A 72,089-nucleotide genomic window follows, 5' to 3' on the forward strand; every position below is an offset into this window, starting at 1 on the left:
ATCCTCCACCCCAGTTACCAAGGGCGATCTTCCTAAAGCCAAATCTATTTAGTCCCTTCCTCCTTTCCAAATCTCCAGCTCAGCCATCCAAAGCCTCATGGAAGTACCTACATGACACAGCGAATGGCATCCAGTTCCTCTGGGGTCATGGGAAGGAATGGGCGAGTGCTTCCTTCTTGGGCCACCTGGCCACAGCCTGCCTGGGAAAAGGCAGGACAAAGGAAGTTGGTTCTTCAGCTTCTTGTTTTATCCCCCTGAGAAACGTATTTTCAGGATCAGCTAAGTAATTTGTGGGCCCCAGGGCAAAATGAAAATGCAGGGCCTCTTGTTGAAAATGTGTTAAGAATTTCAAGATGGCAACAGCACAGCATTAACCCAGGAGTGGGGCCCTTCTGAGTGCGGGGCTTTGTGTGGGTGGCACAGGCCACTCACCCATGATACCAGCCCTGGGTGCTGGGTTTCACGTGACTGGAGCTGGAAACACTGGTGGAGATCGTTTAGTCCAACTCTAACCCTTTCACAGTTCACTCGGAGAGCTGGGTCTGAAGCTCAGAGAGGGACTAGATATTGACCCAAATCCTAGAGCAAGTCAGAGATGCGGTCTCTTGCCTCCAGACTGGAAGATCCCTTTCTTCTATGCTGCCCCATGAAGCTGTTTATCACTTGTTAAACCACACAGATATGGAGGGAAGGCCTCTGAGCTCTGGTATTGATCTCCCAGCACAGAAGCAGAGTAGTTTAAGGAGGAAGTGTCCCATATCTGGAGCAAGATTTGGAGCATTTATCCAACAAAAACAAACCCTGCATGGAACTGGGGCAGGTCGATTTTTCTCTCTGGGCTTTAGTTTCCTCCTTTGCAACAGGAAGGCATTGAACCAGCTGGTGTGGAAGGCCCTTCCCAGGCCTAAATGATGTGGAAACATCAGGGTGGAAAACAGTCCCATGGGAACCCGAAGGGACCTCCCACCCCCATCAAGATGTAGCTCTGGGCTGAGCAGTCCTCGGGTAAAATTGAAGTCTGCTTTCAACTGAATTTGCCAGTTTTTCAGCCAAAAAATAATAATAATAATAAGTATCACAACTACAAGCTGTTCCAAGCCAACCTGCCCTTAAACAGATAATCGGATTTGCATAAATTGAGTGCTGCTGAGGTTTAAATAATTCATCAACGTGGCAGGCTCTTTTTAATAGCCAAACAGAACTGCCAGACTTCGGGAAAGGATCAATGGCAGCCCACGTCCCAAAGATGTGCACTGCACCCTCAGGATGGATGGTGAGGTTTGGAGATAGGAATCTCTGCTTCCTGGTTCTTCGTGGATTCAGAGAAGGATGTGCTTTCGTTTTCCACAGGACTGATGTGTTCAGCGAAGCTTGTTCACAGAGTCAGGGCAAAGGGAAACGCCTGAGCCCATTTGCAAAAACACGAAATATCCTGCGAGATCTCACGTTCCTGCAGACTCAGGGAAATGAGAAGGATAAAGCCACATGATGAGCTGATGGAAGACGGAAGCGGGGAAGTTGAAGCAAAGAAGATCCAAGCGTTGGGAGACAATTTCACTGCCTTCAAACCTCTGAAGTGTTGTCGTGGCCTAGAGAACAGAATGTTTTTGGTAAGGTCGAAGACCAACAGGAACCCCTGAGAAGGAGATGTCAGGCTATCTGGGGGTGCAGTTTCTAGCTGGCCCTGGATGGCTTAGGTTGCTTCAGTTGTCAATGTCACCCATCCAAAAAGTCACCAGGAACACACCGGTAGTCAGTTGTGTGTTCTGCCTTCAAAGTTGATTTTTTCACTCGCAGCAAGGAAGAACACATCCCATGGGAAGCAATGAGGTGATTTGGGAAGGGTTCAAAGGGAGGGCATTTCACTGGATGCTCAGAAAGTGGGGGTAATCCTCCAACTGGGGACATTAACAAATCCTATGTAAAAGGAAGGAAGAAGAGAGCAAGGCTAAAACTGAAATAGGGAAAGAAGAACAGTCACTCATATTAGCTGGAAGAAGAGGTCGTTTGGCCCTTTGTGATTTGCACAGTGACCTTGTTTTTGTCTGTGCACAGATGGCACAATGAAAGGGTCTTGTTTTTTGTCTCACCTTGTTTGAGTCGAGGAATGACCTTGTCTGACTCTGGTGTTCCGTGAGGGTGTTTATGTCCATAAGTTGGACACACAGCCCAGTGGGAGAGCCAGGCCAGCTCCAAAGAGCTTGGAGGCCTAACTGTCAGCAGGTATCAGAGGCTGCTTTCCTCATTCTCACGGCCATACAAGAATATCAGTTTCGTTCTTTTTGTTGTTGGTGGTGGTTCTTTTTTTTTTCCAAAATATCAGTGCTTTATTTTTTTTAATTGAAGTGTAGTTGATTTACAATGTCGTGCTGATTTCTGCTGTACAGCAAAATGACTCAGTTATACACATATATGTATTTTTTTTATATTCTCTTCCATTATGGTTTATCCCAGGAGATTGAATATAGTTCCCTGTGCCATACAGTAGGAACCTTGTTGTTTATCCATTCTAAATGCAATAGTTTGCATCTACCAACCCCAAACTCCCAGTGCATCCCTCTCCCTCCCCCCCTCCCCCTTGGCCACCACCAGTCTGTGCTCTATGTCTGTGAGTCTGTTTCTGTTTTGTAGATAGGTTCATTTGTGTCATATTTTAGATTCCACACATAAGTGATATCATATGGCATTTGTCTTTCTCTTTCTTACTTCACTTAGTAAGATAATCCCTAGTTGCATCCATGTTGCTGCAAATGGCATTATTTCGTTCTTATTTATGGCTGAGTAGTATTCCATTGTGTATATGTACCACACCTACAAGAAGATCAGTTTTATAGCTGATCTCCCAGGGACCCTGGTTCAGAATGTTCGATGCTGACTTTGTTGTCTTCCCCTCAAACGTGTCCCTTCACCTTGCTAAGTGGAGCCCCCTCCTACATGGGGACCCAGGTGAGATATCTGGACATCATCCTAGCCCCTTAACTCCATCTTCCTCCCACATTTAATCCCATCACAAATCCTGTTGATTCTGCCTCAAGATTAAACCCAAGCTCCTAGAAGTCTTTTGTTCTTTCTTGTTTCCCCAAGTCAGTGTCCAGGAAACAGAGGAGGTGATGGGAATGATGGAAGCAATGACATGGCATCTCCCCCCTTTCCCACTAGTGCCCGGGAACGGTTGGTTTTAGGAGAGAAGCCAAAGGAGGTGCGCTAGTGACGGGTTGTGTGGGACTTAGGGCCCAAGCAATGTGGCAATGTGGCTTTGTGCCACTGTGTATGGCACAGAATCAGGGAAAGAATCTTTCTTCCCCAACTCCACCAAAAGCCACCATATTCTTTGGCCATCCTCTTGGTGTAGGGTTGCCAGTAGATAAGGGCAGGTGTGCCCAAGGGGGCTGAAATCTCAGGAAGAGCATGGAAAACAGAGACCTTTGTAGTGGGAACCAGAACAGACAAACAAGGGAAGAATTTCCATGAGCATCTACAAGCCAGGGGAGAGACTCACTCTGGAGATTTCAGACCAGCAAAATATGAATACAAATAGTAATATGATTCTGTTAGCAGCCATAGGCTGGCAAAAGATGAGATATTTGGGTCTCACAAAGTCTGTGCCCAGAGAACTTAGAGGGCCCTAGACTGGTGATCCTCAAATTTTTTGTGGCCAGGGACCAATTGTTGTTGTTGGTTCCCCGTCCATCATGGGCCATTGTGTGTACTGGTGTATGTGACCAAGGCCTGGATTGTTCTACCTGCAAATCACCCCCCACCTCCAGCCACAGCCACACCGGTCTGTGCCCTAGTCAGCAAAGGAAGACTCTGATCACATACTTGGATGTCCCAGCCATGCCAAACAGCTGCAAAATGTTTTAAACACTTAGTTCTGCCCATTTTCTTATCACTCCTCCTTGCTAGAGGTGGAGCCAGTGGGTGGGGTAGGGCAGTGTAAACGCTTTCTTCCCAGCAGTCACGGACCAGCCCCAGTCTGTGGACCACAGTTTGCATAACATCATCTTTGGCCATCAAAGGTCAAAGCAGTCATTTCAAAGTTACCAAGTCTTATCCCCTCGTCTCAAGAGCATGGCCTTGTGCTAAGCGAAAGTTGACTTAATTAATTTCTCAGATCCATACAGGCCAAGACAGACTTATGAGCTGGGGAAAGTCATCAAGAATGTGAATGTCATGTCGCATCTCCTATCAAAGATGGTGTGTGTACTAGTTGCCTATGGCTGCTGTCAGAAATAAACACACACTCGGTGGCTGAAAACAATACAAATGTATTTGCTTATAGTTCTGGAGGTCAGAAGTCCAAAATGAGCCTCAGGGGCTAAAATCAAGGTGCCTGCAGAGCTGGTTTCTTTTGGAGGCTCCAGGGGAGAATTTTCCCTGCCTCCTTCCAGCTTCTAGAGGTCACAGCACTCCTTGGCTTCTAGCCACATCACTCCAAGTTCTGTTCCAGCATTGCATCACTTTTGCCAGCCTTTGATGTTCTTGCCTTCCCCGTATAAGGAACCTTTTGGTTCTCATTAGGGCACACCAGATAACGTCCCCAAATCAAAATCTTTAACGTGATCACACCTGCAAACTCCCTTTTACTCTATAAGGTAAGATTCACAGGTCCTGGGGATTAAGACATGGACACCTTTGGGTTGGCCATTATTCAGTTTACCACAGTAGGAAAAGTACATTTTCTTTGAATTCGTCTACCCCCCATCAGACCTGATTCAGTGAAGAGAGGACTGGTTTTAGCCCCTCACAGGCTTGTGTTCCAAGTCCAAGTCAGACACGCCTTTGTTGTGTGAGTTGTGGCATGTCATTTCATCCTTTCTGAGTCTCAATTAGTCCATCTGTAAAATGGGGTCAGCATCGTACCTCCCAGGGTTGCTATGAGGAAGAATATGTATGTGTATTCAAAGGGCAGAGCACCCAGTAAGGGCTCAGAACACATTACTTTGCTCTTTTCTGGATGTAGTGCTACACCTTCCTTATCTGCCCACCAGGAACATTGGTAACCTGGCGTTTCTTTCTCACTAGTACTCAGGGGATCCACATTATCATGATTTCACACACATCTTCCCTCTGCTTGTCTTTTATCTCCAGGAAATCTCTGCCTGCACCATCCCCCTGGCCATTGCCCATGGCAGAAAAGGCATTTTTCCAGCCTTGGACCAAACAGAGCAGAGACCATGGGCGGTACACAGGAGGATGGCAGCGGAAAGATACACAGCTAGACCTGCCTCCCCCCTGTGTGCTTTGAGGCCGGACATGAAAGGCCTTTTTAGAGAGATTCAGGGAGTTGTCATTAGAGCCTTTCTTCTCTTGATAATGGTCCTGCCAGAACCAGAAGAAAAAAAAATGTTGATGTGCTATTTATTATAATACGTGGGCTGAAGGGTATATATAATCATGAAAATCAACCTTTGACCAAAACTGCTCCTGTAATTGTGCCAGTTTTAACACTGTGTACTATCTAAAATTTTCCTATGGGTGGTTTCAAAGAAAAATCATAGAATTTTAGCATTTTAGGGAAACCCAAAGCCATTTAATCCATTCTCAAAAAAAGCCAATATAGAGTGATTCTACTTGCACATCTTTAATGACAATAGGCTCACTAGCTCCTTCCTCTAAAGTTCTTTCTTTTAGGTCCTTGAGGGTGATAAATAAGCACACCCTTCTCCCCTCCAATTTTGAATCCATTATGAAAGAGATTAGTCAGCTGGGGATAATATCAGCTTCAATGTTTATATACGGGGCTGGGAGTAGGCAAGTTGGACATGAGGCCAGAATGGGCTTTCTATGACTCCCCCAAGCCTAGGGCCAGCCTCAATGAGAGGTGGGTCTGCAGAGCAGCCTCCCACCCACCCAGCAACTTGGGGGACCCTGTCTGCCTCACACCCCACTTGGGCCCAGAGGGTATGGGAGTGCCGCCCTGTGCTTCTTTGTGGACGAGTGGCATGTGGCCCTTTGCTCCACCCAACATGCAGGACCAAGATGCAGACTGTCTCATCATCTCACCATCTCTTCCTAAGGCTTGCAGCCAACAAGAGGCCAATGCCCAGTGAAAGATTTCTCCTTCAAACTTCTGCGAGCCCTCTGTTCTGGAGCCATCAGTAGTAACCTGGGGAGGGAGAGCATGGTCCCACCCTATGTGATTGTTTGAATCAATCGATTTGATTGCTTTCCTTGTTGGAGCTGAAATCTGCTTCCATTCCAATCCACCCAGTCTTCCCGGTTCTGTGCTCCGTTGCTCTACTGGACAAGTCAAGGACAACACCCACCACCACGGGCTCCGTGGTCCAGTTCAAACCGTGATTCTGCTACTGACTCGGCATGTCTCCTAGGACAAATTTGTCTACTTTTCTAAGTTTCCATTTCCTCATGTATGAAGTGGGGGTGATGGTGGTCCCTCCCTCACAGGAGATTATGACCATTCACTGAGATAACCCATGGGAATCATTTGGCCTGAAACGTGGTAATAGTTTCATAGTCACTGCTGGCATTATTGCCACATGGAGAAGTTTAAACATCCCATAATATAAGATACAAAAAAGAACTTAGCCCACTAGGTGGGACGACTCCTGGTACCCTCTCTGGGGAATGCAAGAGGAAACGAGATCCAAACTTCACCCTTTCCTGGACACTTTGTTGAGAGAGGGGTGGAGAACAGAACGCTGGCATGAACTGACTCACTCCTGCGGAACACGGTCTTTCATCATCTGATATCTTGTCACACTCTACCCTGGTTCAGCTCTGTGCTGGGCAGTGAGCCCACATAAGTCACTCAGACGCTGCTCTGATCCTTACAGAGCTTGCAGACCTAGCAAAGTCTGCAGCCTGTAGCTGCAGAGTACACCCCTGAGGAGGAGGATCACTTCCACATGGTGGCCTTGGGAACGCTTCCTGGGGAAGTGGGAATTCAAATTGAACTTTGAAAGATGGCTACAACTTGATGGGTAGTGTATCAGCTATTTATGCCACAGTAAACGCTGTGTAACAAGCAATCCCAAAACTCAGTGGCTTCAAACAATAGGCATGGACTTTTGATCATGAGTCCGTGCCTAACCTGGTGGTTCTGTTGATCTTGGCTGACACTTTCATGTAGCTCAGTGTTGGCTGGCAGTCAGATGGTCCAGAATGACCGTGGCTGGGACAACCAGGGTAACTCAGCTCTTTTCCACGTGCTTCTCATCCTCCAGCAGGATCATCCGAGAACGGTCTCCAGGGGGTCATGGAGGAAGAGAAGAGAGAGCAAGCCACAATGTGCAAGCTTTTTCCAAGACTCAGATTGTGTCACACGTACTGACATCTCATTGGCCATCAGAAATCACATGGCTGAGGCTGGCCTCAGAAAGGGGGACCCTACAGAGTTACAGAGCACAAGGAAAGGAGAAGAACAGAGTTCCTTAATGCAATCAGTCTGCACAGGAGTAGAGAGAAGAGCCAGAGGGAAAGCTGAGTGAGCTGTGAGGATGGGGGGAAGAAGGAACTCTTCCTGTCCCATCTGGACCAGAGGACGCCTCCGTCACCACAACAGCCGCTGTTTCCTGAGCATCAAGACTGCGCCAGGCACAGGGTCAGATGTTCAACACCGTTACCTCATTTCAAGGCAGAAATTTCCATATTACAGATGAGAAATCAAGGCTTGGGTGTGGAAAAGCCAGGATTCAAACCCTGGTCTGTCAGACACAAAACCCTATGTACTTGCCACTACCGTCCCTGCCCATTAGGAATCAGTGAGGGAATTAAAGATTGGACCCAGATGGTCAAGACCCAGAAGTCTACCCTTGACCCCACCTTTCTGTGAGGCCTCACTCCACTCCAGAGCTCGCCTTCCTCACCACCAAGGCCTCCCTGCACTTGTTGCCTTCCCTTAGGCGTCCCTATTTGAGCTTAATTAGGTTTGCGCTAAGTTCACGAATTTCCTTAAACTTAATGGGCTCTAAAGAGAAAGTCGAGATCTTTCTTGCCAGGTGTTTATTTCCTTCCCACGTTGTCCCCACTGCACTCTGAGACTCATTTCCTCATCCCATCTGGTTAATGGGTGCAGGTGAGATTGAGCAGAGCACAGTATACCCTCCCCGGGTGCCCCTAGCCACCCCACCCACAGCACGCCCAGATGTTCCCTCCTCCCCTGGCAAGAAGATGGGAAAGAGAGAGAAACTTTACAGACCAGCCTTGTCCCCAGTCGAGCCAAATCCATCCCTCACATCTGGCCTTAAACATTTTTGCAAAGGGCAGGAAGGACGTGCTATTTCTTGAGGTCCTACTATGTGCGTGCGTGTGTCCTACACTGCATGTGTACCCTCATCCCATTCATTGAGCGAACTGACAGAGTACAGATTCTGGAGCCATTTCACCCATGCAGGCTACTTGCTGGGGATACCGCTGCTCCTCCGTTTTCTCACCCAAAGCTGGGGATAAACACAGCACTCACCTCAAAGGTCGTTGTGAGGATTCAGTGAGTTAATACTTGTAAAGTGCTGAGAACAGTTCCTGGCTCATGATAAGGACTCAATAAATGTTTGCCACTATAATTGTAATGATTATTTCTATTATCCTCACCATTCTGTGAAACAGGCACTTGCCTCCTTTAGAGCTAAGAAAATAGATTTGTGGGGATAAAGTGATTTGCCCCAGATATCACCCAACTCTGTAAATCATAAGTAACAATAAGGTGGAAACCTTCTGTGCCAGCCAGTCTCTTCCCTGCCCATCACACCGCTACCCACCCACCCACCACAGACTAGGGGAGCATAAAGGAATCAGTCTTTTAAAGCAGCAAATCCCATTCTCTCCAAGGCAAAGGCAAAAGGAGCTCCCAGGAAGTGGAGGGTGGAGGTGCTTACAGCCTCTGCGCTCTCTCCTTTTCCTGCTTGTCTCCAGTGAAGCCACTTGGTGCCTGACCCCACCGGTCCTCAGCCTGAGATGAGTAAAATACAACCCTTACCCAGGGTCCCCTTCATATGCAGAGGTGGCAGGTGATTCTGCCTGGGGCTCAGGGAAGGCTGGGAGGGTAAGGGCCCATGGAGTGGGCTTTAAAGGATGGGGGAAATTCACCAAGTGCAGAGAGGAAGCCCCAAAGCAGCCAATGCAAAGGAACAGGAGCCGAGAGTTTGCAGCTTATCCCCTGAGAGGGACCGGGATCTGGTTAGTCAGGGAATAAAATGATTAGGGCTGTGGAAATAGCAGACGACTTTGAAGGGCCTTGAGTGTCAAGAAAAGGCATTCGGGCTTCGTCTGTGCACAGCCGAGAGAGCCACTGGGGGCTTTAAGCAGATACGGTGAGATGATCAGAGCTGGGATTTGGAACGCTCCATCCCTGGAGATTGATTTGAAGAGGCAGACATTAAGAGGAAAATTAACTTTGGAGGGCCTAGGTCAGGTGACGGACTGGGCACTACACCCGTATCCCACGTATCCCGTGGAGCTTTCCCAATGATGTTAGAACGCGAGTCTGCCAACTACCCACCGTCTGTGGGCCAAATGCCCCCTGCTGCCTGTTTTTGTAAATAACAGTTTTAAATACAGTCACCACCACCGTCCATTTGTTTATGTGTCCACTATGGTTGCTTTCACTATAATAGCAGGACTGAATGGTTGCAACAAAGATGGACCCACAAGTCCTAAAATATTCACCATCTGACCCTTGTATAGAAAAAGACTGGCAGTGTCTGTGTTAGAGGGAATGACTCTCATCCCCATTTTATGTATGAGAAAACCGAGGCTCTGAGAGATGAGGTGCCTTGCCCAAGGTCACGCGACTTGTAAGCAGAAGCAGGGAGGTGGACGAGGAGGCCTGGGACGATCTTTAAGGTAAAACCAGGAAGGTGGCCCCAGGATGCCCGACCCCAAATCCATCGCAGCAGACTTTTCGGCACCCTCCCGTCCCCTCCCGCCCAGTCACCATTACAGTCAGCCAAGGGGACTCAGGCGCCTCTTTGTCAGCCAGAGCCCTTGCTCTGGTCCCTGAACCAGCATCAAATGACTAATTTAAAACCTAATGCTTCTACCATGTCCACCCTGGCTGCCCCTTCTTCGGCTTATCACATCCTATTCAAATCCAAAATAAATTATTTCAGCTCTGCAGCTTTTGGATAAAGAAAAAAATGAAATTAAAAAATAAAAAAGGAAGAAGGCAAAGCTTTGAAGGGACAGCCTGCCTCCTTCTCCCTCAGCTCCAGGCCTTTTTTCTAAACCTGCACTGATAACCTTCAGGGGATGCTGAGGCCTGGAGGCTGCCAGGACAGAGCCACACCTCCATCCAGACCCCGGTCCTCCCGCAGGCGGCCGGACAGAGATGCAAAGGTTTTAGGTACCAGATGGCCCTACCTTTCCCATCAGTTTGACAAAGCCCTGTCCCCTTCGATAGACCAGAGCCCCATGTTTTTAGGAAATAAGATTGCGGGGGAAGGGAATGTGCATAACCACCTGATAATCATTAGTTTATTATTTAAGTATGTTTTTTCCACCTACCTTAGGTATGCCAGGTGCTGAACTAGGCAGTTGGCATACGGAGATAAATAGCCAAGGGAAACCCTGTTTGTGTGCCCATTCTAAGCAAACCATCAGACCTACTGCACTTTACAGTTTACAAAGCCCTTTCTCCTCCACTCTTACTAGACCCGCCCCGAAATTCTCTGAGGCAAGGTGGGGGTGTTGTCATTAAGAACCTCACCTTACAGCTGAGGAAACTGAGGCTTGGAGATGTCACAGAACTTCTCAAATTCTTCCCCCATCAGAGTCCCTGGCAGAATAGTGTAGTGGTTAAAAAGCTGGCCAGATTGACCTAGGTTTGCTAGCTGTGTGATCTTGAGACAGGTTTCTTAACCTTGCTAAATCTCACCTTACCCATCTCTGAAATGGGAAAAATAAAATCTATCTGTCAGGTCATTATGGGAGTTAAAATGAATAATAAGAAGAATTTAGTGCAATAGCAGACAGAGCAAGTTGTCACTGAAGGCTTGCTTGTCTGCTATTGACTGCTGTTGTCTCCGGATGATGATGATAAAGGGGTGGGGAGAGGAAAGGGAGGTACAGGGGAAAGAGGAGGAGGAGGGAGGAGAGAGGGACGAGGGGGAGGAGGAGGGTGGGGGAGGGAGAGAAGGAAGGGGGAGGGAAAGAGGAGAAGGGGAAAAGGGAGGGTGGGGAAGGGGGAGGAGGGGAGGGGGAGGGGGAGGAGGGGAGGGGGAGGAGGGGAGGGGGAGGGGGAGGAGGAATGGAAAGTGGCAAGGGAAGGACAATGATGATGATCTGGCCCCGCAGCTGACTCCCAGTGGCCTTTGCCCACAGCCCTTGCATCCCCTGAAATGAGGTACCCTGGCTGTACCTCAGACTTCCTCCACTGACTAGGACAGATCCTCCCTCCTCTCTAGTCTCAGTTTCCCCACCACAAGTGAGGGAGATGCACAAGACAATCTCCAGTCTTTAGTCTCACTTGCTGGGAATTGAAGTCCCGATAACCAGGAGAGGAGAGACCCAGTCCCCAGTGGAGGGGACCGGAGAGAAGGCGTGGGCGGGGCAGACGCCTGGTAAATTGAATACCTCAACTGTCTTTAAAGGAGACACGCCCCTCCCAACCCTGGGCAGCTTTGGGATCTCTCTTCTGCCACCGCCTGATTCCACAGGGGCGGTTGTCCACAGAGAGAGCTGGCAAAAAGGATCAGCAATGCGCCACAGGCCTCCGGAGCATCTTAGAGGGACTGTGTGCTCGGCAGCTGCCGGCATCCTTGAGAGGGGGTTTGCTGGAGGAAATCACTGGGTAGGGGCGTGTCTCCACGAGCACCTGGGGCTGTGGATGTCTTCACCGCCCTGGCTCTTGCCCTCTGGTATCAGATGGGGCGGCCAAGGTGGGGAGGATGCCCAAGGCACACCGTGGGCTTTTGTCATCGCAGCCTGTCCGAGGAGGTGTGCGGATGGGAACCATGAGTCCAGGCAGGGCCAGGTGGCCGTGCAGCAGCTGTGTGATGAGGTAAGAGGTCAAGTGCGTTAGCCTCTCCACGCCTCAGGCTCCCCAAACTGCTCCCCGCGCATATTAACCAGCAAATAGTGACGTTTGCATCATTTGATTTCCTGATTCCCTCTAAATCACACTGAAAGCCCTGGGAGGAATCCGCCCTCTGCTTTAATGCTTCTGAGGATAAATACCCTCTACCCCTTGGGCCAGGACAGTCCATCCCCACAGCCCCACAGTCCAAGCAAGATAATCCGTGTCTCCCCCTCGTGTCCGAAGCCTCCTGTCTGGGTGCATCCCAGTGGCCTCTGTGGCATCTGTAGAGGAAAAGAAAGAAGGCATCTTTGAGCGTGACTGCCTGGCTTGAATCTCATGCTGCCTCCCTGAGCTGTCTGACCTTGAACAAGTTCATGGAACTCTCAGAGGCTGGGCCATCATCGCTGTAGCACAGGCTCATTGGAAAGTGTGAAAACCATAGGTTTGTCTGGGACCATGGGGACTTTTTTGTTTGTTTGGGGTGGGGGGGTGTTGCTTGCGCATCAAGTGCCAGGCAGATGCTACAGGCTCACATAGGTTAGCTCATTTAATCCCTGCCTCTGCCTCAGGAGGAAGATCCCTTTGTCCTTGTTTTACAGGATGGGAATCCTGAGGCCCCGTGGGAAGCAGTGACTTGCCCTGGGTCACTTAGCAACAGAGCAACGGAGCCGAGCTTTGGAAACAGACATATGCCCGTGGGCACTCTGCTCTGTCTTCACATCGGGCCCGGAAAGGACGGATTATAACCCCCGCCTTGCAAACAGGGGCTCTGAAGCTCAGGGAGGTTACGGGCTTGCTCCAGGCCACACAGCTCAATTCCTAAGTGGCCAGGCTGGAGACTGAGCTGCTGTGGCTCACCCCAGTGCCAGGGATCTCACCATGAGCCTCGGCCGTCTCTCCTCATCGCCCTCCGATATTTTAAAAGGAAGAAGGAAAGAAAAAACTGCACTGAACGTTTAGCTGAGGTGAAGCGGATGGAAGACACTACCCTGGTATTAAATTATGGATGGAGCGGGGCCTGCGGCCCACCGCTCCCTCTGACACGCTCCAGCCGCCCCACCCGCCTCCGGGCCAGCCCCATAGCTTGTCAGGGAAGGTTTCTCAGTACTTTGGGTGACTGATTAATGGGCTGATTATGCTGCTGGTGTGACCAAGGAGGGACAGAGGAAGCACCTTGGCTTAACCTCCAAGCCTCTACAAGAAGCTTTCACCTCAGGCCAGAGAACGGCTGGGCCCTCTGGGAGGGAGGGGGGCATCTGTGTGATCTTCTCCCCCCCGGACCCTTCACAATGGGCACTGTCACCTAAGGCAGGCATCCTGGTAGAGGGAAAGGGCCTGAGCTTAGGTTCAGAGAGACCCCCAGCTTCAATTCCAGCTCCAGCACTTGACTAGCTGTGTGACCTTGGGTGAGTTGCTTGCCTTCTCTGAGCCTTGGTTTCCTCTTCTGTAATATAGGAATAAATAATGGTACCTACAATGTAACGTCCTTACAAGACACAAGAGGTAAGAGAGGAGCAGCCTTGGGGACAAATACTTGAGTTCGATTTCAGACATCTTGAGGAGAGGAGGTTGATAAAGATGTCAGGGAGGGAATAAGCAATTAAAAGAAAATAGTGAATAAACTGTAGCTCTGAAGGAGAGTGAGATAGGAGAAAGAGGTGGATTGATGTCCTCAGCTACCCTTTCTGATGGCCAAGGCTTTGGCCTCTAACTGTGCTCCAATGGCAGAAAGGCTCCAGAGGGCATGGAGGTTAAGTGGGGTGATCCAGGCAGGGAGGAGCTGTGTGCAGGAAAGGAACGGACTTTTCCTAGATGTTTACTCTGAGCCAAGCATTCTGTGAATAGCACCCTGTTCACCTCCCTCAGCAGCCCCAGGAGGCAGGTTTTAGCATCTCCATTTCACAGAGGAGGCAAGTGGAGGTCAGAAAAGGGGAGTGCCCGGTGGAGAGTCACATCACTAGGTCATAAAACCAGGATCCAAGGCCAAGTCCACCTTGACCGCAAACCTGAGCCTCCTCCACTCTGCCCGTGGCCTGCTGGGCTGCCGGGTCAGCCAGCAGCCTTCAGCATCCCAGGCCCGGGGCCTTAGGAACCTGCTGTCAGGCCTGGGAAGGGGTGGTGGGATTGTCAGGGCGGAGCTGAGGCCAAAGGGGTAGGCAGGGAAAGGGGAAGGAGTCTGCCTCCCTGCCAGAGGGAAGGAGCGGGGATGCCAAGAGATGTATCCACCGGACGACCATGAGACGGGAGTCAGTGATCGATCCGCTTCGCCTCTCTGAGCCTCCCTTCCCTCTCTTTTCAGACTCAGGACCCACAAATCCTGCCTCATCAGGATTAAATGAGATGGTGCAGGGAGCTCTGCAGACAGCCTGGCATGTGGAGGTGCTCAGCAAACGCAGCTGCCCCATGGGGGCCTGCCCACCTGCCTGGGGGGACACCACCCCATGGAGCTCAGATCAGAGCATGCATGTCTTTGGGTCAGCTACAGGCATGTGTGTGTGTGTGTATGTGTGTGTGTGTGTGTGCAGGCACGCATGAGCATGAGCATCGTGTGTGGGCGTGGGATGTGATTGCCAGGATGTTTGTTGAGGTCAGTGCGTTGTCACTCTCCGGGATGCCTTAGGGGGAAAGAGAAAATGTGTGACAGCGACCAGAAAGAGAAGAGGGAAATGAGAGTGTGACAGGCAGAAAAAGGAAAGGAAAACATCTACAAACTGACTGTTCCTCTCTCTCTCTCTCTCTCTCTCACACACACACACACACCACACCCATGCACGCAGCCCTCCCTCATGCAAGCACAGCTCTTAGGGACACTCCTTGGCCTCTCCAAATATCCACCCTCGCTCCCACCCCTGCACACACACCTGTGACCCCGGATACCATCAAACCCACGCATGACCCAATCACCTGTCCGTACAGTCAATCTCCACATCTGCATCCCATCCCTAGGAGCACCTGTCCCAACTCTAGGAGAATCCTATGCACGCACACACTGCACACGACATGCTGTATGCTGTACCAACATGTATGCGTCCCCACCTCTCCCCACGCTGTAACTGCCCTCTCACTGTCATCCTCTCCCACCACCCACGATGGAGTGCCTGCTGGGGGTCGGGAGCTGTGCTGGGCGCTGGGAGGACAGCAGTGGCAGAGCTCACAGTCTACATGTGTGATGATAAGGAACCCTTCTTCTCGGCCCCTGCTGTTTCCCCCCAGGAGTGAGAGCGCAATTAGTGTAACCCCTGCTCTCTCTATCACTTTACTCCCTCTGCCCAGGGGACTTGGGGAGACTTATATCTGATTTGTGAACAGAGCATGCTCAGTTCAGCTCAGCCCTCCTTTTTGGGAACAAGCTTGAACTCCCGGTATACAGTTCCCCTCTCCAATCCCTGCCCTAAAGCTTGCCTGGGAGGGCTGCCATGTTGGGAGGCCCATCCCCCATCCAGCCAGCACTCCCCAGCTGGGTGGGTGAGCCTTCCTAAACCTAAGGGTCCATGAACAGAGCCATGAGCTGCCTCAGTGACCCCAGTGACATACTTATCCATCCATCCAAACAATTTCCAACCATCCACTACCTCATTTAAAACCTACTCTGGGGCTTCCCTGGTGGCGCAGTGGTTGAGAATCTGCCTGCCAATGCAGGGGACACGGGTTCGAGCCCTGGTCCGGGAGGATCCCACATGCCGCGGAGCAACTAGGCCCGTGAGCCACAACTACTGAGCCTGCACGTCTGGAGCCTCTGCTCCGCAACAAGAGAGGCCACGATAGTGAGAGGCCCGCACACCGTGATGAAGAGTGGCCCCCGCTTGCCGCAACTAGAGAAAGCCCTCGCACAGAAACGAAGACCCAACACAGCCAAAAAAAATTAAAATTAATTAATTAATTAATTAATTAAAAAATAATAATAATAATTAGAGTTGAGTAAAGAATAACTATGGCCTGTACCACCTCCCTAAGGGGTAAAAACAAGTTCAGTTTGGCCATACACACCTTTATTTAAAAAAAAAAAAAAAAAAAACCTACTCTGATGTACAAGCTATCCCACCTATTAACACCATGCTATTGATACACATGCCCACCCATCCTCCAAGCACCCAAACCCACACACACTTCTCTCTCTATGCACCCTTCCCCATCTCCATTCCTGGGCGCCTCCACAAGCCCCTCCCCCTTCTCACACCACCTAGGATCTCACTGCAAGTCATCCCTCTGCCGACACGGACAAAACCAGGTCACGTCACAAAGCAGTTTTGCCCAGCCCGCCAGATTTTTCGCTCAGCTCACAGATAGATAACTAATAGGACCATCTTCCCAGCTAATCGGGAAAGAAATCTGGTGGGCTCAATTGCTGCTGATATGCATTTAAATGGCTGCATCTAGGAGGAAAATCTAAATGAGAGCTGAAGGGAGCCTGGGACACTGGGGGAAATCTCGCTGTAATAACTGTGTGAGGTGAAGCAAATCAACAGAAAGCTGTACACTCACTTGGGGAGAGAGAGGCAGCTCTACTGTAACACGTGTGCTTGGAAACTTATTGGAATCTTCGCACTTTTAATATAATGGCATTAGTGTCACGGTGCCTTATGTAGAAACTTCACCCACCACACATAATGAGCGGAGAGCTATTTCCCAGCGTGTGTGATGCTTGGATGTGGGTGCAGGGAAGGGCATGTGTTTAATGATCTCCTTTTGAATCTGGGCAATAGAGTGCAGCCCAGCAGTGTAGAGAGCCTTCCTCAGAAGGCAGCACAGACCTAGTTCAAAGCTAGGCTCTGTCACTTACAAACTGGGTGACCTTGGGCAGATTACATAACCCTGGCACCTCCACCTCCTCGTCCATAAAATAGAAATAATGATGCCTATCTCGCAGAGTTGAACGGAGGATTCGATACGTTCTAGAAAAGCACTGGGCAAATAATAGGCACGCACTTAGTGTCATAAATCGCCTTGGTTTTGAATCTTACCTCTGATACTTACTAAGTGACCTTAAGTAAGTTACCTGCCTTGGTTTCCTCGTTGTATCGTGAGGTTGGTAAGAGTCCTTATCTCGATGAATGCACGCAGAGCGCTTGCAGCAGCGCCCGCAGCGTCCTACAGGCTCACTTTACATGAGTTTCACCAGCAGCATCTCCACCACAAGCCACAGGTGCTGAAGTTTACTGAGCATCTTTCCGTGGTGCCTGAGGGACAGAAGAAAAAGGAATGTTACCCATACTATGATTCTGTGAGCCTCCCTAAAAATCATATTTCTGACACATGGATGAAAAAAATTGGAATTATTTAACCAAGAGAAGAGGAGACTCGGGTGACTTCCTTACGGTATACAAATTGCTTATGGTCACCGCAGGACAAAGAAAGCAGGATTGTTCTGTGTGGCCAGAGAAGGCAGGACCAGAACTAGGGTGGGAACAGTGAGGCTACCAGGAGCCTAATTTTAGCTCCACTTCAAATGAATTGAGTTAGTTAATAAGGGACAACCAGAAAGAAAAAAAAAAGGATAAAAAAGTTCTCTCTCAAAGGAAGTAATAAAGTAAAGCCTTGACAGTTTAATGGAGGAAATAAGGTCCCCTGATTTGAAGGGATATCGTGACCAGCATCATCCCATAACCATGGCTCCCATATCAACATGCCTGTTTGCAAAGAGCTTAGCAACTGCTTGTTCTCCGGTTTCAAAGTGTAGCCACACAGGATCTGTAGCTTTCCATTAAAAAAGTTTCAGCAGAATATCCACTTCATCATGTTTTATTTTCCTGGCTGTTAGGAATTCAGCCTTCAACCTTAATGTCACCTCCTCCTCCAGGCATGGGATGGCCTCAGGATCAATGGCCCCTGGTCTCGAATTGAACTTGGGACACCCAGTATGTATGGACCATGGTGAGGACCATGAAGGTATCTCGGGAAAGTACCTGAGCAAAGGGAACGGCAAGTGCAAAAGCCACAAGGAAGGAACAGCAAAGCCTTTCTTTGCTGCTGGAGCAGCAAGAGATGAGATCACAGGGAAGGCAAGACACCAGACCGTGAAGCATCCTGGAAGCCATCAGTAGGACTATGATTTTATCCCGAGTGTGATGGGAAACCATGGGCAGGATTCAAGGGGAGGAAGATCACTCTGGGTGCTGTGTAGAGAACGTCCCATAGGGAGTAACGGTGGAAGTGAAGAGACCAGCTTTGCAATGATCCAGGTAGCTCATGGCTTTGACTAGGGTGGCAGGGATGGGGTGATGAAATGTGATCAGACTCACATTCTATTTTAAAATAGAGCCGAGAGGGGTCAAAGTTGACCCTAAGGCTGTGGCCCAAGCAACTTGGTGAATGAGGAGAGGAGGAGGTTGAGTGTGAGTTCGGGGAGGAAACCAGAGAGGTGGTAGGTGTCTGGGTACCACTGATGTGGCCGGTGAGCAAGCTTTGTGACAGGGCTACTGAAAGGACTGAACAAGAACAAGTGGATTTGGCCATAAAAAAGAATGAAATATGCCATTTGAGCAACATAGATGGACCTGGAGATTATCATATTAAGTGAGGTAAGTCAGAGAAAGACAAATACTGTATCAATTATATATGGAGTCTAAAAAAAAAAAGATACAGATGAACTTATTTACAAAACAGAAAATATTCTGTGACTATTTTGTAAATATTTCTTATTTGCAAAACAGAAATAGACTCAAGGACATAGACAACAAACTTACCAACACCAAAAGGGATAGTGAGAGTGGGGAAGATAAATTAGGAGTTTGGGATTAACATATACAGACTACTATATATAAAATAGATAATCAGCAAGGACTTACTGTATAGCACAGGGAACTATATTCAATATCTTGAATTAACCTATAATAGAAATGAATCTGAAAAAGATTCTTTTATATATAGCTGAATATATACATATAACTGCATCACTTTGCTGTACACCTGAAACTAACACAACATTGTACATTAACTATACTTCAATTAAAAAAAAAGAAGAACAAGTGGATTTGGAGCGTGATCCCTGGCTGTTTGCTTCAGTTGTTTGCTGAATGCAATGGAATGCAACTCCTCCTCCCCGTAATCCTGTCCTCCAGTGAAAGTTCTTCTGCATGTCATGCCACAGCCAGATACGTATTTGCATTGGCCAGGACAACCAAGAAGAAAGAGCCATCCCCTCCCCGCATGACAGGAAGACTTCTTCCAAAGATGAAGAACAGAAAGCAAATTCAAGAACAAGAATTTGGGAAAGACAAGAAATCTAAGTCAGTGACAGTGATAAAAATGTAAGGTCCTGAGGTATGTGCAGAAATCTTGAGATGGTGGGGCTTCTCCAAAGTATGGAATAAGGGTTTGAGACCAAATTTACCCAGCTCTCAGGAGGCCAAGAAATTCCAATTCACATCTGTGTTAAGAATATGTCTATAAAAGACTACAAAGAATGAAATACCAAACTATTAAGAGATGGTTGGGCAATTATGGATAACCTTGTTTTCTTCCTCATTTTTCTCTAAGTTTCTAAGTTGTCAACAGTGAATATATTTTATAATCCAAAAAAATATTAGAGGTGAAAATCATTAAGTAGGATGCCATACATTTCTGCATTTCTCCCAGTAGAGACTGAATGCATAAGAGAACACGACAGCCTCCTCCCTGTTCTAGACAACACATTCCTGCTGACAAGGTTTAAGCTGGGCGGTAACACACCCCAGGGTTGGGCTCACTGTCAACATTAATACCTGCGTACCTTTGACACTTGCTAGGTCTTAGTCTTATCTCCCCCTGTCCTAAGCTGGTGCTGCTGATGTTTGAGACCTAAGCACGGGATGGCTACTTATCCCTTCTGTGTTTCATTTTGTGGGATTCCAGCTCAAGTTGTAAACTGCCGAGACCTTTTCTGAGTCTGAGTCTGTCTCCCAACACATTCACTGACGCTCCAGTATTTTAAACTGAGGTATGCACGCCGTCCACACCTCCTTTTCTTCCTTCGGTTATAATGTCTAACATTTACTGAGCACGTGGGTCAGGCAGTGTTCTAAGAGCTTTACGTGTACGAGCTCATTTTGTCCTCACAGCACCCCTATGAGACAAGTACTCTCGCCATCCTCATTTGACAGAAGACAAAAAACGAGGCATCTGGAGGTTAAATATCTCCTCCAGGATCTTAGCAAATAAAATGGCAAAGGCAGGACTTGACTCCGTGCTTGTCAGTGCCAAACTGTCCAGCCCCTCAAGCGGTGACAGAGGGCCTTCTCGGGGCCAGGTTCTCTGATATCAGTACAGACACAGGAAACAGCACCTCCTTTCAGCGAGCCCAGGGGTGCCCTGGTTAAATGTAGTCAGTGCTATAGATGCCATGCTGGCTTTCCCACTGTGGCACCTTGGTCAAGTGACCTTCCCACTTTTTTCTACAGTTTCCTCATCTGCAAAAGGAAGCGGAAAATAATGCCTACTTTATGGGGCTGTTGGGAGGATGAAATTTGTTAACACAAGTCAGGCACTTAGCAGAGTGCCTGGCACTTAAGAAGTGCTCAATTCATGCTAACCATTATTACTGTTGTTGTTGTTATTATGGCAGGATATAATGGATTACAAAGGAAGGAGTGCTTAGTTCTTTCTAACAGGTCTTCAGAGAGGGGCTGAGTATTGGAGGAGGGGGAGGTATTGGCTGTAAGTTAGCAGTGAGGAAAGAGTTCAGGCTTTGGAGGAGCCAAGGCCTGGAGGAAGAAGAGCGTGAAACAGCTGTACGTCTTCACTCCCTCTCCTTGGGCATTTCACCAGAGTCCACAGCTGACCCAACAAACCACACTAATCGGTGGCCTCTGGGGTGGAAAGGCAACTGAAGGCTTTTTCTGGTTTTAGCTCTGTTTAGCGCTGGAAGAACGCAAACTTCTGCTTCAAAGAGAAAAGGCATTTGAAAGGCTTATGAAAGGGCTTATGAGCCTTCTTGTACATCAAACACGCCTTACAAAGCAACATTTTGATGAGTTAAGTGCAAATGAATCAGAAACACAAGGATTAAATTTCCCTTGAAATATGCATAGGTTTCAAGATTAAGGGGAAATTGCCTGGCAAAACGTGTTTTGGGTTAAACCCTGCAAAGTTGTTCAAGTTGACTCCCGTCTGCCACTTCCCCCCTCTTATTAGTGCAAATAACAAAAATAATAATAGTATCAACACTACCTGATACACTTTTAGCTCACTCGGAGGCTTTTAGCTCACGGGAGGCTTTTAGGTAGGTACGTGAAACATTAAATTGTCATGATAGAAATCGAGACCCATGCCCGGAACTTGGATGGCACGGCAGAGCCTGGCAGCTGTCTATTAAATCAGCCTTTGCTTGCCTCCTTGCTTCTAGCTGGCTCCCACGCTGTGTTTCAGCCAACAGAATATGGGCCAAAGCAGGGTGTATCCCTTCTAGGCCTGGCCCGTAAAGAGCCCCATGTATTCCTCTGTTCTCTCTCTTCCTCCAACTGCCAGCTGGACACTGATGCCCAAGGTGACCTTGGAGGTCACATGCTGAAGATGGCAGAGTCCTCGGCAATCCCACAGCCAGAGGACTTTATGTGAACAGAGTCTAAAACCTCTCTTGTGTGAAGTCGTCAACCTTTAGGACCTCTCAGTACAACAGCTAGACTCACTTGAACGAAGACAGAGATGAAAGGCCACTTAATAGAATAAGAAGGACTTTGGATCATAAATCAGGACACATGAGTTCTAATCTCTGCTTCAAACGTGCTGTGTGGGGTTCTGGGGAGGCCTTTCCCACCCTCTCAGTTTCCCTGCTGATCTCAGTTTTCCTGCTGATACAAAGAGATTTGACCAGGTAGTTGTTAAGCTTAGCTGGAATGTGTAAGATTAAATGATACTACATAACAAATTTCAAATTGAATTCAATTCTAGTTAACAAAGGTTTATTAAACACCTATTATTTCCCAGGCATTGGGGCTTCAAAGATAAATAAGTCCATGCATTTAGAGTATAAGCTTGAAGATAAATGTTTATGATATAAAACAGCAGAAAGTAAATGGATAGCTAGATAGATAACGAATGAAACACAGAGCACAACCAGCTCTGCCTGGGGAGAGGGAAAATATAAACGAAAGCCACTAGGAGACAATGACATTTGAACTAGGCTTGGAGGACAGAAGGCTGACAAGCTGCGGCTCCTATTCCAGACAGATCCAGGGACTTCATAGCTAAAAGGACTCTATTTCACAGTTGGAGAAACTAAGGCCCAAAGGAGTTTATTAGACACATGGCTGATTAGTAGCACACTTGAGGGTCACTAACAAGTTTCCCAGAGTCTCAGTCTTGGTCCAGATTTTTTTTAAGTAAAAGCCTCTAGAATAACAAATTTAAGGTTCAAAGGTCTGGGTTAAGGCTGCCCTGGGTTTGGCCTTGCTAGTCCACACCACCAACTGGCCATCCATTGACAAAACCATCCTCATCATTCTACTGACTTTTCTCAAACTCAAAATCTCCCCATCCATGGAACTTTACAATTTCCCCAGTAAATTTCATATTTAAACAGTTGAACACATAATTCCACTTCGGCTTTTCCCTTCAGGTCTCACAGCATTGTAATACCAACCATGACCTCATTGAGTCATTAACACAAAGAATAGGCAGGACAAGTCCAAACACAGAGCCTGGAACCTGCCACTAGGGGCTTTCCTACATCTGGGAGAGACCCTTAAAATGAGCAGGACGTCCCCTCAGGGTCATGAGGTAAGAGGAGATGGCTTAGTCTGTTTGGCTGCTATAACAAAATATCACAGAGTGGATGGCTCATAAACGACGGAAATCTTCCTCACAGTTCTAAAGACTAGAAGTCTGAGATCAAGGTGCCAGCATGGTCAGGTGAGTACTCTCTTCCGGGTCACAGACTTGTGGCTGGTTGTATTCTTATGTGGCGGAAGGGGCTGGGGTCCATTTTCTAAGGGCACTAATCCTATTAATGCGGGCTCCACCCTCATGACCTAACCACCCCCTAATACCGTCACATTGGGCATTAGGATTACAATATATGAATTTTAGGGGGACACAAACATTCAGACCATAGCAGGAGGTGTATTTATTTTCTATGGCTGATGTGACAAATTGCTACAAACTTAGCAGCTTAAACAGCACAAATTTATTTGTCCTACAGTTCTGTAGGTTGAAGTCCAACAATGGGTTGAAATCAAGGTATCGGCGGGGCTTTATTCCTTTCTGGAGATTCTAGGGAGGAATCTATTTCTTTGCTTCTAAAGGCCAGCAGTTCCCATCATTGTATCCTTAGTGCCTAGAATAGCACTTAGCACAAAGTAAAAACTCCTCCCAAGCTTCTAGAGGAACCTGCATTCCTTGGCTCGTGGCCCTTTCCCACCATATCAAAGCCAACAATGGCAGGTGGAGACCTCACGTTGCATCACTCTGATCTCCTCTGCTGCCTCCCTTTCCAGTTTTGAGGATCTTTGTGATTACAGTAAGCCTACCTGGATAATCCAGAATAATCTTCCTATTTTAAAGTCAGCTGATTAGAGTCCACATTTCTATCCACGACCTTAATTCCCCTTTGCTCTATAATTTAACATATTCATAGGTTTCAGGAATTAGGTCGTGGGCATCTTTGAGGGGGGGCATTATTCTACAAGAGGGACAGTGTCAATTCATTCTTTCATTCTTTATTAAGTGCCTATTGTGTGCCTTTCTCTGTTCTGGGGTCTGAGGATACAGTCACAAGACAGACTTTTTCCCTGCCTTTGTAGAGCACAGAGTAGGGTGAAAAGGACACTGAAAAGGGCACCAACTAAGAGTGATGGGTGTCACAACAGAGGAAGTATGGGGCTAAGGTTTAGGAAAATATCTCCAAACAGAAGTCATCTGTGTATTTTTGCCTAGCTTCAGACCTTAAACCCAGATTAAGAGTTAGGAAGCATCCCCCAAATAGGCTAGTTTCTCTATCAGAAACAAAAAAGAAAGAAACAAAGTTTATTTTTAATGAACCTGCCTCGGCTCTGAATGATCACTGCTTCCTTCTAGTTTGACTTTATTATCGCTTCATTTGGACCCTTGTTTGGGTGGAACATCTGCTATAGTCCGAAGGCTGCTCTAGGCATTGAGGGTACAGTGATTTGAGAAGATGGGTTCCTGCCCTGAACAATCGTAGAGGCTGGTGGGAGGTGAAGACAAGTGTGCAGCCAACCACAACAGAGTGTGACAGACAATGTCTTTACTCGTCAATGCAGGGTCATGGGTAGCAGGACAGGATGAGCCAGAGTGACGTGGCAGACATTGCAACATATGGACAAGAAACCACAGCCAGGGGTTTATGGGTCAGCAAGAGAGTCGGCTTTGAAATGTTAAGAGGTCCACACTAAAGACAGCCTGAGACCAAAGGCAGAGACTAGATTCCAAGGATCAAACTAGCCCATGGGGTAAAGGTAGAGGGGAGTCAGGAGGTCACTGGGAATGGGATTCTTGGAGCCTGTCTCTGGAAGGCACTTCTGCACAATAATGAGCATATGATAAGGAGCATATGATGAGGTTCAACTAAGAAAGGTCTTCTTTGTCCTCTGCAGGTGTGTAAAGTGCTGCCAGGTGTGGGGTAGATGCTGGCCCAGCATCAAGGCAGCCCTCTGGGTTCTGATAAACCTTCTTTTCTGGATCAAATTAGTCTCCCTCTCTTGGGTCTCATTCAGTGGATCACTGGGTTAACTGCCATGATGTTTATTCCAAGGTGGCAATGGGGCATCAGGACATCACAGGCAGCTGCCATCAAAGCCACCACTGCCCAAGTGGTCCCTCTCATTTCTTCATATTGCTACTTTCTAATTCAAAATCTGGGGCATATGTGAACACTTGGATCATGGGCCTATAACCTTGCTACAAGGGAGACTGGGAATGCAATCATCCAGCAAGCCCAGCATCTGTCATAGCATTCAATCTCCACTCATAAAGCAAACTCCCAAAACAGAGAAAAGGGAGGCCAAAATTCATGGGTTAACATAGCTGGAAGTGCCTTCAGCAGCAAGTTACAGAATATCCAATGTTTTTGAGTGATTTAACAATGAGAAAAATGTGTTATCTCACATAACATGATATCCATAGGCAGGTGACTCTAGGGTTTGTCCAGAGGACCAACTACTACATGGTCAAGAACTTGGACTTTTTCCAACTTTCTGCTTCTCACTATATTGACTTGGTCATTAGGCTTGTTCTTTCATGATTGTAATATAGCCTCAAGGCATAGAATCATCTAGGATTAGGTCATATACTATGGTTGATTGTATAATTGCTCCAGTTCTTCTCCTCTCCCTGTATTTATAACCTTTGCCATGAGCTTCTGTATTTTTCTTTACCTAAGAGGCAAAGTCTATTTCCCCATCCCTTGGATCCAAGCTGGATTTGTAATTTACTTTGGCCAGTTGAATGTGACTGACGTGATGACATGTTACTTCTAAGGAGGCCATGTGTATTTCCACTTCTTAATCCTCTGCAATTGCCATTAGAACATGCCTGAGTTACCCTGATGGAGGATGAGAGCTCAGTCATGCTAGCTGCCAACCAGCAGACATGTGAGTATGCCCAGCTAAGGCCAAAAGAAACCCACGGCTGAGCTCAGACTAAATCGACTCTCCCAGACCCATGCACTAAATAAATGCTTATCTTCTTAAGCCACTGAGTTTTGGGGAGGTTTGTTATACAGCACTATTGCAGTAAGAGATAACTGATATACACCTCCATGCTGCAAGGGAGGCTAGGAAAACAATATATGGTATTTTCAGCCTCAGTAATAAGAAAGAATAATGGCTACTGGGTAAGCAACCAAAGATGCCTGCCACAGAGGCCAGAAGGAATGACAAATATCCACAAGACCAGGGAAAGGTGAAGACAACGCCAGATTCTTCAATGTAATTCTTCAAAAGGGACTGGTCAGTGGGTGAAGGGTTAAGTAGGGAATGGATCCAAGTAGCCAAGTCCTTATGCAGCCAAGATTTATCAGGTCTTTCTGCCTGAGTTGTAATGTTAAATACATCAGGGGCTGTATTAACAGCAAGAGAATTGCAAAATCATGAGATGACTCGCTGTAATACAGAATTCATGAGACTCTGGAAATAGTCTGTATTAAGGCACTTCTCCCAGGTCACTTCAGCAGAGTTTGGACATTCACATTCTAATACTTGGTCCGTCTTCAAGCTTAGTTCCCACACCTGGCAATCCCCCAAGAGAGCTCACACAACTCACCCTGGACATGATCCACACCAAACTCCCACAGCAAGAAGTGGAATTAACTCCCATCCTTGGCTGGGTCTTCCACAGTCCCTTGTATGTGGGCTGCATTTTCTATTTCCAAATAACCTTTGTGATGTCTTGGAACACTTACCTCCACCATGGGAAGTTGATATCAACCCTAGTCTTAGATGAGAACACTGAGGGCTGAGAAGTTGTCCTTTGCCCAAGGTCACAAGGAAGATGAGGAGAAAGCTCTTACTATGTCTGTCCAGCAGCTCTACCAGGATCTAACTATGACTTTCCCCTTCACTTAATTTAAGTCTCTGTTCAAATGCCACCTCCTTAAGGAGAACTTCTCGAATCACCCTTTCTAAATCACCACCCTTGTATCTTTGCTTACTCTGTTTTAGTTTTGTTAATAACTCTTATTGCTATCTGACATGATATAAGATATTTTTTCTATTAATTTTTAGTAGTTCTCCTCAATAAGAATGCAAGCTCTCTAAGGGCAAGAACTTTGTTTTGCTTACAGAGATGTTCCTAGTGCCTATGAAAGTGATTGACATATAGTAGGCAGTTAATAAATATTTGTTGAAGAAATGAATGAATGAATGCATGAATGAAGATGATAATCAGGTTTGTCAATCAGGTCCATTCCACACCTGTGGAAGCACACAGCTCTCCAGAGTCATCCTAACTCTGACTTCTTGCATCTGTAGAATTTGCTCTATTAATGGAACATCTCCCTTCTGATCATGTTCTACCTTATCTCACACCACCCAGACCCAATGAGAAACTCAAATCCATCCACAGTTGTCACCAGAAACATTTCATGCACACAGAGCATTCTTGGGCATAGTCAACTTTACTGATCATTTGGGGTAAGGGGCTAGAGAAGGAATTTATATCATATGAATGCAAATAACTTTTTAGCAAACGTTAGATATCATGGTTTCTAATATATCCTCTGGTCCCACCACCATCAAGGAATTTTCACCAACCACAATCTCCCATCCCTCTCACTAGCGCAAGCTCTTTCTTTCTCCCCATCCCCTTCCCTTCTCTCCCCTTCCTCCCTTCCCTCTCACATTTCCTTACTAAGTTGAACAGAACACTTTGGGCATCTCTTTCCAATGCTTTACCTCTTATGGCCCCTATGCCCCAAGAAGGTATTTTTATAAACAAAGACAACATCTTCCCTTAAAGAAATTCAGGTTTCAACTTTTAAGAATTTGCTACACTGGGAAGATTAGAGGAGAAGCAGAGATGAGGATATAAACACAAAGCAAGTTGGAAAGAACTACCCTTCCTGGTACACCTACTACATTCATTACGTTACTTAAGCTTCCCAGACACAACATGACATAGACACTATTTTCTCCATTTCAGAAATTAGACGGAACTCAAGCAGGATGTAACCTGCCTAAAGTCACCGAATAAGTAACTAACGGAAGAGAATTCAAACTCAGGTCTAAGTCCCAATGACAGAACTGCCTGTCTTACCCATTATGTGGCTGGGAAGTTAAGTTCATGAAACAATTTCATGATGAGATCAGGAGGGAAAAGAAGAGTCTCCTGGTCTCCCCTCCAAACTTTTGCTCCATTTTAGATTTCCCAGGAACATCTCAAAATCAACCTGCACAAAACTGTCTTCACCCCACCTGATCCTCTCCTGATTTCAGCAAACAGCATTCAAGCCAGGAACCTAGGAGTCTTCTTGGAGTCTCCTACTCCATCGCCTCTCATATCTAATCTCCCTTTAGTCTCCTTAAATATCACTCAGCCCAGCACCGACCCCCTTTTACCCACATCCTCTGCCACAGTCCTGGCCAGCATATATCATCTCTCCCCTGGACAACGGAATCCATCCCCCCTTACTCATCCCCCTCTGCCTCCAGTCTACCTTCAACACAAACAGCTGTCAATGGGATCTTTCTAAAACTCATATCTGGCTGTGTCACTTTCTTGTGTACAAACCTCCCATGGCTCCCTATAGCTATAGGAAAAGGACCAAACTTCTCCATTTGGTCCACACAGTCCTTCAAGATACAGCCCTCTAAATGTTACCACCGGAGCCTTCATACTCCAGTCTGAGTGAATTACTCACTCCTCTATCATTTCCCCCTTTGCACAAGCAATTCTTTCTGCTGCATTTCCTCTGTCTGAGAGTTCTTACCCTTTCCTCACAGCTCAGCTCAGAAGTTACCTTCCCACTGTCCATGCTCTCTCCATATACCCAAATCCACATTCTTCTGGACTCCATGGCCACCATGCTTGTTCTAACACAGCCCTTATCACACTAAACTACAATACTTGCTCTACTTGTACACCAGCCCCGTTTACCATGGCCATCTGGAAGGCAGGTACTGAATAACTTTCCTGTCTCCTCAGTGTTTATGTTTTATGGGTTCTCAACATAAACACTCAGTGAATATTTGTTGAATGAATTATTTAAAATGTCTCCTGCCTCCCTTCCACCACTAACAATGACACACAGAACCACCACCATCTTGTCACCGCCACATGCTTTGTAGTATTTTATTCTTATTCTTGGCCATTTCATGAATCAAGTTTTTCATCTTTCCTTCTTGTGCTTTGAAAACTCTGTATTGATACATATAAGCTAAGCACTATTTCTAGAATTTGAATACTATATAAATCCCCTTTCAAGGAAAATACTTCTCACAGGCCACCCCAGTCCTCCCAGGTCCTCCAACCTGGGTTGGAAAAATATTAAGTTAATAAAATGAAGTCTTATTGTATGAAAGTGTCTTGCAATGGTGAATTAGCACTGCTAGAGAAGTTTTGTCTATAAAACTTGCAAAAGGAGAAGGAAATGAAAGCAATGAAACAAATTCTTATGACTCAAGGAGTCCCCAAGAATATTTTTGCAGCCCCAAAGTCTCATGACCCCATTTTTAGAAACACTGGACTAAACTCTTAGGATGTTAGATAACCCATGGCTACCCAATCCAGCTTCCTTGTCACATAGATGAGGAAGGGAAGACCCAGAGGGGTATGGCTTGCTTAAGGTCACATGGCAATGCAGATTAGAACCTGGGACTCCTGGGTTTGGTTCTTCTGGAATCTACTTTCTCTTCTAGATTATTTTGATAGCTATTAGATTGATAGATATCTACCTAATCACACTCTCTCCATATAATTACAACCTTCTTCTATGCCATTTATTGATGGTTGCCCTGATTTATTTGAAGGAAGTAGGTATAAAATCCTCCCCCCCCCAAAAAAAACCCCTATTTTTCTAAGAAATTTAATTCCCCAAACTCAGCAAAGTAACAGGTGTCCAAAGCCTTTCAAGAATCAATAGCCTCTTCTTATTTTATTGTTGATGAAAAAATGGCAGACTGGTTAACAAAGAGAGAGAGAAAGAGAGTGAGAGATGTTTCTGTCTACCTCTCTGGCAGATAACAGGTAAACCTCCCACCAAAAGAAGCATGCCTTGATATGACCCTCCCAACCTAAACCTTTCCCAAGGCCAAACAAATGCCTTCACTCTCCTCATTCCATCATCCATTTATTCCTTTGACAAGTACTAATTGAGAACATATTGTGGCCAAAATCCCTCAGAGTTGGGAAACTGAGTCTCAGAGAGAGAAAGTGGCTTGCCCAAGGTCACAGACCCAGTAGGTGGCACAGCCCAGACACAATTAGTGAAAAATGATTCATTTTTTTTGAAATCCCTTGGTTTTTCGAAGCAGTTGGCTGTAGGGCAATGATCCCATGTGAAACTGGCCAAGGGATCTGAAGGGAGACATACACTTTAAAATAATAAACAAGAAAATTAGAACACTCCCTAACACCATACACAAAAATAAACTCAAAATGGATTAAAGACCTAAATGTAAGGCCAGACACTATCAAACTCTTAGAGGAAAACATAGGCAGAACACTCTATGACATAAATCACAGAAAGATCCTTTTTGTCCCACCTCCTAGAGAAATGGAAATAAAAACAAAAATAAACAAATGGGACCTAATGAAATTTAAAAGCTTTTGCACAGCAAAGGAAAACATAAACAAGATGAAAAGACAACCCTCAGAATGGGAGAAAATATTTGCAAATGAAGCAACTGACAAAGGATTAATCTCCAAAATACACAAGCAGTTCATGCAGCTCAATATCAAAAAAACAAACCCAATCCAAAAATGGGCAGAAGACCTAAACTGACATTTCTCCAAAGAAGATATACAGATGGCCAACAAACACATGAAAGGATGCTCAACATCACTAATCATTAGAGAAATGCAAATCAAAACTACAATGAGGTATCACCTCACACCAGTCAGAATGGTCATCATCAAAAAATCTACAAACAATAAATGCTGGAGAGGGTGTGGAGAAAAGGGACCCCTCCTGCACTGTTGGTGGGAATGTAAATTGATACAGCCACTATGGAGAACAGTATGGAGGTTCCTTAAAAAACTAAAAATAGAACTACCATACGACCTAGCAATCCCACTATTGGGCATATACCCTGAGAAAACTATAATTCAAAAAGAGTCATGTACCACAATGTTCACTGCAGCTCTATTTACAATAGCCAGGACATGCAAACAACCTAAGTGTCCATTGACAGATGAATGGATAAAGATGTGGCACATATATACAATGGAATATTACTCAGCCATAAAAAGAAACAAAATTGAGTTATTTGTAGCGAGGTGGATGGACGTAGAGTCTGTCATACAGAGTGAAGTAAGTCAGAAAGAGAAAAACAAATACTGTATGCTAACACATATATGTGGAATCTAAAAAAAAAAAAAAAGGTCCTGAAGAACCTAGTGGCAGGACAGGAATAAAGATGCAGATGTAGAGAATGGACTTGAGGACACGGGGAGGGGGAAGGGTAAGCTGGGACGAAGTGAGAGAGTGGCATGGACATATATACACTACCAAATGTAAAATAGATAGCTAGTGGGAAGCAGCCGCATAGCACAGGGAGATCAACTCAGTGCTTTGTGACCACCTAGAGGGGTGGGATAGGGAGTTTGGGAGGGAGACGCAAGAGGGAGGGTATATGGGGATATATGTATATGTATAGCTGATTTACTTTGCTATAAAGCAGAAACTAATACACCATTGTAAAGCAATTATACTCCAATAAAGAAACTTAAAAAAAAGCAACTAAAAATTGCCCATAATGGCAAAGCAAAAGGTAACTTTTATTAACATGTTGGTATATGTACTATCAAAGTTATATATAAGATATAATAAAATTGTGATCATACTAAAAAAATAATAATAATAAACAAGAAACCATTTATAAAGAAAGAAAAATTGAAGGGCAGAAAGTAATGAATCACCATTGCAAGTCGGCATAAAAAGAAAAATTAGTTCATAAAAATGCAGTTGGATAAATAATAGGTTATTTCATCATGTAAATATATCCCCAAAATAACTTTATTGAAATGAAAACATCTATTGCAGCCTGAACTATTCATCACACTAACGTATATCTAGAATCCTAACAAATTTATGAAAATGTTATATTCCATAATCTTCCTGATCCCATGCAAATAAATAGCTGTGCTTCGACGGTCTCGTTACGAAATGATTAATCACAGCTGCCAAAAGCAGCCAAGAAGCTAATTTTGATTTTTCACGTTGTGGGTGGCATTTGGGGGAGTCTCCTAGGACTGTTATCTCTGAGTATCAGACCTTCTGGAATAAAAATCTCATTCCTCTGCCTCCCCCGACCTGGGCCAACATGGGGAAGAAGCATCACTATCACTTTTAAGCTTTTTCCAGCTAAAGAAATTCAAGAGCTTCTTATTGGACAGAATAAGTCAGGAGAGAAAGGAAGGAAGCTAATATTCATTTTTGTTATTTTATCCTCACAACACCCCATGAAATGAACTATTATGACTGAACACAGATAAGGAAATTGAGACCCAAATTTCCCCAAATCACCTAGAGATTGGCTTAGCAGTAAGATGACCTACTTGTCAAGGTTTGCCCAAGACTTTCCCAGTTTGAGCATTGAAAGTCCCATGTCCTGGAAACCCCCTCCCATGTTGGCAAACTGGGACAGCTGGTCACTATACCCAGTGACTCCACTGTGGGTTTACCTGATTTCAAAGCCCTGTCCTCTTTGTATTTGTTCATCATCACCTCCCCCAAGAAATCTCAAAGGCCACATTATAGTGGCAAGAATCCTTTGGGCTTAGAGACGGGACAGGGCTGAAATCCCAGCTTGGCCTCCTATCCTAGCTCCCTGCCTTTGGGCCTGGCTGTTAAATCTCAGGGCTTCTGTTTCTTCAACTGTCAAATAGAGGAAGGAGAAAGTGGAGGTCAGACTAAATTACCTGTATGCCTTCCTCCAACTCCTATATTCCCTAAGTCTAACTGGGTTCTCCCTGCCCTCTTTCTCCCTGCCCCATATAGACCATTCTGGAGCTAAAGAAGTAGAGGCAATAAAACCACTTCCGTCTCTGTTTAAAATCCTGTTCAATTACCTTTATAATTAGAAAAAAAAAGTTTTTTTAACTTTTACTTTAGAAATTCTGTTCCATTTTTCCATTTTTTAAAGAGTTTATTTTGGAAGAGAAGCTAGTTCCTGCAGAGAAAAAAAAAAAAAGTTTCTGGCTGAAACTGTGAATTTTGTAACTGCAAGCTCTTTCAAAGGCAAGAAGGCAGACTGTGAAAGGATGGTTGCTAGGGAGACAATTGTATTTAAATTATCAGCTCACAATAGACCCAGCAAAGATATTGATTGGATGTGAGAGGGTAAAATTATTTTCTTCAAACTGAGGGAAAACTGAGAGTCTGGCTAGAGGGTCACCGTTCCTGAGGTGGAGGGAGGCTGGGTTTGTACTGTTTTTCTTTGTTTAATTGAAGATCCTAAGAACTGAAGGAAAGATGCTTGCTTTATGTTCTCCGTAATATCCTCTCCGGCAAGTTAGCTGAAACAGAGAGAAATGGATACACAGAGAAGGGAAATTTGTTTTGCTCATAAGAAACTAGTGGTTCAAAGGGAAGTTTTTCTAACAATCCTGAAAACAGCACATATGAGAAACCAATAATAGGAGAAACACTCATAAAACTTTCTACCTACGAGAGTATTCAAAGCAGTTGCCTACATTAGCACGTTTAAGCCTCACGATAACCCAGTGAGGTTATTATTATTATTTTCATTTTACAGACAAGGAAACAAAAGGATGCAACAAGTTGCTCAAGGTCTCACAAATAATATGAGGTACCACTGGGATCTGAACCCGGGGACCACAATCCACACTGCCACCTCTACATCAAGCCGCCTCTCCAATGCTGAGCCCACATTGACATAAGAACGCTATTGCCTAAGGACAAGCTCTTGAAAAAGTGTCTTCAGTGAAAGGTGGCCAACAGAGATAGAAAAATATGCATTACTCAAGCCTGGAGAGAAAAACCGGAATTTGATTAAGACATAACTGATCACATTTAAGGACTAGTGATCAAATGAACACATTTTATCCAGATGTTATTCTAGTCTCTTGTAATCTTATAGGAAAGGAATATCATTTTTATCTACTGTTTGACTTAGGTGTTGTTTGACAGCAAAGGAACGGACTCCCTCCCTGAGATAGCTCAGGCAAGAATGTTTTCATAGGCTCAGAGTAGCTAAGCAGGAATGTACCAGGAACCAAAGGTATCAGTTGCTACAGGCCACGAGCTTCTGCTTCTCCCTGGGCTCTCAACCAGGTTCCTCTGCTTCCCTTCGCCCAACGTGGCTGGGAGCCACACATCTTATAAGATTTGTCTACTGCCCACTCCTAGTTCTCTTTGTTCAAATTATAGGCCAGCCAGTCAGTGGACCAGAAGACCATAATTATAGTCCAAACACCTGTGAGGTCTTGAGTAGGGATGGGGGAATGGAGGGAAAGATGCCTCATGTCTGCCTTTTAGTGGACTGTTATTTAATGTTTATGTTCAAGTGTGTTACTGCCTGTTTCTGTCCCTGTAATAGTAGTGAGTCTGCAACACTGACCTTGCATTTCATTTGTATATTTTGTCATCAATTATTTCACATTAGTTCAAGTTCTTACTGGCAATAAACACACGAAAAAAGGCACAAAAATAAAAAGGGGGTACTGATTACCCTCAACCATCAATAAAGATCAAGTGAGTCAACGGAAACTACCTCAAGAAATAGAAAACTGGATCTATTACTTAAAGTTTCATAGATAATGAACAGAAGAACCCGTTGCTTAGGGTCGCAAGATATGGGGGACAATTTAAATGTCCATAAAAGGAGAATGGTTAAATAAACTAACATCCATAGGATAAAATGGCAACCAGCCATAAAAAAGAATATGGTAAATCCAAAGATACTGAGATGGACCACTGTCCGGGGTGTAATACGTGAAAAACTAAAAGTGCACAACAGTATGTTTTAGAGAAAAGAAAGACTTTATGAAACTGTATTGCCTAAACAGAGAGTGCCTCTGAAGGGTGCAGAAGAAACAGGTAACAGTGGTGCTTCTGGAGACTTTGCAAGTGGGGGTCAGGGATAGGAAGAAGGCGACTTATTTTTCACGGCTTCAATTATTTTTTTTTTAATTTTTATTGGAGTATAGTTGATTTACAACTATAATAGTGTTACTTTCAGGTGTACAGCAAAGTGAATCAGTTACGCATATACATATATCCACTCTTGTTTTTAGATTCTTTTCCCATGTAGTTCATTACCGAGTATTGAGTAGAGTTCCCTGTGCTATATATACAGTAGGTTCTTATTAGTTATCTATTTTATATATGGTAGTGTGTATATGTCAGTCCCAATCTCCCAATTTATCCCTCCCCCCTCCCTTATTCCCTGGTAACCATAAGTTTGTTTTCTACATCTGTGACTCTACTTCTGTTTTGTAAATAAGTTCATTTGTACCCTTTTTTTAGATTCCACATATAAGCAATATCATATGATATTTGTCTTTCTGTGTCTGACTTACTTCACTCAATATGACAATCTCTAGGGTTCAATTATTTTTATCATTAACATGCATTATCTCTTAAAAATGGATTTTCCTTGATAGATGATAGATAAGTAGGTAGGTGATAGATAGATATTCATGTATGCCTAGATACATACATACATATATGTATGCTTTATACATATGCACAGATGGATATAGATATAGATATATAGATATAGACATAGATATAGATATAGACTTAGATATAGATATGTCCCAGGTGCTCCTGGAGTGTCCCTTTCCTTTGTAGATCCTTCAGGAAGAAGAAGCATCTCTAGGACCCCCCTCTCGCCTCCAGTCTTCTGTTCAGAGCTTCTGTCTGGTTGTGGGAAACTTCTTGTGGTTTATAAGAAGCTTCCCCATCTATTTGATCCTCATAACAACCCTTTGAGAGGAGAAACTTGGGTATCATTCTCTCCATTTTGCAGGTGGGGAACCATATGGATTTTGATGCAGCCTCAAGCCTGGAGAGTCTAGGTCTTCCAAATCCCAGCCTCGTGCTCCTTCCACTGGACCAGTCTACCTGCTGGGAAGGATCTTCATTTTATTCACCCCTGGAGGCTCAGCCATCACCTACCTCCTCCTTAAAGCCTTTCCAGATCCCTCCCCGGCGCTCTCACAACCCACAGTCCCACCCCTGTGCTCTGGAGCCCCTGCCCCAGCATTTAACTAGATGTGTGACAATTGTGTTGACTTACTCCTCTGATCTGCCCTCCCCTCCCACACCCCCCTCCAAAGTGAGCCCTTCAGGCAATCACTTCTTACCGCCCTCTCTACCCTGTGCCCAGCACCATGCCTGGTACCTAGCAAATACTCAGTAAATATTTGTCGAATAAATGATTCAGGGAATGACCGTTCCAGAGCCTGGTGGCTTCATGTGATTTGAGTTATGGCATATTTTCCCCGATCTAGAAAGAAAAGCTCCCAGACGACCACTCAGCTGTGTTCAGACGTTGTAAATAATTGATCATAAAGATGAAACACACAAGCTGGACAGAGACCTGGGAACCTGTCAATATCAGGGGAATAAATCTCCATTCTCAGCGGCCCCCGGTGCCTGAGCTGGTTTCCCAAGGCCATTAAACTATCCCTGTGGCTCAGGCATTAGTTGGAATAAAGTGTTTGTGTTTGTTTGTTATCATTTCTTAGTAAAACTAATTAAGGAACTAATTGATTGTTTTGTTGTTCTCCTAATTAACTCCATATGGTGCCCATTTCCATGGAGATAGACTGTGAGCTATGGGAAGGACTCTGATTTAGCATGTCGTTTCTGGGTTTGGGGACAATTCTTGAGAATTAAGTATCCTTTCCAATCCCACTTCCCTTCACTGCCGCAGCCATGTTCTTGGCCGCCCTGGCTCCTGGAGGGTGGGCAGACGGGAACTGCCAAGACCAGCCAGGAAAGCCCTGGGAAAAATAAAAAACTTCAGGGCTGGAGCAGGTAGCGGAAGAAGCCCTGGGCTTAGATAATTATTATTATTATTATTTCAGGAGCTTCCACTTCAAGCACCTACTATGCACCTAGAACCACGCTGAGCGCTGTACATACATTACCCCCAAATCCTGTCAATTACCAATGCCTGCTGCAGTGGTCCCATTTCACAGAAAAAGAAACTGAGTCTACAGAGTCATTTGCACAAGGTTATCCAGCTAATTCGTGTGTTCATTCATTCAACAAATAGTTATTCAGCACCTTCTATGGATATTCTAGCCTCCAAAAACAGCTCTGAATCAGATTTGATCCTTCCCCTCATGGGATTTCTTTTCTAGAAGCAGACAGATAATAAATAAGAAAAAATATTATTTTGGATAAAGGCAAAGGCAATAAAGAAAATAAATCCAGGTGGTAAGAGAGAGCGATGGGGGTGCTATTTTCAATCAGTTGGTTAGGAAAGACTTCTGTGAACAGATGAAAATTGAGCTGGAATCTGGAGGGTAAGAAGGAACCAGCCATGTGACTATCTCAGGTGAGGACCTTCTGAGCAAAGAGAACAGCAAGTAGAAAGCTGAGGCAGGAAGGAGAGCTTGCTGTGTGCCAGAAACCAGAGGAAGTCCAGGATAAGGGAGACAGGGGAGAAGATAAGGGGAGGTGAGGTTAGCCAGGGAGCAAAGCCAGGCATGAGGCCCTTAGACGAGAATCTAGATTCTCTGTTATGTGGAGGATTCAGTCTCCCTGACACTAGACTCATATTCTTCTCCTAGCCCTGGGCTGCCCTTAGGTACAAACCAGGAGATCCCATGGACACAGGCAGGGCACTCACCAAGCATGGTCCTGAGAAGGTCCTTTGAGACTGGCTTGCTAAGCGGCTCCTGACTTGTGATCCTTAGATTCTTAAGAATCAAAGGCATTAGTCTCAGGGTGTCTGGCCCAGGAAGAAGAGTGCTCTTTACTTAAAGTCAGGCCCCAAAGCTTAGGTCAACCTTCATGAAGGTCTAGGTCGTAGTGCAGGTTAGTGTTCAGTAAATAGTCACTCTCTTCCCCCTCCCTGCCAGCTGATGTTGGGCTGGGCATGTGACTTGCATTGGCCAATGGAATGTCAGAAGGTGTGATGCAAGCAGAGCCTCATGTATCTTGGTGGATTGGCTGGACCCTTGTGGTCTGGTGATCTGTCATGAGACAGTTTCTCAGATAGCTGTTGTCCTTCAGCTTAGCCCCCAAGGCAAACCCACCATCTGGAGCCAAGCCCAGCCAGCCATAGTTTAGGACAGAGTCACCCAGTGAAACCCAGCCTAGATCAGCTAAACCACAGTTGACCTTCATGAGACGAAGAAAAAATGCTTGTTGTTATAAGCTACTGACATTTAGGGATGTTCATTATACAACATTACTGTAGCAGTCACTCATTAGTAAACCTACTCCTTGCAAGCCCTTGTCTAGATGATGAGATGCAGAAATGGGTAGGGTTAAGGCATTGTGTCTGCCCTTAAGGAGCTGACAGTCTATTAAGACTCATTTTTTTAAGTCATAATTATATTAACTCAATTCAGAAACACTGGTACTTTTACATTGATTGACATTCTGATTGGTAGTTACATAATGACAAAAATTAAAGGGACAAAATTAGAATAATTTAATTACTATAAAGGCTTGTGATATGCTAATAAAGGGAGTTACAGTGAGGTAGAAGAATGCAGCCTTGGAAGGCAGATGTACTGAGTTCAAATCCTGCTTTTGCCACTTAGTAGCTGGATGACTTTGGAAAAAAGAAAGAAAGAGAAAGAAGGAAAGAAAGAAAGAAAGGAAGGAAGGAAGGAGGAAGAAAGGAAGGGAGGAAGAAAGAAAAAGAGAGGAGAGAGGGAGGAGGGAGGGAGGTGGGAGGGAGGAGGGGAGGAGAGGAGAGAGAGAGTGGGAGGGAAGGAAGAAAAATTTCAGTTATTGATCCATGTTACAAAGATGATAGTGTCAGTTAATGTAACAAAGAATTCCCGTGAGGCTGTTTCAGCCAGGGCAGTGGCAAAGGGCTCTCTAAAAAGTGCCATTTGAGTTGAAATCCGAAAGACGAGGTGGCAACCAGGCAATGCAGAGGTTTTGAGACAGAAATGGAGTCAATAGACACATTCATGGACTCAAGTAGACACTTGAATATAAAGGTCCAAAGCTCATTATAGAAGCTCAAGCTTAAAATATAAAATCAGATGTAAAACTGGATATAAAATCAAGAGTCTTTCAGCATGTAATTGACAGCACTGATGAGATCATCTAGGGAGCAGGTGCAGGTAGAGAAGAGAAGAAGCTGAGGACAGGGCCTGCAGCACAGAAAAGAGTGAGGAGGTGACCAGAGAGAGCCAGGGAGGGCCAGGGAGGTAGACAGATGGCCGGCAGAAGTGGGTGCAAGAGAAGCACATGTTCCAAGAGTTTAGGGAGTGCCCATGTTGATTTCCACAGAGAACTCAGCACAGTGATGCCTGGAGTAGGCCTTGGCTTTGGCAAGCCATAGGTCATTTTTGACCTTGATATGAGCAGGCCCAGGAGAAGGAGGTGGACGATAGCCTGACTGGAGTGGATTGAGGAGGGGACGAGAGCTGAGGGAGTGTCCAGCGCCAACAACTCTTTCCAAGAGCTTTGTTTATAGGGGTGCAGAGAAATGATGCAGAAAGCAGAGGGTGATAAAATAGGTATGCTTGTATGCCACAGGAACACCCCAGTACAGAGGAATTGGTGATAACAAGACGGGAAGGACGGAGCGGGCTCCTTTGCGGGCTCAGGAAGGGGTGGGACACCAGGCTTAGGTGATGGGGTTGACCTTCAGTGGGACAGCAGACAAACCTGAGACAGGATCCCGGCCCTGGGAGGACTTGGTCCTCACCTGAGAGCCGTTGGTGCCTCCAGGCGAGAGGGGCTACGTCTTCTCCTCTATCTGTGTCCCTCCTTGGGCAGCCAGCCCGTGCTGGACTCACTGCTCGTATGGTCCTGGCTTTGATCCTGTGGTAGGCACCACCTTCTAAGGCACCTTCTCTGAGCCAAGCCCAGTTCGGTGTTGACCTATGCTATTTATAATCTTCTCAGCAACAGTGAGATATTTGTAAGTCTATTTTAGAGATGATAGGAGATCTGACTTCAATCTGTCTTTGCCATTCACTCTGCCAAGTCAACCCCTTCCCCGCCCCCCCAGGCCTCAGTTTTTTTCTTCTATAAAACAATAAGGTGAGGTCAGAATATTCCAGAAGGTCCTAAGGAGACATACTTGCTGTCTCTTGTGCCACTTCAGTTTCCAATAGTCGCTGAGATTTTCTGAGAATCGGAGGTAGTTCTCCCCTCCATCTTCCTCTCCCCAATTCTCAGGTCAGCTTCCGGCTCACCTCAAACGCAGCTGCTCGCCCAGGTTTTCCTGAATCCCCTCCCTGCCTTCTCCCCTCCAGCCGCTGTCTCTAACCTTTCCAATTGTTTATTTCCTCTGATGCTGTCTGAAGCTCCAGGATAATCGTTGCAGGAGAAGCAATCAGCTCAGCTTTCTACAAGGCATTGAGACAGACAGGCAAACTGGGGTATGAGGCTGTCAGTTTCCGGGCCCTTCCAAATGTTAGAACAATTTTGGTGAATTACAAGCAATAGAGAATCACTTTGGGTGCTCATTAAGTGCAAGGCAGGAACGATGATGCAGGCTTGGAAGCGGAGGCAGAAGCAGGCTTTCCTGGAGCCAACAGCCCACCTTCCAGCATCTTCCAGGGATGACTTCCTTAACCCTCACACTTCTGGAGAAAGCCCAAGGAGCCCCCAGGGTTTGGAGAATGGAGATGATTTCTCCAGGTCCTGGACAATTCACTGTGCATTTACAGAGCACCCACTGTCTACATCGGGTCCCAAGGGTGAGCAAAACACACTAGGCCATTGAGAGAGATGCCCACAGAAATACCGTAAAAGAGAACAGATGGGGGGAAGGAGGAGAGAGACTTATTCTGACCAGGGCTCCGGGGCGAGGGCAGCTTTATAGAAGAGGCAGCATTTGAATAGGGTCTTAAAGAATGAGCACCACATTAAAATACACTCTTATTCCACCATTAACAATAAAAATAATAACAATGGCTAACACCTATAATGCTTATATAATACTATTATGTTCAAGCCTTGTAGCTAAGTGTGTTGCACATGTATTAAATTACCTAATAATTCACAATAACCCTTAGATAGATACTGTCATTATCCTCATTTCATAGATGGGGAAATAGAAGTACAGAGAGGTTAAGTAATATCCTAAAGAATTACAACTGAGCATCCAAGTAGGAATTTAAAAAAAAAAGTGTATAAATGAGATAGTTCTCATAGCTTTTTCAGGGAAAATGAGAGATGACTGATGAACAGAAGAAGTATCAGCTATAAAGACCAGAGTTCACTTCCAGGCCCACCAGTCTTGACTCAGGTGGCTACTCACGTGACTTGAGAGGGTTCCTTAGACTTTCTGAGCTATGCTTCCCTAGAGGAGTTAGCACGGCCCCAGATTCCTAGGAGCAACATCCGGAAAAAGCGGCAGGTGGAAGTCAGAGCCAGAAAACTAGATCTGCATTCATTCCATCACTCACAGCATTCACTGAGCACCTGTGGTGAGCCCAGCACCAGGTTAAGTGCTGTGGGAAGAAAGATAAATGAGACCAAATCCTTGCTCTTATGGGAAATGCAGTGTGGTAGGGAATGCTTGTACATATTAATCTCTGTGCTTTCTCCCAGACTCTGAGGCTCCCAGATTCTTTCAATTGGACCCCAAGCGTCTCTCCACTGCTCCCATCCCCTGGCTGCACAAGGAGGTATAAATCATCCTCTGTGGAATGTAAAACAAAAATTTCTGTGAACATTGCCAAAGGTGAAAAGAGTCAGACGTACACCAGCAGAGCTAGATTTTCTGATGGCGGCAACCATGTAAAAGACAGAAGAATGAAGAAAGGGAGAGAAGGGGCCATGAGGACCAGAAAGGGTGGTGTGGAGATTGCTTAGAGGAAGAAAAGGACCTTGTACCTAAGGTGACAGAGGCCACAGGAACACCAACCAACTCAGGAACACCCGAGGGAACCCCACGGGTCAGGGATCAGCCCCATCAGCCACTGGTCATCTAGCTCACAGTGACATTAGTCTGTGCCCTGCAGACTATGCCTCTAATTGGTCCATCTCTTGAAAACCTTCCATGGTCCCAAGTATTTGACACTTACAAGGTCCCCAGAGCAGAGGATGGAGGCCTTGGGCATCTCATGGAATGATCATGAACTGAAAGAAAAGTATCAAGCTTGGATGAAGGTGGGACTCGAAGAAGGCAGCTTGAAATTGTCTCATTTCACTGTTTGTAGGGGGAGTCAGAGAAATGAAGGCATGGAGATGTGAGTGCTATGACGGAAACTGTTCGGTGTTCCAGGTCACAAAGGAGAATGGGGCCAGTTCTACCACTGGGGCCAGGAAAACCTTCATAGATGAGGTGACCTTCCAACTAAGTCCTGGCCTCAACCACCAAGTCTTGGGGTGAAGAGGGACAGTCATGAAGCCCAGCAGTAGCAAGACCTGGGCTTCAACTAAAGGGCTTCGGTAAGCAGAAGGTACCAAATAGAAACATGACTTGGGATATAAAACAGGACCCCTCAGATCTGGGCCAGAATGGAAGTGGAGGGAGTGGGGCTCAATCCCGGAGCATAAGGATGGGGCCTCTCTTACCTCATGTCAGGGACAGTCCTAGCCCTTGTGGCAGGACGAAGTCATAGGTGGGGCTCAGGTGGCTCCAGTTTGGGAGTAAGACAGGGTCCAGAAGTTGGGCAGCACTTGATACATAAAGATGGATGTAAAATTTTTGCACTTTGATCCCAAAGCCAATGGCCTAAGCCCAAGATGGAAGAAATACAGGGGAAGAGAAGTTTATATGAAAAAGATTTAGAAGTAAGAGATAACTGCAAGTTCTGTAGAAGCCAACTCTAAATTAAACCTAGATTTGTTACAGTTGTCTGGAATGCATGACAGTCAGATGTATAGTCAGGATTTCATAAAGGCATCTTTTTAACCTGGTAGAAGGAATAGGAAACTGAAGGTGCATGGACCAGAGGCTGGATAAAAAGCACCTTGGCTATGAAGTCACCCAAACATGGGTTTAAATCCAGACTGGGACACTTTAGTTGCTATGCAAACTTGGGTGAGCTATTTTGCTTCTCTAAGCCTTAGTTTCCTCAACTGGAAAGGTCATTTGGGAGATTAGAGAAAACATATAAAGCAACCGATAGAATGCCTGGTGTGAAATAGGTGGCTTGAAATATAGTAGCCTTTAATGAGGATGAAGGTGATAAAGATGGTGATGATGGTGGTGGTGGTGGTGGTGATGGTGGTGGTGGTGGTGGTGATGGTGGTGGTGGTGGTGATGATGGTGGTGGTGGTGGTGGTGGCGGTGATGATATTGACAATGATGGTGGTGGTAGTGATGACGGTGATGATGATGGAGGTGGTAGTGTCTGTGACGATGTTGACAGCGATAATGGTGGTAATGATGATGGTAGTGATGATGACAATGATGGTGGTGGTGGTTATGCTAATGGTGATAATGATGATGGTGATGATGGAGGTGGTGTTGATGTTGACAATGATAATGTTAGCAATGGTGGTGATGATGGTGATGGTGGCATTTATGATAAAGGTGTTGATGACGATGGTGATGATGGAGTTGGTGGTGGTGGTGATAATGTTGACAATGATGAGGTTGATGGTAGTGATGATGGTGATGATGGTGATGGTGGTGGTGGTAGTGGTGTTGACAATGGATGATCATGTTGCCCTTTAATTAAGCCAGGATGTGATGATACTTTCTTACCACACCCATAGATCTTGGATACTCTTAAAACCTTGAGAGATGGAGAATAAGCATCCAGGTGGATAGTGAAAGAAATGTTACAACTCTGAACCTCTGAGAAAAAAATACTTTATTTCATAGTCAGCTGAAGCTGGTACTGGGTGAGGACGATAAAAATGCTGTCATTTGCTGGGCCCTCACTATGGACAGCCAGGTACTAGGTGCTTTCACGTTCATCATCCCGTTTCACCCGACAACACTCTGTGAGGGAGGTAGAGAGGTGTTCCTGTGCTAAGGAAAAGTCTATGCTAAGGCCCTGAAGGGGAGGAGTTAGATGGCTGGAGAGTGAGAGCAAAGAGGAAAGTAGGGCAAGCTGAACAGAGTAAATGAATCAGTTCCTACAAAACTCCTGGAGTGGAGCTTGCACATAGTAAGTGCACAGTAAACTCAGACTCTGTGTCATCATTGTCATCATAAAGGACCCTGTAGAAGTCAGGGTTACACCAAGGTGGGAGAGGGGCTGCTGCAGGAGGGAAAGATCTCCCTGTCATAGGAGGCAATGTAAGCAGTGGTCGTCAGACCTTTTAGGTGACGGCGGAAGAGCCGACTGAAGCATTGGATTGGGGCAAAGCTTGGATCGACAAGTTTGGGAAATCATTGCAACCACTGCTCTCTACAAGCTGGTGAACTGAGAAGAAAGGGGCTCAGTAGTCATGAAGATATTTGGGGTCCTCCTGAAAGCCTTCCATGTAGGTGCATCCCAGATCCACCTGGCATCTAGCCCTTACCATCTACCTGGACCGGAAGTCAATTCTGCCAGAAGCACCCAGGCCAACCCCGGGCATAAATGCCCCAGAAAGGCAACATTTTTCTCTGTGCCTTAATCCCTTTCGAGCTCATCCCGCCCCCTTTGTTCTCCCATTTTAATGATTCCATTTTCTCCTCTGGCCCCCCTCGACAGCCACTGTGGATCAGCCCCCATGGCAGGGAACCCTTTAATTGGCAGACACGTTGCCAACACTCAGCTGTGCGGTTGGAGAGGCATTTAGTGGTGTTTGCTCTGTGTGGGGGGAACAGGGAGCTTCCTTCAAACCAAGTAGCTCCGGTCTCTTGTTCAACACAATTTGAAGGTGATAAATTGGACCTGATTTTTTTGGTCATTTTTCCCCCCTGCTGGTTCTTCTGACAAGTGGTCACTGCTGAGGTGGCTGGAGGAGACAGAATGGCTTTCACCAGCAGCTCCCGCCTTCCGCCCACCTTCCTCCATCCCTCCCTTCCTCCCACCACCTCCCTCCATCCTTCCCTGCCCTCCCCTCCAAGGCCAACTCCGGGGCGGTGCCTGATGGACCCAGGGCAGCATCTCTGAGGATCCAGGCACCAGGGCTGCTGAGTTTTGCAAAGGAAGATCTAGAAGGAAGGAGGCTGGGTGCATCCATTCCCTGGAGCATGGCTGCGGGGAATGAGGAAGGGACCCAGAAGCTCGGGCTCTGGAAATTCTCTCCCCCAGGCCCTCACTCTCTTCTCATGAAATTCATTCATTCCACAAGCATTTATTGAGCACCTACTATGTGCCAGGGCACTGTACCAAAGACACAAAAGTGAACAAAACTGATAAAAAAAAATTCCTGCCCTGAACACTCTATGACATAAATCACAGCAAGATCCTTTTTGTCCCACCTCCTAGAGAAATGGAAATAAAAACAAAAATAAACAAATGGGACCTAATGAAATTTAAAAGCTTTTGCACAGCAAAGGAAATCATAAACAAGATGAAAAAACAACCCTCAGTATGGGAGAAAATATTTGCAAATGAAGCAACTGACAAAGGATTAATCTCCAAAATATACAAGCAGCTCATGCAGCTCAATATCAAAAAAACAAACAACCCAATCCAAAAATGGGCAGAAGACCTAAACTGACATTTCTCCAAAGAAGATATACAGATTGTCAACAAACACATGAAAGGATGCTCAACATCACTAATCATTAGAGAAATGCAAATCAAAACTACAATGAGGTATCACCTCACACCAGTCAGAATGGCCATCATCAAAAAATCTACAAACAATAAATGCTGGAGAGGGTGTGGAGGAAAGGCAACCCTCTTGCACTGTTGGTGGGAATGTAAATTGATACAGCCACTATGGAGAACAGTATGGAGGTTCCTTAAAAAACCAAAAATAGAACTACCATACGACCCAGCAATCCCACTACTGGGCATATACCCTGAGAAAACCGTAATTCAAAACAAGTCATGTACCACAATATTCATTGCAGCACTATTTACAATAGCCAGGACATGGAAGCAACCTAAGTGTCCATGGACAGGTGAATGGATAAAGAAGATGTGGCACATATATACAGTGGAATATTACTCAGCCATAAAAAGAAACGAAATGGAGTTATTTGTAGTGAGGTGGATGGACCTAGAGTCTGTCATACAGAGTGAAGTAAGTCAGAAAGAGAAAAACAAATACCATATGTTAACACATATATATGGAATCTAAAAAAAAAAAGTTTTGATGAACCTAGGGGCAGGACGGGAATAAAGACACAGACATAGAGAATGGACCTGAGGACACGGGGAGGGGGAAGGGGAAGCTGGGATGAAGTGAGAGAGTGGCATGGACATATATACACTACCAAATGTAAAACAGATAGCTAGCGGGAAGCAGCCGCATAGCACAGGGAGATCAGCTCGGTGCTTTGTGACCACCTAGAGGGGTGGGATAGGGAGGGTGGGAGGGAGACGCAAGAGGGAGGGGATATGGGGATATATGTATACGTATAGCTGATTCGCTTTGTTATACAGCAGAAACTAACACAACATTGTAAAGCAATTTTACTCCAATAATGATGTTAAAAAAATAAAATAAAATAAAATAATTGGCAAACATTTAAAAGCAAAATATATATCAATAAAAATTTAAATTCAAAATAAAAAAAAAAGATTCCTGCCCTGGTAGATAAGAGGGGAGGCACAGGCAATAAACAATATTTATAATAAATCAGGAAATTATATATATGTACAGGGGGTTGAGTGTTATGAAAAAAAAAAAACCCTAAGCAGTGGAGGGAAAGGATGATGGAGACTGTGGGTGGGAGGGGGGAGATTGCAATTTCCAGTAAGGAAACAGTGACATCAGAGCAAAGCAGTCATGTGTTCACTCATTCTCCAAATTGCCCATTCGCTCACTCCTACCTCCATTCGGGCCTTCATTCATTCAGTCACAAACTCAATTACTCATTCTCCATTCACTGCTTCCCCTATTCACTAAGTCACTCAGTCATGAACTCCCTCATCCAGCAGAGTCTCAGGCACTGAACGCTTGTCATTTCCATCCACAAACCTGCCTCACTCCCTCGCTTCTGGACCTTTGCATCGATCGTTCTCAGAGCCTGAAATGTTACTTTCGTGTGTCTCTAGCCACAGCACCGGGGTTAGTGTCACCCCTCCCAGGAAGCATCCCTGCCTTGTGCTTCTGTTTCTCTCTCATTGTTCCAGCGGTCACTGTCCCCATGTTCAAGACCACAAGCTCCCTGAATTTGGAGATAGTGTCTTATCCCTTCCCCTGGCAGCATACCTGGCACAGAATAGGTAGGTACTCAGTTAAGACTTGAAAAGTCAATCAGTTGTCAGGAACAGTCTGGGCAGAGAATCCTTGACCAACAAGGGACACACTCCCAGGGAGGGGAGGAGCGCATCTGTGCTGGCACCAGGGGCCATCAGCCCTGAGTGAGCTCCGCACTCCCCAGGAGAGAGGCATTTTTAACTTCACTTCATAGATGAGGACATGAAAGCACAGAGTTTAAACGCCTGGTCCAGCCTCCAAGGGGGAATAGATGGCACGGCTGGAACTCCCCCCAAGTCTGTCTGACCCCCGAAAAGCTGCTCTTGCCACACCTCTCAGCTGCCTCCCTTGAGACAAGTAAAACCCATCTGGCCAATTTGAGGCTGAGCATGGAGCTCTCGGGCCACACTCAGAGGGTCCTGGACCCTCACCTTAGCTCTGGGCTGCTGGCTGGTATAAGATGGTTTTCCCGATTCTGCATTTAAATGGGGCCAGACCCCCCCCCCCCCCGCAAGACCATGGAGCCCTGGCCTCGGACCTTTTAACTGGTAATGACTCTGTAGCCACAGCGTGGGCTCATCCATTAACCTGAGGCCAAAGTGCGCCCTGCTAATCAGCCGGCTCTGATTCCATCAAGCAGCTGGGCTGATTGCGGACCTTAATCACAGAGGGATGGTCACAGTCAGACTGGCCAGCCCTCCTCCAAGCCTAAAGGGGAGAGAAAGTTTTATGATAGAGGGGCTGACATTTGGCAGCCTCTTCAAAGAGAGGTTGCCCTAGGCCATGTCTCAGCCAAGACTCGCAAGACCGAAGGAAGAGGAAGAGTTGGGCCAGGCAGACAGGATGGAGCCAGAGAGCCAGATCAAGCAAAGAGAAGGAAGGGAAATTTTTGAGCTTCATGGGCGAAGCCCAGTGCTGGGTGCGTCACTTTCATTGCCCTTAATCTTCAAGTAGTGTTGCAAGGGCAGTGTTCTTGAGCCCCGTTTACAATGGGGAAACTGAGAGTCAAGGAAATTAAGAAATTTTCCAAGGTCATACAGCTGACAAGTGGCAGAGATAAGACTCCAAGGTGCATCTTTCTGGCTTCAAAAACCTCTGTGCCCTTTAAACCATCCCCAGTTATCAAACTTTCAGGCGGGCTGATTTCCTTGTAGTAGGGATGACAAAGCCACTGATATGTAGGTTGAGACTAATGTGAGATGTCCATCCCGGCCACATTTGCATTTGAAGAGAACCGTGATTAACCTGAAGAAGAGGCTCAGTAATCGTGGAATTTCAGGCACTGTGGCAGATGACTGGGGAGCTCTATCAGCCAGAGGGACTCTTCAGGTCTCTCTGGGTCCCGACTTATAATAATCCCCATCCTCCCCCATTTACTCACATTGGCTGTGAAAGAATAGCAAGGAAAGCTTGAGACCCCATGGATATTTTTGCCAAATTCTTTGGAGAATGAAAATAAGAGGTATGAATATCCCGGGAACAAGGGTAAGGGACGCCCATCTTGGAGCAAGATGGCCCAGTCTTGGGAAGAAGACTTCAGCCTTGAATAGAGGAAGAAACAGATGGTCTAGAGAGAGGCAGAGCACCTGGCAGCCAACGTGAGATACGTCATGCTATTCCATTGCTCGCAGCGAGATGGTGGCCTGGGAACCAAAGGTGGGTGAAAGGACAAATGCCAAGGACTCCAGACAGGTGATCCCAGCAGCTTGTCCATGACCAAGAGGATCCCTTACTTCCCCCCACAATTCCCCGTATGTAATCCGTACACCTGCCCGCTGGGTTCTCCACTCCAGGGTCTCCACGGTTGTCCATGCCACCATCTTCTCTTGCCTAGACTAGCAAGATAGCCTCCCAAATGGTCTCCCTGCTTTCGCTCTTGCCCCCTACCATCTGTTCTTGCTACAGCAGTGAAACTGAACCTAAAATAAAGGAAAAACTCCTTGCTAAGATCTACATGGTTCATGCGTTCAAGCCACGGAAGGCTGCCCTGACTTCACCCCATCAAATGCCACTCGCCTTTCAGTCCTCGTATGCGCGGGCTCTCCCCGCCAGGAATGACCTCCTCCACAGCCCCACCTCAGCTCTCTCCAGGACTCCACATCACGATGCCCCGCTGGAGACACCTCCTTCTATCACCCCGTCGGGCCAGCCCAGTCACTCTCTGTCACATCATACTGTTTTATTTACTGCTTTCACAGCACTCATCTCTGAAATTACCTTCTCCTTTCATCTGTTGATGGTTTGTCTTCCCCATTAAAACGTTAGCCCTCAGGAGGGTAGGAACCTTGTCTGATTTGTTCACTGCTGTGGTTCCCAGCAGCTAGAACAGTGCCTGGCGTGTAGTAGGTGCTCAATAAATATTTTTTGAATGAATAGTGCTGAAGTTAGGGTCACAGGGTGGGTAAAGGATGGGGGCCCTCAGAGCACAGGGACTAGAGGCAGAGTGAGTAATGGGATCTGGTTTGTCGTCTGAAATTTGGGGTGTAGCTTTGACATTTAGGGGACAAGAGTATGGAAAATGACAAGACAACTAATTCCAAAGGGTCACTCTTAACTAGTCCTTCTCTACCAGTCCCTGTTCAATAACCTCTATCTTCTAAAAATTCCTCATGTCCATCCAGTTGCTCCCCTTGTGTCCATCTAGATCGGCATCATCACCAACCCAAACCTCTCTGCAGTGTCTTCATGGACTCTCTTGCCTCCAGTGCCACCTCTTCCAAGCAGCCCTCCATCACGCAGCCATGTCTGGCCTCCAGTTCTCATCAAGGTTGCTCTAAAACCTCTAGTGGTTCCCAGTTGCCTATGGGATGACTATGTTCTTCAAACTCCTCCTGGGTCACTGACCTTTGTATATTCTCCTCCCACTGGCTCTTACATCGTGAATTCAGGTCTCCAGTTAAATATCACCTCCTGGGGCCACTTTTTCTGCTTCCCCTCTCATGACACTCAAAGTACGCGATCATGATAGCTCAAGTAATGTCCCCACCCCCTGCAGACTCTCCACCCCACAAGGACAAGTGCCAAGGCATTTTGCTCACCAGTGCATCTCCAGTTCTGTCAAAAAGGAGGCGCTCGATCATAATTGAATGAATGAATAATCGATTAATAATAATTGATTGATTAATAATAATTCATTCATAATTGAATGAATGAATGCATGAACAAATGAAAGATTCTAAAACTCTAGAATCCCTTGTTGGATCTGTGGCCCTGGAGCTTTGGCTTCTTAGCAGGAAGAAGGGTCTTTCTAGCTCCCCACAAACAACGTAGGACCTGCCCTGCCATGGCCCAGACACCTGGGTGGGCTCTGTCTGCTCTAGCTCCTACTCTGCCCATGCACTGGGCCCCTCTTAACCATTCCCCTGTGATGTGACAGGGGAACCAGGCAGAGGCCAGAGCTGTCCAGACCTGGTCAGTCTTTGCCTACCACTCAAAAGTTAAAATTACCCCCGAATTTTACAATTTATTTACTTTTTTCCTTTCTTTCTCTTTGAACCCCAAACTGTTTTTGAGACTTGGCCAGAACTCTTAAAAGAAAATAAATCCTAGGGAAGTAGATTTAGACACTAGTGGTCACAAAGAGCAAATTGAAGTAGAAGACTGTAGTTATAAAGTCAGATTTGAATCCCAGCTACGTGTCTTCTTAGCTATGTGACCTTGGATGAATCCCTTTACCTCTCTGAGCCTCAGTTTTACCACCTGTGAAAAGAGCTAATGATACCTTCCTTGTGAGATTTTTGCGAAAACCAAGATAAGCTAAGCAGAGCATGTGGCCACGGTAAGTGCCCAGCAGGTGATGGCTGTCACAGTGATTAGGTCACAAGCTTTGTGCTCACTCTGTGCTTCTAGCTGTGTGACCTTGGGTAGGTAGCTTCCTCTCTCTGAGCTTTTCACACTCCCCTCATCTCCAGAGTCTCCACTAAGATGCTGCTCTTTGCAAACATGTCGCAATGGGTCACCAAACTCCCTATTGGACTTTCCATAAACCCAATAGGACCCTGAGGGTAAGACTGCACAGCTAGATCACAGAATCCATCCACACCTCCTGCCACTTACCAATATGTCCTTCTGATGCCCACAGCATTGGCACACATTGGCAAGCTCAGGGAGGCGGAGCTCACTGCCCTGACTTCTCCTTTCTGTCTTAATTATAAATCCCATTAATTCCAGTCAGTAAACATTCACTGAGCACCTACTCTGCGCTCTGTGCTGTAGTGAGAACTCAGAGGTGAACAGAACATGGTCCATCAGAACCCAGAGCCTGGGGGAGGTAAAGCCTGGATTTTGCCCTCTTTTTCTGGTCTCCATGAAGAGAGACTCAGCAGAAATCCAAAGGCATACTCAAACATGGTAACTGAGATGAAGTTAATAACGTCTCTTATTGATAAAGGCAAGGGCAAGGCTAGCGAAAGCCAACAAGGGCTCATGCAGTATTCTGGAGTCACCACTCCTAGGTCTGAAAGGGGAAAGGGAGCAGCAGTTACCAAAAGCCAGACAGAATGGCTGAACTTAGCAGGGGCCTCTAGGGAGGGAGGAAAAGGAAGGGAAGTTAGTTTGACCTCTCTCTCCTCCCACCCTTGCATCTCCTGCTGTTGCTTCCCCATTGGCCAAACCCAACAAGAATCCAAAATGTAAGGGAGCCACTGACGCAGTCCCTAAAGGTTGGCCTCCCAGGGCACAGAGCAGGGGGAGGAGGGCAGAGAGAGGGTCTGGAGAGACAAAGGAATATTGTTATATATATTATAACATTGTAAGTCAATTATACTTCAAGATTTTTGAAAAATCTTTCACCAGCACTAACTCACGGTGCATCCTTGGGCAGATGCCTTTCTCTCTCTGAACCTCAGCTTCCCAATCTATAAATAAAAATAATTCCACCTACCTGCCTGCTAGGGGAAATTGAACATGACCCTGGGAAAGACAGGACCTTCCCCCTTTCCACCCATAAAATTCCCTCCTACCAGCCCAAGTTGTTATTTCCAGGAATGCGTCCCAGGGGGGAGTTCAAGCCTTAAGGTGCTATTGTTGAAACACCCTAAGAGTCTCTAAGGCACTATTGAAATTCTCTCCCTCTCCCTAACTCTCCTGGTAGCATTGCAGGATTACAGCAGCTCATATTCACCTGTCTCCAAAAGATTAAACCGTCCCCTGGAAAAGGCCACCATCTCCCAAAGGAGAAAAGCCATTTATGCTCATTGCCTCAGGAAACTGACTTTTCAGAAAAAAAAAAAAAAAAAAAAAAAAGGTCAGCTTGATTTCTTCCCTGGCTCGGGAAGAAGCTGCTGTTTTTTATGGGGGGTGTTGGGGCGGGGTGGGGGCAGGTGGCCGTTGTGTGTATCAGAAGAACTTTTCTCTTCAACATCAACCCACCCCCGAAGTGGGTTAGGATGGGAATGTTGAGAAAACCAACAACAGCAATAACAGCAATAATAATAACCGGCACGTATTTACGGGACACATAATACTCTTGGCACTACGTTGCCAAGCGCTAGATGCGAATGATCTGATTTGATTGTCATATCCCCACGTAGTAGCTCCTGTTAGTAACCTCATTTTATAGGTGAGGAAACTGAGGCACAGAACGGTTAAATGACCTCCCAAAGATCACACAACCAACAAGAGGCAGAGCTGGGAGTGGACTCAAATCCGGGTCTCGCTCTAAAGCAACGTTTCTCAACCGGGAGTTATTTTGTCCCCCAGGCAACAGCTGACAACGTCTGGAAGCATTTTTGATTGTCACCACTGGGGAGAAGAGGTGCTAATGGTATCTAATGGTAGAGCCCAGGGATATTTCTCAACATTCTGCAATGCACAGGACAACCGCCCACAACAAAGAATTATCTGACTCCAAATGCCAGTAGTGCTGAGCTTGAGAAACCCTGTTCTAAAATCTCCCAGTAACTACTACTGCACCCATCCAAACACCATGGCCCCTCAGCTGGGGAAAAACTCGGCAGGAGAATGGGGCCCAAGATCATGCAGTGCCTTGTGGAAAATGTTGATCTTTGGCCTAAGAACATTGGGAAGCCCCTGAAAAATTCTAAACAGGGAAGAGACATAGTGAATTTGAATTTTAGGAAGAGAACTCCAGCTGCTATATGGAGAATGGATTGGAAGGCGTGGAGGGGAGGTTGTTGAATAATCCAGACGACGGTGAACTGGATGGAATGACAACAGGGGAGACAGAGACATGTAGGAGGATATGGATGTATTTAGAAGGAGGGAAACTCAGTAAGGCTTGATGAGGAGAAGGAGGCATTAGAGGTGACCACCAGTCTCCTAGCCTAAGAGACGCGTTGGACATAGGATCATTCCTTTTGATTTTCTAGGCCTTCTCTCTATCTTTCCATAACTATCTCTCTATCAAACAAGCAACTGTGTGCTTCTGCAAAGTGGCTGAGAAGAGGTCGAAGTCCATCCTCAAGGCAGCCACGTGTGGTGGTGCAGGATGTCTGCAATAGGAATGGTGCCCCCTAGGGTTGAGCAGCCCACGTGGCAGCCTACACATTCCAGGTTGTCAGACTCTCTGGCCTTGAGCTCTTGACTCTGGTTGACCGTTACCTAGGATGGACTGAGTCCCCAGCTTTGGGAACAAGATGACCAAAAGCAAGTTCAGTCCAAACAAGAGAAGACTCAAGTGAGCCTGGCAAGCCACTATCTTTAGCTCTTTACAAGCCTTCTTACAGGGAGGAGAGGAGGTCAGTGGGGCATTTGTGTGGGAGAAACATTAGATCCCATGAGTGGAGATGATGGAGAGGCATAGTTCAGCTTCAGAAAAGAACTATATAACAATGGAAGCTTGTTAAACCATGCAGATGGTCTTCCTTGCAAAGAAATCAGCTCCTCATCGCCCAGGGAATCTAAGCTCAACAACAACCTCCAGTTAGAAATTCAACAGAAGGATCCCAGCATTTGTCAGGTAGGATGGTAGACCAGACCTCTTCAAAGATACGTTCTACTTTGAGAGTATAGAATGCAAAGAAAGCCTGGTGATATGTCCATGCTGGCCTTTGGGAGCCCGAATGGTGATATGTCCATGCTGGCCTTTGGGAGCCCGAATGATTTCTCCAACGGACTCTCAGAGTGTCTGCAGCACCAGCTGAGAAAAGTTACACTGACACCCCTGACCACATGACTTATTAAAAAAAAACACTCCCTGCAGGGCGAGGAAAACCTTCCACACTTTTTTTTAAAATGTATCAGCGATTTGCTTGCATCCGCTGACAAAAGTTCAATAAATGCTCCCTCAATATAAATGCGCTTCCTCTCTCTTCCCTCTAATGAACACTTTCTCGGCTCCCACCCACATAAACACCTCCACATTCTCTCCTTCTGTCTGGGTAGGAGCTGGGGAGAGAAGATCAGACATGATTCAGGAGATGGTAAAGACACAGGCACGCCCACACCTTGAGGTGAGTCATGAATGACTCTGATGATTCTAACACAGGTTCTCTTCCACCCAGAACTTTCTCCTGAGCACCAGACCCACAGAGCCAACTGCCTGTGGGGCATCCCTTCCAAAATGTTTCACAGGCATCTCAGATTCACCAGGTCATAAGCATAACTCACTGTCTCCTCCCATTCCCACCCAAATGCATTCCTGTCCCAGAGTTCCAGGTTTCAGAGGATGTCACCCAAACCAGACACCTAATCCTTCGGGAGTATCTTTGATTCTTACATCTCCTTTACTCTGCAGAATCATCTGCCTCTGTCTTCTTTTTGGGTTCTTCCAGAAGCAAACCCCAAGACAAGGATTTAAATGCAAGTAGTTTCTTTGGAAGGTGCAGGAAACCCAGGGTAAAGGAATGAGGAAGTGAGACAGGGAAGAAAAGGAAATCAACCATGGATGTGTTTATCAAGTCATCTGTATTGTGGGCAATTGGAGTTTAATTCCACATGGAAACTAGAGAAAATGATGTAGAAACAAGCCACAGAGTCACAACACCCTTTGTTGGTGGAGGGCACTCCTGGTGGTTGTTACTTCCCTGGCACTTACATTCTATCTTACCCACAAGAAGTTTCCCAGCTTCAGAGAAAGACTTCTGCCAAAAAGATACGGATACTGTCATTGAAGTAAGCCAGGAAGCGGTGGGGCTCAAAGGAGGAGGGCAGGGCTCTACAACATCAAATCCTATGGAGTTGACCATTTAAATTACCATCCAATACTCTAGATTCTCTCCATTCCAGATTCCCTAATCTCTGTCCCAGTCACCATGTGGCTTTTTGCAATCATTACTGACTGGTCTCCCTGACTCCAGTCTGGCAGCCTACAATCCTCCTCCACACTGCAGTCTAAATGAGGTTGAATGCATAATGGTTACAATGCGGGCTCTGGTTTTAGACTTCTTATCCCACTTCTAGGTACACGACCTCAGGCAAAACACTTAACATCTCTTACCTGGTTGTGGGTTTTGTTTGTTTTTTCAAGTGAAAATTGGGCATAAAAATTGTACCTTCATCTTAGGATTATTGCAAATTAAATGAGTTGATATATGTAAAGTGCTTTAGAATGGCATCTGGCACATAGTGCATGTCCAATATTAGTGATTAAGAATTCTATAACAAAAATTTGATCATGTCACTTCTTCAAAGTCTTCCCTCGGAGAACTAGACTCTGGAGAGGTAAGCAGTGTTAATTGCTGAAAAATTCATAACTTAGGGAACCCTAGAACTACTCTTGGAGAACCACTCCACCCAAGGACCCAAGTCCACAAAAGTATGACTGCTACAAGAGTTTGCTCATCATGAGTGTTGAAACCAAGAACCAAGGATATAGAAGATGCCTAGAGCTAAGTTCTCTCCAATCAAAGGAGGATTTGTGGTAAGAAAAATATAATTAAAGAAGGAGAGGGTTCCATGTCCTGGACAGCAATCCTAGTGTTGCCAGTGGAACAGAGTCTTCAGAATCCAGCTGATATAGGATTAAAATCTGTCTCCACCCACCTACTCAACAGGACAGGAACTGCCATCCCTTCAGAGACAAGCTGAGCTTGCTCAGGGCTGCAGCTCCAGCCCCTTAGTCCCCAGCCCCACTCTCCAGCAGGGTGGAAACCACGATTGCACCAGGGGAGAAGCTCCAGCCCACACAGGGCTCTGGCTCTAGCCCCTCCAGCTCCAGCCCTACCCCCACCAAGGCAGCAGCCACCAGCATACCCCAGGAGAAGAAACAGCCCATGCTCACTTTAGATCCAGCTCTGCCACCAAAGTCACTAGGCACACACAGACTGCACAGGGATGCTCCCCCACAAGATATACCTTCAAGACAGGGATAGGTATCTGTTTCACCTAATTTCACTGAGACAAACAGAAAAAGTCAAAGAAAATGAGATGACAGAGGAGTATGTTGGAAATGAAAGAAAATATAAAGTAAAATCCAGATTAAAAAAAATCCCAGATAAAAAATCCCTAGTAAAATAGAGATAAGTAACATCAATTTATGATAAAAACTTTTCAGAAAGTGCACATAGAGTGGGCATACCTCGACATAATAAAGGCCATATATAACAAAGCCACAGCTAAAATTATATTCAGCAGTGAAAAGCTGAAAGCATTTCCTCTAGGATCAGGAACAAGACAAGGATGCCCGCCCTTACCACTTTTATTCAACTTAGTTTTTGAAGTCCTAGCCACAGCAATCAGAGAGGATAAAAGAAAAAAAAGGAATCCAAATTGGGAAACAAGAAGTAAGACTGTCACTGTTTGCAGATGACATGATGTTATATATAGAAAATCCTAAAGACACTACCAGAAAACTACTAGAGCTCATCAATGAATTTGGTAAAGTTGCTGGATGCAAGATTAATATACAGAAATCTGTTGCATTTATACACACTAATAATGAACTATCAGAAAGAAAAATCAAGATAATCTCATTTACAATCAAATCAAAAATAATAAAATTCCTAGGAATAAATTTAACCAAGGAAGGGGAAGACCTGTACTTTAAAAACAATAAAACATTGATGAGGAAAATTGAAGATGATACAAATAAATGGAGAGATATCCCATGCTCATGGACTAGAAAACTTAATATTGTTACCATGTCCACACTATCCAAAGCAATCTACAAATTTAATGCAATCCCTATCAAAATACCTATGAAATTTTTCACAGAATTAGAACAAATAATTCTAAAATTTGTAGGGAAACAAAAAAACCCACAAATAGCCAAAGCAATCTGACAAAAAAGAGCAAAGCTGGAGGTATCACCCTCTCTGACTTCAGAATATACTACTAACTACAGTAATCAAAACACTACGGAATTGGCACAAAAACAGACACATAGATTAATGGAACAAAATAGAGAGCCCAGAAATAAACCCACACACCTATGGTCAATCAATCTATGACAAAGGAGGCAAGATTATACAATAAGGAAAAGACAGTCTCTTCAATAAGTATTGTCAGGAAAACTGGACAGTTACATGTAAAAGAAGGAAATTAGAACATTCTCTAACACAATATACAAAAATAAACTCAAAATAGATTAAAGACCTAAATGTAAGATCTGAAACCATAAAACTCCTCATAGAAAACATAGGCAGTATGCTCTTTGACACTGGTCTTAGCAATATTTTTGGATCTGTCTCCACAGGCAAAGGAGACAAAAACAAAAATAAACAAATGGGAACTAATCAAACTTAAAAGCTTTTGCACAGTGAAGGAAACAGTCAACAAAATAAAAAGGCAATCTACTGAATGGGAGAAAATATTTGCAAATAATATGTCCAATAAGGGGTTAATATCCAAATTATAGAAAGAACTCATACAACTCAATATCAAAAAAAAAAAAAAGATTAAAAATGAGCAGAAGACCTGAATAGGTATTTTTCCAAAGAAGACATATAGGCAGTCAACAGGCACATGAAAAGATGTTCAACATCACTAATCACCAGAGAAATGCAAATCAAAACCACAATAAGATATCACCTCACACCTATCAGAATAGCTATACTCAAAAAGACAAGAAATGAGTGCTGGCAAGGACGTGGAGAAAAGGGAACCCTTGTGTACTGTTGGTGGGAATGTAAATTGGTACAATCAATTTGTGGAGGTTCCCCAAAATATTAAAAATAGAACTATAATATGATCCAGGAATTACACTTCTGGATATTTATTCAAAAAAATGATAACACTAATTCAAAAAGATACATGAACCCCAATGTTCATAACAGCATTATTCACAATAGCCAAGGCATGGAAGCAACCTAAGTGTTTATTAACAGATAAATGGACAAAGAAGATGTCACACACACACACACACACACACACGCACGCGCGCGCGCGCAATGGAATATTACCCAGCCATAAAAAAGGATGAAATTTTGCCATTTGCAACAACATTGGTGGACCTGGAGGGTATGATGCTTAGTGAAATAAGTCAGACAGAGAAAGACAAATACTGTATGTTTTCACTTACATGTGGAGTCTAAAAAGTAAAGCAAATGAACAAATATAACAGCAGAAACAGACTCACAGATACAGAGAACAAACTAGTGGTTAGCAAAAGGGAGGGATTGGGTGGAGAGGCAAAATAGGTGAAGGGGATTAAGAGGTACAAACTGCTAGGTATAAAATAAATAAATTCCAAGGATGTAATGTATAGCACAAGAAATATACACAATATTTTATAACTTTGTATGAAGTGTAATCTATAAAAATATCAAATTACTATGCTGTGTACCTAAAACGAATACAATATTGTAAGTAAGTCAACTATACTTCAATGTTTAAAAAATCTGTCTCCAGCACTAACTCACAGTGTGTGCTGGGGCAGATGCCTTTCCCTCTATGAACCTCAGTTTCCCAATCTATAAACAAAAATAATTCCACGTACCTTATAGAAATCTTGGGAGGATAAAATATTATCATGTATATAAAAAGTCCAGGCATACTGTAGGCTCTCAATAAGAGATAGATTCTGGGCTTCCCTGGTGGCGCAGTGGTTGAGAATCTGCCTACCAATGCAGGGGACACGGGTTCGAGCCCTGGTCTGGGAAGATCCCACATGCCGTGGAGCAACTAGGCTTGTGAGCCACAACTACTGAGCCTGCGCGTCCGGAGCCTGTGCTCCGCAACAAGAGAGGCTGCGATAGTGAGAGGCCCGCGCACCGCGATGAAGAGTGGCCCTTGCTTGCCGCAACTAGAGGAAGCCCTCTCACAGAAACGAAGACCCAACACAGCCATAAATAAATAATAAATTAAAAAAAAAAAAAAAAGATTCTGTCTTTGTCTCCATCCAAAACTACTAGCTCTCCTAGTCCTGATCTCCCCATGAGTAAAATGGAAATACAATACTATCTTGGATATTTTTAATGCCCTATCTCACATCCTCTCAACCCATCTTTTCACTTCAGTCATTGCATCTACCTGTGTGTGGTCAAAGCCTGACAACACCTCACATCTCTTGCACCATACCTCCCTCAACCTACACCCATGGCCTACTGAGAACTTTCTTATGACCAACTAAACTCAGGCTTGGTTCACAGATACAATGGTACTATTCAAAATAAATGCTATTGCACTACAGACCTACTCAGAGTGACCCTGAAGGACAGGAGTAAAGGGATTCCTCCCAGCAGGTGGGATTTTTAGCAGTATTCTTGGTTGTTCATGTTGTATGGAGGCATAAATGTCCTGAGATATAAATATATATAGATTCCTGGGCAATGACAAAGGGTTGATCAGGGGCCTGGAAAGAACACAATCAGAGATTAGGGACAAGAAAACTTGAGGAGGGGGGAAAAAGCATGTGAGTGAATCTATGGGTATGGAAACAACATATACAAATCTTTGTGTTTCACATTATTGCACACAAAAGATCATCCAAGCAGAAGAAACTTTCAGCAGCTAGATAGACAGGCTGACTCAACCAGTGAGTGTCAGCTGGCATCCTTTCTTGGCCACCTGAGTGATGTGCAATGGGTCAGTGTACAGAGCAGCCACATAGGCAAGATGGAGATTATACATAGACTCAGTGACGTGAGATTCTTCCCACCAAGGCTTATCTAGCTACTGCCACTGATGAATGCCTATACTAACAGCAGCAGAGGCTGAAAGTGAACCCTCAAAATGGCACCATGAGGACACCAGCTAGCCACTAGTGGCAGATTAATTACATAGGACTCTTTTTATTGAAGACAGGCAATAATCATCCAAATGGGCATTGATATCCACACTAGCTATGGGTTTATCATCTCTGTCTGCATTGCCTCTGCCAGCACCACCAATCATAGATTTAGAGATCCTATCTTTAGCATCGCATTGGACCCATAAAAGGGCTGTGACAGTGGGTGCATGACCTCGGACTTTTGAACACTTAAATGTTCTATTAAAGGCTCATTTAAGGAGCCCAAATCTGGGACAATGACCTCCAAAGTTGTGACACTGTCCTGAGGTATATGGTGCTGGGTCACTGATAGCTGGAATATATAGATCCTGGAATCAAGATTGAAAGTAGGGTTGGTCATGGTACTCGTGCTTCCCATTCCTGCCTCCTGATTCCCATGGGCTGGAGAAGGAAACTTACTCTGAGAAAGAGAGAAACAACAATATTGGAATGTGTAATTTACCCTGATACTTCTAATGTGGCAGAAAGAAGCATGTCTGGAACCCAGGGGACTCCCTGGGACATCTGATGTTTTCATGACACATGGTAACTGTAAATGGTATTTCAACAACCTTTCGCAGTGGATGAAAATAAAGCAACTAAGAGTTCTGACATTTCAGGAATAAGGTTTTGGTTGCCTCACGAAGCAAACAACCTAGGTCTGCTGAAACATCTTCCAAGGGTAAAGGAAATCTAGAACAGCTGCTAGAGGTAAGAGATGATAAAGAGAATTATGGCCTTAGGATCTGTTGCAGCAGTAGGGACTGTAATTTGATCGATTCATCTATACTGAGTGTTTCACAGAGATTTCAGCCAACTACTACCATGTAGACAGTAGGGTAGGCTGGATTTAATATTGGGCACAGCAAGTGCAAGAGATGGACTGTGTCAGACATCTTTTAATGACCTGTCTTACCTCCTCTTGGTGCCCTTTTTTGCCCCAGCTGTTGCTGTGGCAACCAACCGCAGCCAGGTATAGCCTGATAGAATTTCATCTTAGCTATACTGTCTCTTGCTTTCTACCCTGGATTTTCTCTGCCTCCATATGATGCCTTTGTAAGCCCACTTAGTCATTCTGGTGCATGCATATATTAGTCAGGGTTCTCCAGAGGAACAGAACAAATAGGATATGATAGATGATAGAATAGATAGATAGATAGATAGATAGATAGATAGATAGATAGATAGACAGACAGATAAAGAGATTTGTTACAAGGAATTGGTTCATGCAATTATGAAAGCTGAGGAGCCACATGATCTGTCATCCGCAAGCTTCAGACGCAGGAAAGCCAGTAGTGTAATTCCAGTCTGAGACTGAAGGCCTGAGAACAAGAAGAACTGATACCAACCAGGGTTCTTGGCCTTCCCCAATCAATAGAAATTGACTAGAGGCCAGACAAGAAATCAGGCAAGGCTTTATTGGGGCCCTTGCTGCAGCAGGGGGAAGCAAGAACAAGTAACAGTTTCCCTTGCTCACTGGCTCTCTCCCAGAGGTGGAGCGAGCTGGTTCCTTATATAGGGGTCAGGGTCGAGGTGTGTCCAGGGGTCAGGCTGGAGGGGCGGCTTAGATGGTCTGCCCACCTCTTTGTGGTGGTGCGTGCAGGGGGCACGCACAGTACCCTACTTTTGCTCCCAACCCCGTGCTTTTGCTTCTAGGTCTTTAGAAGTGGCAGTTGGGCTTTTTTAGTCTTTTTGTATCTTTTGTCCAGAATTTGTCCCAACTGCGCATGCACGCAGTTATTTTTAGTCCCATATAGTTTCTTTGTATTTTGTTGCTCGAGGAGGCTGTGTCCAGGTGCAAGCACTGCAGCAAAGGGTCCCAGGTCCCAGCCTGTCTCAGAACCAATAGTGTAAGTCCCAATCCAGGAGCAGGAGAAGACTAATGTCACAGCTCAAGCAGTCAGGCGCAGAGAGAGAATTCTCCTTTCCTCCACCTTTTGTTTCTCTTCTGGTCCTCAACGCATTGGGTGATGCCCACCAGCATTGGAGAGTGCCATCTGCTTTATTTACTCCAGTGATTTAAATACTAATCTCTTTTGGAAACACCCTCACAGACACACCCAAATATCATGTTTAGCCAGATATCTGGTCATCCGTGACTCAGTCAGGTTGACACATAAAATGAACCACCGCAATGCACAAATGCATTAGTGTGAGGAAGTTAACAACCACCAAGGCATCCTTTGACCAAAAGGGGACAGAAACTGCAACATAAATATCCCCCATTCTGTATCTTGAGCAGGCAATTTTGAGGTTTCTTCCTCATGGCTCCTCAGAGGGTCCTCAGTAGAATTGAGCCCTCGTTGCCCAAAGAGCAGATCCATCACACGTGCTTGGATGGGCTTCCCTTATTTCACTTTTCCCTGGGATCATTTTCCAGAATAAACTACCTTGCTGTAATAACCTGACCTCTATGAGCCTCAATTTCCTCTTCTGTAAAATGGGGATAATGCCCGAGCTTGCCTTGAGCATTAAGTGTGAAATGCTGAGCCTGGTGCCAAGAGACAGGGAGGGCTCAGGCAGGAACTGAGAGAGCTGAGGCAATAGACAAAGCAACGTTGGATGACTTCTTTAATTAACTATTCAAATGGCTCATTTTGATCTTCTTCCATTTCTTCTTCTGCTTCAGATCCAGTAGGCACCCTTCCCACAAATATACCAGTCGGTGCATTTTTCTCCTTGGTGAGAACCGGGTGTGGGTGGGGCTGCAGGTCTCTACTGACGGTCTGGGGGATGAAGTTTCAATTATTCATCAGCTTTTTTTCCAAGGGAAGAACCCCTGAACAAAGATTCACTTGCAGATGCCGCCCAGGGAAATCTGGAGTGGAGTGGAGTTCCCCAAAAACAGGGTCCAGCTGTGGCTCCTTTGTTTGAGAGTCATCAGGCTGAGCCTCTGAATTCTTTAGGAACAGGATTTTGTTTTTCATTGGTTCTGGTGTCTCTTTATCCAGAGCCTCAGATGCTACGTTCACAAGGGGCTCATGAATAATGCATGGTGACCTGAAAAACTCCAGGCAGGTAAATTAAAGATGAGTGTGAAAAACCTGGATTGCTCAGGCTGAATTCAGCTGTGACCACAGCAGGCAGTTCTGCTACCCATGATCCCACTCGTGGGTATCCATGCTCCTCCAATTGGAAGGCATGTCCCGCCTTCCCCGGGTTCCACAATGCGGGGTCCTGCTAACCCCTGCAGGGTCCCAGTTCTGACCCTGGCCATCAGCTAGCTTCAAAACTTACCCCTCCGATGTGCCATTTCCTCTACAGCTTCTTAGGAAGATAAAATTAAGCCTGAAAACTAATTCACACAATACCCAGAATGATGAACGAGGCCACACTTCCAAACCACAGATTTGTGTCTTTTCCCAAAGGATGGGCTTGGACAAAAGTGTCTGCAGATACCCTTGCGGTAAAAAGAAGAGGAGGAGCTATTGATACTAACAGCCCTCAAGAGCTTTAATCCCCAGAACCCCGACAGGATGGGGACACAGGAGAGACCTGGTCTTGATCTGACCTCCCTGCTATCATTGCCAAGGCCAAGGGCTTCCTTTCTCTGGTTTCAGTTACTCATTCCACAGATGGCAGAACTGAGGCCCAGAGTAGCAAAGCAACTCTCTCAGGATCACACAGCAAGTCATTAATAGAGTCAGCAAGAGAACCAAACCCCTTGTTTGCCAGTGCAGCCTCTTCCCCCAACTCTAGAATCCCCACCACCCCATTCCCAGATGATCCATCCCAGGAAAAGGAGGGGGAAATATATTTGCAGGTGATTTAAAGCAGGGATGCTTTCAGGATGCCCTGCTCCCTCTGGGCAATTTATGGATGTGTGAACAGGATGATAGGCTCATTGCTTACACCGTGTAATTCAAAAACTGCAGCTGCCCCAGAAAGATGGGTGAGAGGTATAAAAATATGTACGTTTGATGGAGCATATATATGTGTTTGTAAACACAGTCTGTTATTGCTCTGTGCTATTATATATCCATCATCTTTCTTTGGGTTATTGGAAACATAAAAATCTTAAAGCACTAAAAACACAAAGAACGATAAGTCACCCAGGTAACTATATCTTCCTGGGGATGATTTTATGTCGGGAACAGTTTGTGCCTTCAGAAAATAAAGTCCTTGCACTGAGAAGAGGAAACAGAGGGTGGGGCTGGGAGATGGTCCCTGCAAGCCTCTGGGCAAAATAGGTCCTCGAAGTGCCCGGTGGTCCGTGGATCAAGGGGGAAAGACAGTGGGCTTTCTTCAGCATTTGCAGCTCTGTGGTTTGGGGCAAGTCATGACTCTGAAGCCTGGTTCCTCACCTATAAACTAGGGACCAGAGTGCCCACTGGGACAGTAGGGCTCCACAAACATCAGTTCCCTCAGCCTCAAACCACGCCCTCCGAGCAAGCTTCAATTGTAGCTGCACAGATGACTTGGATGTATCAGGCCCTCTCTCTCTCCCTAAATTCCTTCCTCACAGCCCAAACAGCCAAACCACGAAGTGGAACCATAAACTAAATTCCAAGCGGCCGGTATAGTCAATAGCACGGACGTGATTTTTAAGTGAAATTAATGATTTTTCGAATATGGATTTCCTCTCCAGGTCCTTCCCTCCACATCCTCGGGGATTCATGTCTCTGCGAGCATTTGGTAAAGCTGCCGAAGCCTGGGGTCTGTTATAAGTCAACGCTAAGGAGGCCTGGAGGGGGCATCAGGGTGGGAGGTGAGCAGCATGGGCCACATGTTCTGGAGCCCTTTCACAATAAGGATGGAGGTGTCAGAACCGGGGAGGTGGGAGCCTTGAGCCCCCGCCTCTCTCCCGCTGTGCCCACGCTCAGACCCACAAAGCCACTCTGGCTGTCACTTTGCGCATCTAGAGATCAGGGGCTGGAATGGAAGCTGTTGAAGGCCCCTTTAGGACTTCACTTTCAACGTGAAGGTGGAATGATACATATCTTTTTTTGTTCACCTCTGAATCCCCAGCATGTGAAATACGAGAAAAGCATCGGATACGTAGTAGGGGCTCAATAAACATTTGTTTTATTAATTAATTTTGCTTGTGTTCTTCAGAAATTCCCTTAAGTAACCCCAAATGTAATACACTGATTGCACTCATGGCCTCAAGTAATGGCCTCCTTGTGTCCAGCCTCTAGTGTTTGTTCCCACTTGGACCCTGGCATGGGCTATGTGACTTGTTTCTACCCATGGGAGAGTAACAGACTTGTCCGGAGCAGAAGCTTTGAAAAAAGCACTTGCAATTTTCCACCTCTCTCTCCCTCACTTGGACCCCGCCACCACCGTGACCTAGCTTCCGGAGGGTGTGAGTTGCACGTGGAGGAAAGATGAGGCACCCCAGCCACCGCCGTGCCAGACCCGACGGTCCCCAGTTGACCCGCCAGCTGGCCAGAGACACACCAGCAGGCTCAGTGCCGTCAGCCAAGCGTGGCCTGGAGCATCGGGACCTCCCAGCCAAGTTGAGACTCATGAGAAATAATAAATGGTTATATGTTATGCAACAAAAGCTTACTGATACAGTAGGTATTCAGTGATTTCCTCTAAAAATCAGCATCCCTAGGGAAAGTTGAACAGCCTGGTCTCAGGGAGAGCAAAGGAGCCACGATGGTGCTGGGTCCACGGTGGGCTTTGCACGTCAGCTACGTGAACTCCTGGAGCTTTGCTCTCCTGCTCTGAGTTTGCAGTTCTTTGGCTGTTCTACATTGGCATGTGCCCCTATTCCCCTGCCACCCGCCAGCTCCCATACCCTCCATCTAGATACAGATTTCCCTTCCTTCATTCCTTTAGCTTACACTGTGGCCATAGGAACCATCACCACCACCCCGGCCTCTCTCTCTCTACACCTGGGCCTTTCAGCCTTGGTCCCTGCTGCTAACTGACTGGGGCTAGGTCACTGCCACGGCCATCCTACACTCCTGCGCTCACAGCTCAGGAGGGACGACCAGCAATATTACACGTATATATGTGCGGATGCATATATACACAGATATGTATATACATATCTACATAAGTATTTACACACACATACACATATGTACATTTATATATATAGAGAGAGAAAAGATACTCAAGCCTCAGAACAGTGATTGGACTAAATAGCTTATACATGAAGGTTCCTCAAAAACTAATCAAAATAGAGTTGCCATAGGATCCAGCAATCCCACTCCTAGGCAGACATCTGGATAAAACTCTAATTTGAAAGTATACTTGCACCCCTACATTCAAAGCAGCACTATTTACAATAGCCAAGACATGGAAACAACCTTAATGTCCCTGGACAAATGAATGGATAAAGAAGATGTGGTATCTATCTATCTATCTATCTATCTATCTATCTATCTATCTATCTATGCATATACACACACACACACACACACAATGGAATATTACTCAGCCGTAAAAAAAAAAAGTGAAATAATGCATTTGCAGCTACATGGATGGACCTAGAGATTATCATACTAAGCGAAGTAAGTCACAAAGAGAAACACAAATACCATATGATATCACTTACATGTGGAATCTAAAATATGACACAAATGAACTTATCTACAAAAGAGAAACAGGCTCACAGACATAGAGAACAGACTTGTGGCTGCCAGAGGGTAGGGAAGGGTTTGGATTGGGAGTTTGGGATTAGCAGATGCAAACTATTATATATAGAATGGATAAACCACAGGGTCCTACTGTATAGTACAGGGAACTATATTCAATATCCTGTAATAAACCATAATGGAAAAGAATGTGAAGAAGAATATATATATATGTATAACTGAGTCACTTTGCTGTACAGTAGAGACTAACACAACACTGTAAATCAACTATACTTCAATTAAAAATAAATAAATAAATAGCTTATAGCAGCCTAAGATTCTTAAATTCTCTCCTCTGAGGGAAGCTCAAAGAGGAAGAGTAATTTTGTTAAGGTCATACTGAAAGACTCAAACTCAGCTGTTCTGACTCTTCATCCAAAGCTTTTTCTGATACATTGTAGTACATTTCCTGATGGTCTGATCCCTGGGAAGTGTGGGCGAGGCTCCGGATGCAGCCACTGCATTTATGCAAGAGACCCTCCATGACTCCTGTGTATTCCCTCCTGGACATGCCTGGTCCTCACAAGCAGTAATGAGCGCCAGCCAGTGTCCTATTATTCACTAGATCTTTCACACAGCTCCCAACATCAGGTCTGCTAGCGATAATAAACTCCATCCCGACATATCAACAGCTCGGAAATTTTCTGCCACAATTTTCAGGACAAAATGAAAGATCTTGTGAGAGTGAGAGCTCAGAGGCTGTTTGGAACAGACTGATTTCACGGAGTTTGTCAACAGGAGATGAAAAATGCAAATTACACAGAGAGATCTTTACACTCTTTGGAAGACCAAGTGGGCTCATCCACACCCTGATGGTCTCAGGAAATGGAGAGACTGGTTGAACCTGTGTCAGAGCACTGACTTTCACTGGGTTCCTACTTGGTAGCCCGCTCTGGCCTGCCACTGGGGTTGCAAAAATGGCTCAGACATCTCGGAAGGAGACTCTCACATTCACTGACCATGTGACCGTGGGAAAGGTATTATACTTTCTCTCTCTCTCTCTCTCTGCCTGCATTTCCTCATCTATAAAATTGGAATGGTGATGGTATCTGTCTCTAGGGAGACTATTATTGTTGTGAGGCTTAAATATGAAAATTCATGTTAAGTGCCTCACCCAGGGCCTGGAACATATAGTAGATGCCCAATAAATGCCAACTATTATTATGATTATTTTATAGAAGAACACTCAGGGCATAGAGGAGAACATTATGAAAAAGACAGGAAGGCAGGGAAGCTTTTCTGAACTAGATTTGGGGAAAACAGTAAATGAGGCACAGTAAGAGGTTAATAAAATCAAACATTTTAACAATATACTGTAATAAAAGTTATGCAAATGTTCTCCTTCTCGCTCTCAAAGTATCTTATCACATGGTACTCACTCTTCTTCTTGTGATGATGTGAGATGATAAAATGTCTACCTGATAAGATAAAGTGAGGTGAATGACGTATGCATTGTGATGTAGGCTACTATTGACCCTCTGGTGATAAGTCAGGAGGAGGATGACCTGCTTCAGGTGATCCTGGATCATTGAATCATGTCAATGTCCATCGTTGGATGGATGTCAGGAGCAGACGATGTCGATGGCTGGGGATCCCATGAGGGATGGAGCAAGATGGCACGAGATTTCATCACACTACTCAGAAAGACATGCAGTGCAAAATTTATGAATTGTTTACTTCTGGAATTTTTCATTTAGCATTTTCAGGCCACGGTTGACCTCGGGTAACTGAAACCATGGAAAGAGAAACCATGAATAAGAGGGGTCTACTCTATCTTCACCCCAATCCTAGCCTTGCTGTGCAACAAACAGCTTGGTTTTAGACAATAACAAAGCAAGATCTCTTAGAGGTTATGTTACAAGTCAATGATTTTCACATTTATTTTTAGCGATTTTTAAACTCTTGCATGGAATGCAATATACACAGCTGATTTTTTTAAAGCAACGTTTTAGTTGTGTGATTTTATTTTATAAATATAGATGATAACTTTAACTTATTATAAAGTCAATCAATAAGAACAAGGCTGTTCTGATTAAATAAATTGGATGCTCAGGTTGATACAAAACTGCAATTGTTATCCATAACCCCCTGACTTCACTTTTTTGTGTTTATCAAAACAGCCTGATAATTTTCATTAGTTTTGGTTGTACAGTATCTTGAAAACACTATTTACACAGATGAGTAGCTGTAAATACTGACAGGTTAAAAAAAAGAAAACAAAAGGAGAAGTAAAGATGGCTTTGCAATCTTTGGATATTCTTCAAAGTGATCCAAAGGCTTAAAGGGAAGCCAAAGATATTATACAAACTATCCTAATCTAGATCATATTCATGGTGTAGAATTCATTCATTCATCCATTTATCCAATAAATACTCCATGAGTGGCTACCATGTGTTATGCATTGCTCTAAACACTGAAGATGCAGCAGGGAGCAGAACAAAAGCACCCCGTCCTCCTGAAGATGAGCACTTTAGCATGTGAGAGATGAACAAGCAATACGATAAATGCTCTGTAAAATCTATAGCATAATTACAATACTATAGTATAATACAGTGACGAGCCCTATGGGGAAAAAATAAAGCAGAAAGGGGCTATGGGCTCTGGGGAGGAGGGTGGTTCAATCTGAAACGGGTCACGTTGGCCTCACTTGGAAGGTCTGAGCAGAGGTATGAAGGAGTGAGGGAGCTGACCTTGAGCCCAGGGAAGGGCATCTGGCCACTGCCACGGCCCCGGCGAGCAGGCTGCTGGACCAGTTCAAGGAAGAATAAGAAGGCTGCAGCTGAGCATCTGGAGGCACTGAACAATGGGGAGAAGAGGAGATGAGGTCAGAGAAGAGGAGAGGGAGGGATGGGGTTGGGACAGATCACATTGGACCTGGGAGGTCATTACAATGGCTTTGGCTTCCTTGTGGAGTACAAGGAGAGCTGTTGGAGATTTCTAAGTGTCTGCCCTATGTTTTTACAGCTTCACTTGGGATGCTGGGTTGAGACCAGAGTGTAGGGAGTCAGGGTAGAAGCAGGGAGAAAAAGAGGTAATTGTAATAATCCAGGAGGGGGTGGCTGGTGGCTTAGACCAGGTGGTGGTGGAAATGGTGAGAAGTGATTCGATTCTGGGTCTGCCTTGAAAATAAAACCGAAAGGCGTTCCTGACCAATTGGATGAGCATGTGAAAGAAAGAGAGGAGTCAAAGGGGACTCCAAAGCATTTGGCCCAAGCAACTGGTAGGGTGAAAGGGGGGTTCACCCCACCTGAGTTGGGAAGACTAAGGAAGGAGCAGGCTTGGAGTGGCTGTGAACCAGGACTTCCATCTGAGACGTGTTACCTTCAAGATGCTCATTAGAAATCAAAGTGGAGATGGACAGAGGGGTCTGGCTATCAGGGCAGTGACGTGCTTCAACCTGGAACTGTCATCCGGGGAGCCATCGGCTGCAGGTGGTGCTTAAAGCATTTGGAAGACCGCGTGGGATCGCCAAAGCGGAAGGTGTGGAAAGAGAAGAGGCACGAGGGCTGAGCCTGACGCTCCCCAGCGTTAGGGGGTCAGGAGTGGTTCAGTGGTTCAGCTCGTGGTTCAGCTCCTGCTTCAGTCAGGAAACTGAGAAGGAGCAGGTGAAGGAGAAGGGAGGGGAGACCAGGAGGCGGAGGTGCTCTGGAAATCAAGAGAGGAAAGCGCTTTAAGGACAAGGAAGTGTTCAGCTGTGTCAAATGCTAACAGGACAAACTAGAGGTGGCCTGAGACTAGACTGCTGGCTTTAGCCAAGCAGAGTTCATGGGTACTGGGTGATCTTGGTAAATCCTATTTGGATGGAGTGGTGGGAACAGATGCCTGACCAGGTTCTTGCAAGAGGGAGATGGAGGAGAGGGATTGAGACAGACGTGAAGACCAATCTTGCCAGAATTTTTGTTATAAAGGAGAACAGAAATGAAAAGGCAGCTGAAGGGACAGGTAGAATTGGGTTGGTTGGTTGCTGCTTGTTCTAATGCAGGAGGGATCTTGGCATGTTTGCACGCCGATGCCGACGATCCGGGAGAGAAGGAACGTGCTGCGATGTAGGCGAGAGAAGAGACTGAAGCCGTGTCCTTGGAGCGTAGAAGAGGTCAAGTTTACGGCAACACTGGAAGTATTATTTTTGCAGCACGGCCCCCAGGCGATGACAAGAAAAGTGAACCCAAAGACAGCAGGGCCGTGTCTGGCCACAGAGTTAAATGGAAAAAGCAGGTTACAAAGCAGAATGAGTCCCCTTAAAGATACAGTGAGAACCTGTTTACTTTGTACACAGAAACGTCTGGAAGGAAATGAGTGTTCATCTGGGCCAATGCAGAGCGTTCGGGGCTAGTTTAGAACGGAATAAACCACCAGGCAGACAGGGGAGAGGGTGGTTCCTCCTCCCACTCAGCATCAGCATCTGGCAATGGCAATGAATCAACTAGGCAGATGTCTGCACGTGGACTTCCTCTTTGCTTCTAGCCCATTGCTAAAGAAATTCCCTGTTTCTTTCCATGTCTTTCTTCCCTGTGATTTTTATGACCTCTGACAGGATCGTAAACTCTATCCCTATCCAGCCTGAACCCCTAACTTCAGAGTTAGATCATTTGCAGCTGCAGAAACAAGATTCAGTTGGTCCAAAAAGGCAGAGGTGGTCTGCCTTGGAAAACAGCTTTGCCATGCTGCTTTGGTCAGCCGAAAGAAGATATGACCCTGGGGGCATGAACCTAAACTAAAAAGGCTTCCCTTCTGCTCTAAATTTTTGAAGAAGGAGTTTTGATCCATATAAAACCAAGATGTACATCTCCTAATAATTCCTGTTTAAAACTTCCTATTTGAGACATTATGTTACTTTCTCTCCCAGAGTCCTTTAATTTCACCAAGATTGAAAAAAAGTGTCCCTGCTCCTAAGATCAGTTTTTTCCCTTTCTGGGTTAGCTTGGCCCTGTGAGACGCCATCCTGGATAGGGAAAACTGTCCCAGTGCCAAGACGATAACAGTAAGAACAACAATAATTTCTAGAGTGTTTCATACATGCCCAGCACTATGTGAAGGACTAGTGTAAGTTACCTTAGTAAGTCCTCACACCAAACTATTATCAGCCCCACTTTGCCGATGGGTAAACTGAGGCTCAGAAAAGATGAGCCACTTGCCAACACAGCTAGTCGGTGAAAGAACCAGAAGTCGGTGCAGATCTGATGACCCCAGGGCCTGGACCTCTGCTCTGCGCCACTCCCTTCCCAGATATCATCACTAAAATATTAAAGTGGTCTCTCCAGATTAAGGGGTGATGGGCAAATCTTATTTTCTTCTCTTGGCTTGCATATACTTCTAAGGTATTCTGCAATAAACATGTTACCTTTGAGATAAGGCTAAGAAAATTAACATAAAACATTTTTAAAGGGAAAGGAAAAGGAACGCTGGACCCAGGCTCCCCTCAGAGAGGAGGGCTGTGGG

The 72,089-nt window shown here is 45.5% G+C and overlaps 1 long non-coding RNA gene across 1 annotated transcript; it reads right to left on the minus strand.

The window, feature by feature from the left end:
* Nucleotides 1–11,288: 11,288 nt before the first annotated feature.
* Nucleotides 11,289–46,855, minus strand: LOC309633442. Its single transcript, XR_014247525.1, has 3 exons — nucleotides 35,424–46,855; nucleotides 16,974–17,154; nucleotides 11,289–12,258 (listed from the first exon to the last, which is right to left on the minus strand). It is a non-coding gene; the product is annotated as an uncharacterized lncRNA (long non-coding RNA).
* Nucleotides 46,856–72,089: the final 25,234 nt, after the last annotated feature.

The sequence above is a fragment of the Balaenoptera borealis genome, assembly GCF_965194805.1.
Source record: "Balaenoptera borealis genome assembly, chromosome: 8".
Lineage (NCBI taxonomy): Eukaryota > Metazoa > Chordata > Mammalia > Artiodactyla > Balaenopteridae > Balaenoptera > Balaenoptera borealis.